The sequence below is a fragment of the Quercus robur genome, chromosome 12, assembly GCF_932294415.1.
Source record: "Quercus robur chromosome 12, dhQueRobu3.1, whole genome shotgun sequence".
NCBI classification, from domain to species: Eukaryota; Viridiplantae; Streptophyta; class Magnoliopsida; order Fagales; family Fagaceae; genus Quercus; species Quercus robur.
Window position 1 is genome coordinate 28,144,922 of NC_065545.1, and position 72,089 is coordinate 28,217,010.

Sequence of the window (72,089 nt, forward strand, 5' to 3'; positions counted from 1 at the left end):
GTTACTACATTTTTGCGTTAAGGGTTTTGTAACCAAAGAGCTTCTTGATCTTCATTGTTGGATGAACTAAAGAACTTTGCAGTCAACATCTTTCTCAAGTTGATGTGTTAGTCACGTACTGGGATTCGTGCATTATTGGTTAGTCATGTACTGGGAGCCGTGCATTAAAAGGAGAGATTGCTGCTACATTACAAGTCCAATTGCGTATTAGGGTAAGGGGTCAACTATAGGTTGGTATTAAGTACTGAGATTCTTTTTACTTGTAACAGTTTGTTTTGATTATAGTGGATTTTCAGGAGTGGTGACCTTAAATTCACCCAGTGGGGTTTTGCCTTGGTGGTTTTCTCCATTCGTAAACAAATCACCTGTGTCAAATTTATTTTCCGCTGCATTTAACTTAGTTGGTGATTTGTTTGTGCTACCACACTTATTGCATGTAATTGAATCTAATTAATTCACTTGGATAATTAATTGATTAATTTACCAAAAGGGGTTAACACATTCTTGGCCTATTACCTAAAAAACAATCTCAAATCAAAACAAATCAAAAATCTCAAATCCCTAAAATTTACTCATACCTTTTCTCTCTCTCACTTTTGCTCTCCACCTCTATCTCTTAGCTCTTGCTCTTTGCCTCTCTCATTTTTTCTCTCCACTAGTTCTATTATTAAATCCTTTTGTTGGTAGCTCATGCTTCCTCTTATTTGAGGAGTGATCTGTTTGTACTCTGTGCTCATGATAGTTTGCAAAAATACTGTTTAAACTTGAATCTTTTCTCAGACTTGATGTTTATTATGATATTGATGGTTTAGATTTATTTTCAAAGTTAAAAGTTTTAAAAGAAATTTTACAAATAAAAGAATACACTCCAATTGACATACTAAATTATATAAAAAGGTTAGGTTCATTTTCAAATATATGCATTGCTTATAAAATTTTACTAACAATACCTGATATAGTTGCTTTTGTAGAAAGAAAATTTTCAAAATTAAAATTAATTAAATCATATCTAAGATCGACAATGTCCAAGAAAGATTAAGTGGATTAACTATATTATCGATTGAAAATGAGATATTAGAATAACTTGAATATGAAAATTTAATTAGTCAATTTGCATCTCAAAGGGCAAGAAAATAAGATTTAAAATGAAATATATTATAATATAAAAATATTAAATAAATATTAGTTTAATTGATACATAAATATAAAAAATGCCCCATTTTAGTTCTCGCTTAAGGCCTCAAAATGTTTAGGGCCGACTAATATGGGAAGTTTTGTGTGGAGATGTGGATATTATTTCAATTTCTCAGTTTTACACAGCGGCTCCATTTTCTACAATATAGTGTATGTTTGGATCCACGTTTTCCTGCGTTTGCTGCGTTTTCCTCTTCTTTTTTTTTTTTTGTTTGTTTTCACGCGTTTTGAGTATTGCGGTTACTGTTCAATGAATAGTAACCGCAAAAGTGGACTTTCTGCCGTGAACAGTGCATATGTGCACTGTTCATGGACCCACAAATTTCATTTTTTATCAATTTTTTCATTAAAAATGGGTCCCACAGCACTATTCACATATTTAAAAATTATTTTGCTACAGTGTTTTTAGTTTTCAGTTTTCAGTTTCAGCAAAATAAGTTCTATCCAAACACACCCATAATGTAAAAGGAAGAATTTGGAGTCTTGAACATGAAGGAAAAAGATATGGTCTGACGAAAGAACGCGTATTGGCTGAAAATACAAATAAAGTAAAAGATTTGCTGAAAGATGAACAAATAAGTTTTGGCAAAACAAAAAAAAAAACGTGAATCAGATGATAAATAAAGATGAAATTATAGATGACAAACGTAAATCAGATTGGACTTGGGTGTGTTTGGATAGAACTTATTTTGTTGAAACTGAAAACTGAAAACTGAAAACACTGTAGCAAAATAATTTTTAAATGTGTGAATAGTGCTGTGGGACTCATTTTTAATGAAAAAATTGATAAAAAATGAAATTTGTGGGTCCGTGAACAGTGCATATTTGCACTGTTCACTGCAGAAGTCAACATTTGCGATTACTGTTCATTGAACAGTAACCGCAACACTCAAAACGCGTGAAAACCAAAAAAAAAAAAAAAAAAAAAAAAGGGAACAAACGCAGACGCAAACGTGGAAGAAACGTGGATCCAAACATTGCCTTAAAGGTGCAGTATGGATAGAGCGTTGCGCGTCTACGTTTCAAGTTTTCTGCGTTTTTTTTTTATTTTTTATTCTCCCCAGCAGCAATTGTTGACCCGGTCCTCTGTGAACAGTGCACTTATGCACTGTTCATGGGTCCCACAAACTCCACTTATTATTAACTTTTTCATTAAAAATGGGTCCCACAGCACTATTCACACATTTAAAAATTATTTTGCTACAGTGTTTTCAGTTTTCAGTTTTCAGTTTCAGCAAAATAAATTCTATCCATCGTTTTTATTTTCCTTGATGCAATCCTCCTGTTGGAGGCCTGAGTAATACTTAGCTTAGTTAATCTAGAAGCACAAAGAATGATGCTCTATTCTTTTATATTCATAACGAGGCCCACCATAAACGTGAGAGGAAGGAGCATCATTTTTTTCTCTTCTAAAAATATAATGTATTTTACATTAAATTATTATATAATATTAGTCAGAAATCCGTGCAATGCATGAGAAAACTTGGCCTAAAAGTATGTTGTTCTCAACCTTTTCATAAAAAAATAATTAAATAAGATTGGTCTCAAACTGAAACAATAAATACTACAGGAAGAGTTTAATAAATAAATGGTATGCATCTAACTAAAAGTTTTTATAGTCCTCTCTAGTTCTACTATATGAAATACCAAAATTATTTTTGTATCATAGATTATATGCCAAATATTTATAGCTAGAATCCTATAAATTGTTTAGATTTTCAGAAGGAACAAGTGCTATCAAAATCTATGACCGCAGTATCTCAATTGTTTGTCAATATCTGAACTTATGATCATCTTTATGCTTATGATGGATCTAGTACCATAGTATCGCAAACAACTCAAACTTTAATATGAATATAGTTGAATGTAATATGACTATTGGTGATCATGCCATATTGCATATCATTTGACATTTTCTTTAACACAGCAAGAGAAGCACTCGTTATCTTAGAAGACAATACTTCCAATGTGTAACCCATTGGTAAATTGAATATTGTCTTCAATTTAGGGAACCCTAATATATGACTTAAAATGAGAGAGAGAGAGAGAGAGAGAGAGAGAGAGAGAGAGAGAGAGAGAGAGAGAGAGAGAGAGAGAGAGAGAGAGAGAGAGAGAGAGTAGAGTGGTGGGATTGTTGAGGTTAGACTGTAAATTTTTTTATTATAAATTTTGTGATTGTATATTTTCCTTAACAGTATATCTCTATTAGTTTACACAAGAGCTGAATTAAACTTGAAAAATGAGTAGGAACTTTGGTTTGGTCAGATGAGATCACTAAATTCAGTTTGCAAACTGTTGTTTGCAAAGAAGTTGAAGAGCGAGTGTAATCTAAAGGGAAGCTTGTATGGAGGAAGAGAGTTTCTAAGTGAGTTATGGTCTTAGCTTTCAAGTTTCATGTATATGTGGGGAAAGAGAAAGAGAGTTTGTAAGTGGGTTAGGGTCTTGGCTTTCATCTACACATGGGAAATGATCATGCTTGGGTTATAATATGTAAGGGAATAAGTGGGCTTGGGTTTTTTTATAAGGTTTGATATGATTTGGTCTAATTTTCATAGCAACCCATCTTTTAGATAACAATAAAAAGAAGTTAACGCGATATTTTGAGTAACAGTAAAAAAAAAGGTTCATGAGAAAAGGTTAAAGAGACAAAATGCAAAATTAGAATGCCACTTGGCAGAACCTCATACTTTCCTACATAAGGTTTCTGCTTATATATATATATATATATATATATATATATATATATATATTGATGAGATTATATCTTTTATCTAAAAAAAAATTATATTAGATGCATGGTTTTAAAAATCGAACCGGACCGGCCGGTCGGACCGATTGAACAGGGAACCAGCGGCCAATCCAATCCGAAAAAACGGGGTTGAACTGGGAACCGAAGACAAAAACAGTTTTGCCCTTGGTTCGGTTTTTAAAACCATAATAAGATGAGATATTTTGTAAATAATATAATGTATGATTAGTGATTTTTACAAACGGTTCATCCTTTATACGCATTGAATGACTTACAGAAGAAATAGTTATAAGTAAATTCATCACTTATATTTAGAAAAAAAAAAATACAAAACTTTAATAACAAAAAAAGAAGAAGTAATTTGATAAAAAACTTATTAACATTACGCTGAGAAGATGAAATAATTGTCAATAAAGTAGCTTCTCTTTTTACACAAATCTCTCATTCCAAAGTATAATCGAAATGGACTGAATGAACTGGATTGGACCGATTGAACCAAAATAGATTGAATGAACTAAAGTGGACCAAAATGTTACGTTGATGTAGCTCAATAGGAGTATGACGATAATAAATACTACGCTTCAATTTTTAGATATTATATAGATGTTAAACTTAAAGAGAACACAAGGATTTAGATTTCTCTTATTTATTTTTCCTAAAAGCCTTTTTGGATGTATGTCTAGATTGAATGAACAATATTGTTTTATTTATTTTTAGCAGGATGGCGATGAGTTGAATACCTGGATTTAAGTTGAACAGAGAGATTAACTGGTAGTAAGATGGAGGATGAAGAACATTACAAATTTACAATAGAATCTTAAGGTGCCTCAAGTGTAAAGGAATTAAGCAATTTATACCCGTAAGGAAAGCCAATTCTAATGCTTGGCACACCAATTTCAGATTAATAAGGATGTAAGTTCTGACTTAAGTAATATCATTTTCAGATGACTCACAGTCACTCAATAATAGCACCATTTTTATTATTCAGGTCAACATATCTGAAATTTTTATTCATTTTTTTTGCTTAAAGTTGTGGAATTTTTATTCAGCATAGTAGGCCTTGGTCTTAACGGGTTTTTCCTTTGAAATATAAACTTGGTCAAACCAAACCAGAACAAATTAGCCCATCACCAATGGACTTGGAAATTTGGGCCTCAAAATTTTCACATAATGGCGTAATAGGAGACTTAACCAGGAACTGGGCTTCCTTTGAATATAAACATATTCATCCAGACGATCCAGCCCATCCTAATGCGTGCATGCACAACATGCATGCTGCTGTAGAGACATGTTTCTGTTTATACATATATTTAGGTGCCCTAACTGCATTTAACCATGTGGCTGTATTCATTGATGAAACATATGAATAATTTAATTGTTTTCTCAGCAAAAAAAAAAAAAAAAAATTAATTGTTTTTGTAGTTGGATTCAAAAGTCTAAAATAAAACGTATAAGGAACTATACCTAAAGTTTATCCTTATGCCTTGATAAAGTGATAAAAAAATTCTCATGTGCTCTGTGTTAATATCATTACTAACTACTAAGGCAATGAGCATCTGTTAAGAATATTTTAGAAAAAGAATTAAAACCCCTTATCCTATTTTATGTTCCATCAACGCTAGCTATGCCATGAATTTGATTTTTTTTTCCTCATTTAAAACTCTTGTTATTTTATAAAGAACAAAAACAAGATGTAGTAGAATGTGATTGATGGAATATAAAATGAAATATTTATTGTGGGTTAGAAAATTTTAATTCTGTAATTTATGGGGCAACGTTTGTACTTAAACCAAACTCATACATCCCTTAACCATATCGTTTGAGCCAAATTTAGGAATGTCAAAAATTTAGCTATTCAATCACAATAAAAACTAAAGGCTCAAGTTGACAATTCCCTAGAATTTGAAGTTACCAGAAACCTATTCATCCAATATGAGAATGAGTGGATCAAATTTTATTAGCTCATGACATCGTATAATATTTATACAAAAATTATCTAAAAATGATATAATAAAATCTAATATACTTGTCATAATGAATAGATATTTTTAAAAGCAAAGTGACACTTGTACAACATTTTAATAACAAATCTTAAGTGATAAGTGGTAATAGTTCTAATTTGAACCTACCACTTAAATTACTTTTTTGCACACCCGTAATAGGTAATAACAGCCCGTCATTAATTTAGAATTTGTTGTAAAAGTGTTGTGGAGATAATATTTCACTTCTTAAAACAATAAGTTAAAGTCATAACAAATTCTAAGTAACGGGTTGTTATTACCTATTACGGGTGTACAAAAAAGTAATTTAAGTAGTGGGTTCAAATTAGAACTATTACCACTAATCACTTAGGATTTGTTATAAAAATGTTGTACAAGTGTCACTTTACTTTTAAAAATATCTATTCATTATGACAAGTATATTAGATTTTATTATATCATTTTTAGATAATTTTTGTATAAATATTATTTGATGTCATGAGCTAACAACAAATTTCACAAATGTCAAAATGATAAGTTGTTAATGATAAATAATAACATGGTGTTAATAGTGAGCCATATAATAATCAATAATATTTTGATAACTCAGCATTTATAAAATTTGTGTAAGTTTTTTATTTTGGAGATAATTTCAACCAATGGCATTTGCTCTTGATAATAGTTTTTTATTATCAGACTAAAACATCAATTGATTTTTGGTGTAGGCAAGGATTAAACCCCCAGATCTCTTATTCAACCATCCGAGACTACATCAATAAGTTTTTGTGTAATTTGATTATTGATTATATGTACCTATTAGTGATAGGTTGAAATCAGTTATAACATAGGTTGAAACTAAAAGCCACAATTTCTAGAGTACTTTCATTGTATGGTTTAAAAATAAATAAATAAATATATATATATATATATATATATATATATATATAATATTTTAACCAATAGAATCGTTGAAATTATTTCAAAACTATTCCTTCATCTATAAATGATTAGAACGAAGTAATAGAAAAACTGGGGTTTCTATTAGAGAGCATTATTTATCATCCCCATTGATTTCTTTTCGTTCTAGACCTTCTTCAATGAGAAATTAATTAATGAATAAATTTCTTTTTGTTTAATATTTTGGATTGTTAATGTAATAAATCCTTAATGAAGGGACAAAATAAAGAGTAAATTTCATGATAAGTATTCGTTACACTACCAATGTTTAGAAAACAAAGGGTCTATTTGGATAATACTTATTACTGAAAATTAAACACTAAAAACACTGTAGCGAAATAATTTTTAAAATGTGTGAATAGTGCCTTGAGCCTAGTTTTAAAGTTAAATTTGCGTTTTTTAGTATTTGTGGGTCTCGTGAACAGTGCATAGAACCTAGCCAAAAAAATGCAGACGCGCGGTCTGCCACTATCCAAACCCAGCCAAAGCACAACTTGTGGCACTTATGACCCAGTTTTAAAGTTAGATTTGCATTTTTTCGTACTTGTGGGTCCCGTGAATAGTGTACAGATCCAGTCAAGAAAACGCAAACACACGATCTGCCGCTATCCAAACCCAGCCAAAGTACAACTTGTGGCACTTATGGCATACCTAACCTAAACTATGATCAATTTGCCACTAATGTCCCTATCACATCCTTAGGTCGAAGAAAATTTAAATTTCATTGTCTATTCTTTCGCATCACTCTTATAGACTAAGACGACTATATAGTTGTATGTTCATCAAAGAAAGACGGTATAGTTGTCAATGTCATCTTGAATTGCTTGCTTAAGTAAAGAAAGTCCTGGAAGATTTTTTTTGGTACATTAGGAGATTTTTGTATGGTTCTAGAACAAGATGATAGGTAGGTTTAAAATGAAATACAAATATCCCATCATCTTTTTTGAGTGATTTGGTTCTATCAAATTTTGATACATCCTACAAATACAATTTCCATCCACTAAAAGAGGGTTTCAGTGAGGCGAATCTTTTCTTTTCATATCTCTTTCATAATTTGTTTGAGAATATAATGAATGAATGACCTATAATCTATATATAATGTTGCATCAATTACCAAAAGCGAAGTGAGTACCAGCTTTGCCTAGTGAAATTATTTTTTGGACTAATTGGGATCATTAGAATAAACAATTATTAAATTAAATTAAACAAGAATACATCTCCAATTATCAAAAAAGAACACTGCTTAACACTTGTTTAACCACACCTTTTCACTTTTTGGTTTCGATTTCAAGTGAACTTTTATTTGTTAACTATTTTATATCACAATAGAAGGATATAACCTAATAAATAGCTAATATATTCATGTTACGCTAATATATATCATGATCATCTTACCTGTATGTTGTATATTTAATAGCTATTTAATTATAAGAATGAAATGATTACGAAATCCATGTAATTTTTTATTGGTAGTAGAATATTGAATTCTTGTTTTTGAGCAAATAGCTTGAGCAAAGGCCAATTATGTGATTAAGGTGTGCATTTTGGGAATTGTTGAAAAAGCTTAGCTTTTATTTATTTATTTTGTAAATAATTAGGCTTTTATTTTTTAAATTTTTTTTTTTTAAATTTTGTAATATATTTAACATAAAAATTACTAAAAATTATATATATAAATATATATATATATTTTTTTATTATTATAAATACTATGCAAATAAGTTATAGAAAATAAGTAATTCTTAAACGAACCAGTTTAATTTAAAAAATCAAAAGTAGTACTTAACAGGACTGATATTTTTGTCATTGCTTTCACGTCTTGTGTTCTTTATTTTCTTTCATCAACTTTACGGAAAGAAACTTCTCCGTTCTATCAGACTACTTCCACTAATAGCAATATTGCATACCTTATCATGATTAAGAAGTTTCATGTTATCTTTATCAAGCGTAAGCACCATATATAGAATCAGGCTCACCAACTAACAGTCACTAAAATCTGCTAGTCAAAACTACCAAGGCTAACATTAACAAACAATCAATGTAATATCACCAATTATGTGAATTTGAAGGCAATCATGCTTGTGAGTTGAGTTCTACAAGTGTGTATTAGGTCAATTTGGCCAAATGTATACTGAATTGTATGGATTGGATTCTGTAAGTAGTGAATGTTGCATAATGAGCAGCATGTACAAAGAGCATTTATTAGGTTGATTTGGGTTATATAAACAATTACGGGAATTTCTATTCCATTTAGATATAGTGTAGTTGTGGCTAATACAAATCCTTTCCCCTGTTGGGTAAATGAAGATTCTGGCTTTTTTTTTGTTTTGTTTTTTTTTTTGTTTTCATCTCCACTCTTGATCTAAAGATCATCAGTATGAGGCATGTTAAAACTCCAAATAAGCTAAAATTTAGCATCAAACCCCATAAATCTTGCATTACCCACACTTTCAATTCTAAAATTTTTTGGTGCTGTAGCAAGATGGTATTTATTTTAAAATAATATTTTATTGAGTTTTGGGTTTTTATTTGGATATTGGGTTATATTATTTTATTGTGTAGACATATTATTTTGATGTGCTGTATGGTAAAATAAAAGTTGGGATATTGGGTGTATTGTAAAATGGTATGGTATAATAGATAAAGTAATTTTTGAGATGGTAAAATGTGATACTTTTTAGAAACCAGATGCTAATGTTTAACCAAAAATCATATGCTTTAGTGCATTCTGTGCATCAGAAGGAAGTTGATTCTATATGAGAAACTTGCAAGAACTCCTTTTGGTATGAGGCATGTGGGTCTGCTCTAAGATCAGACCCTTGCAGCTCAAGTGCTGATGAAAAGGGACTTCGGACTCCAAGTTTATCGTGCTTGAAGCTTCCATAGCCAATGCCACACTGATAATACCATTGGCCTGATAAAAAATTTGATTGAGAAAGACATTGATCCACAAGTTGAACAAGCTTTTCAAGAGTGCAACCCTGATTATAGAATTGCTATCAGATTTAGATTTCAAAACACCATTAAAAATCTTGATTTAAATTTTGATGAGGCCACTCAGGAAGATAGAATAATTATTTATTATTTCAATAAGAATATTCCTTCTCACATAATAATGATCCATTGTATAAATTTATAGTAAAACCAATCATTCATATAAGAGGGGAGAGAGCATTGCTTAAGAAATAATTAAAAATATTTGGGGAGATGTGACACATTTTATTGTGGATATGTCATATTGAATTGTGGAAGACGATTTAAATATATTATGCCCAACATATATTATTGGAACAAAGTTATAGCTAAACTATAGGAGTCTAGTATATAGTATTATTTCTCATCTCATTATTTTTTTACTTGATCTTCTTAATTTTTTTTAATATAATTCAAAATTGTAAGGGGATTTGAAATTTGATTCTTCTCTAAAAGAGATCAATGAGCCTCACTATTTATATGAGAGAATGAAGTATTACTTGTGGAATAATGAATTATCTTTCAAAGAGATGACACATTATATATAGCTAATATGTAATATTTAATTGTGCAAGATGATTTAAATATATTCCCTAACATATATATGATCGGAGCTAAGTTATAAATAAACTAGAGAATTTCTAGTACATAGTAATTCATTTTCTGTTTTTGATCTTTGTTTGTTTGTTTGTATTTTATTATTTTTTTAATAAATAATTTAATTGTTAAAACAAATGGAAGAGGAGAATTTAAACTCGAGTTCTCTTCATATAAAATAGACTCAAAAATATTTTTGAGCTACAATATCCATGTGGAGATTACTAATCCTCCACAGAGCATCTTTTTAATTGAGAAGTTCTTGAAATCCAAATAGGTGTGGATTTTTCATATTGAAAAGTTTATTGATTATATATATATATATATTGTGGGTCATGCAAGGATTTATTGCATAATGTTTAGCATAGGAAGGTCAACTTGCTGTGCATGGCATACCTACCTCCTAATTTGCCGCTAATGTCCCTATTAATCATCAAATCCTTGATAACTTGCATCCGCAAATTGATATTTCTCTTGTCTTCTTTCGGATCACCCTCATGGTTGTCATCCTCAAGAACGTACGGACCTATGCTTGCTTTATCAAAGCAAATCATAGACCGGAAGAGTAATCCGGAACCTTTATAAGATGGAGACTCTTGTTAATTATTATTTTTAGGCAACATGATCTTTGATTAAGATGAAAATATCATCTTTATCAATTGTTTAGTCAAAATAATACGTTTAATATTTTTTTCTTATCTTGTGAAAATGCATTTCAGTGAAGGGAGGGTCTTCATCTCTTTTTGAATTTATTTATTTTTTTAAATTTCATTTTCAGAAATTTTATAATAAGGTTAGTTGAAAATGGATTTTTTAATAACAGTAGGCATATGCAAGATTGTTATAAGATGAATTTCACTTGCCTTGTAATCCTTATTACCAGCAGTATCCTTGGGTGGTAGAACTTATTAAAGAGCTGGCATCGGGCTAATGGTGATTGTTGAGTGTGTCATATCTTTCACCCACACCGAACAAAACAAAAAACCAAAAAAGTCACATGAATGGAGAATAAGGGTGAGTTTGGTTCGACTTTCAAAAGTTGAACTTTTTGAAAAAGTTAAGTTTTCAAAAAGTGCATAATGAAAAAGTGTTTTTTCAAAAAGTTGAGTGTTTGGTAAAAACTGTTAAAAAGTGCTTTTTGAAAAAGCTGAGTATTTGGCTAGCACTATAAAAGTTGCAGTTTGAGGGGTAAATTACCAAAAAGGACAATGTATATATAAGGAGTTTATTTCATACTTAAATCAACTATTTCATATATTTACTAAAAAAAATAATAATAATATATATAATTGGTATTATTTTAATAATGTTTAGGTAATTTTTCTTTTTTAGTGTCATAATTATTTGTTATTACCATTATTGACTTCTTATCAATATTATTAAATCTAAATAATTTTCATCATCATGAAGCACAAAATGAAAATGTAAAAAGATAAAATATACACCAATAATCCTAGATTAAATTGTACTACATAAAAATGTAAAAAAATATGATAAAATACATACCAATAACCCAAGTTTAAATTGTACTACATAATATTAAAAAAAAAAAAAGACAACTACTAATTATTATCCTCCCAAATGGAATTAGCAATGGAATCACGAAGAACCGCCATCGCAGTTTAAATTGGTACTAAAGCCAGCACCTTTTGTTCTATTCCCGGCTTGAATTTGTTCCACACAAATGTTACAAAAGGTAGTTGTCCACGTTGGATTAATATCCCAGTCTGCTCTAGCCTTTTTTACCTCAGAGTTGGAAGTAGTCTTTTTACCCATCTATAAAGTTAACCAACCATAAGAAATGCAAAAAATAGAATTCCAGCCGGGAATGCAATAAATAGAATGCAAAAAATAGAATTATAATCATCCATGTTGCAGCTTGGACTAGCTGCCAGTGCAGTGTGCAGCCCAAGCTGCACACAGTGCAGCAGCCAGTGCAGCTTGGGCTGCTGCACTGGGCTGCACACAGGTGCAGCAGCTAGTCTAGCTGCTGCACTGTGTGCAACCCAGTGCAGCAGCCCAAGCTGCACTGGCTGCTGCACTGTGTGCAGCTTGGGCTGCACACTGCACTGGTGCAGCAGCTAGACCAGCTGCTGCACTGTGTGCGGGTCCTCTTCTTCATCATCATCCATCTATAATTACTAACAAAAAAAGGGAGTTGTCTTAAGTTACTGACTATAATTATTTCATTTTAGTTTGCAAGGTACTATGAAATAATACTAGTGCAAGGCTATAATAATGTCCAAGAGGTTAATTCTTATCATTTTATTACAATTTGTAATATTTGTCCACACCATTATAGACTTTTACTTCGTGATTACTCTGTACAACCTCCTTGGCTCCATTACCTTTCCTATACGGCCATTAATGAATACGAAATATCAAATTTAGTAAAAAACCTTACTAGTTTATGTTAAATTCAAGGACCAAAATTAGAAAGATTCCTTAAAACCAATCACAAGTTAGACCCAAAAAGGATAAAAACAAAAACTAAAATTTACACAGAACTAATTTCAGTTCATGCTAATAACAGATAAATAAAAATATTATGCATACCAGCAACAACAACATCTCTACCATCCATTTCCAATCAACACCCCATCAGCACTTCACCATGCAGCAACCAACAAAGCCAATATTCCACAATGTCACATACACAACGAACCATATCAACCAGTATCAAAAATATTTATATTTCTTCTGAAAATTCTTCTTTCCTTCTCATTCTTTATATTTCTAAAATACCCAAATCATACTAATAAAATACCCAAATCAGATATCGCATGAGACAGAGCATCCACAAAAACACAAATAAAAAATAAATAAATTACGAAGCATGTACCCATAAAGCTTTTTCAGTACCCGGCAAGAGAACAAATATATCTTTAGCAAGAACAAAGCATGCAAGATCTGAAAATTCTTTTTTTCAGCTTGGTAAAAAAAAAAAAAAAAAAATTCCAGATCAATGTTGGTACCTGGTGGCTTTGGGTAGCAGATCCGTGTTGCTTGGGGTTTTTTTGATCAAAACTCTACCTGCAAAATGTATTTCTCAGATCAGATTAGACAAATAAAAAAAAAAAAAAAAATTACAGAGGAAGGCCCGTTGAAGAAGACGAAGAAAGAAGAAGAAGAGGAAGAAGATTTTCAACGGATGACAAAAGAAAAGAGAGACTTACGCGCGGAAAGTTGTTACTTGTAGCAGCACAGAGATGAGAGGAACGAAGGAGCTTGCGCAGAGCAGAGAGACCCAAAGTGAAATGAAGTGCCTGTGCGATCTCTGAAGACATGAGCATTTGAAGGGTAATTTCGTAATTGCCTGCTCACCCCAACGGATACCCCAAAACGCCCAAGGACTTTTGGAAAATGGACCTGATGCTTCGCATAAGGACTGATGCGCGTTTAGGGCGTTTTTTAAAACGCAACTTTTGACCCAAAGTTGCGTTTTGTAATAACCAAACGCAATTTTTGGGCCAGCGTTTTGCAAAACGCAACTTTTAGGCTCTTTTAGGCTCTAAAAGTTGAACCAAACGGGTACTAAGAATTAATGAATTATAAAGAGAAGAAGTACTAAAAGAAACCTCTAATATGAGGTCACAAGACGAGAAAAAAAAAAAAAAAAAAAAAAAAGTCTGATTAATGTATCCCTTTAGAGTATATATTAATCATCTATTTTTTTTTAAAAAAAAATTATGAGAAATTAAAAAAAGTTGCTAAAACAATTAATCGAATTTTCATTAAAAATTTCCTAAAATAGTTTACTAATGTATGCCCTAAGAGCACATGTTAATAAAACCCATAAAAAAAATTATTTAAAACATAAAGTAACAGCATTAAACATAAGAATATAAGATTGTGAACAAACCGAGTCAAGTATTAAAAGTTCAAATTTGTTTATTTAAATTTTTTTTTTTGGACACGAGCCAAGCCCAAGCTCAAGCTCAAGCTCATCACTAAACAAAATAGATCATTTTTTTGTCGAGCAAGCTCGAGCTTGTTCACGAGCTATTTGATTAAATTATTTTTTTTCTTATATATTGTGAAACTATGACTCAAATGTTTTACCTCTTCACAACTCCATGAATTTCTTCTACAAATAGATTATATATATCATCAATAAGTTACAAATAATAATTTAATATCATATAAACCTATTGACAAAGTTATACAATCCAATTTCAAATTTATATAAATATATTTTAAGCAAGTGTGTGTGTGTATGGTTAAAAATCAAACCATTATGCTTACGAGTTTGTTTACGAACACATTTTTATGTTTGAACTTGACTTGTTTAATAATCGAAACTAAACTTAAGACTTGAACTTGACTTTAAAAAAAAAAAGTTTTTCCACAAGTTGAACTCAAGTTATTTATAAATAACTTGGTTCATTTACGACTCTAAATTTAATCACTTCTTTAACACTAGTTTTACACCTTTTTTTTTTCTTGCAGTTTTTATTGTAATTTTATTTATTAAAAATCATCACATAGGAAACTTTTAAAAAAGAAGAAGTAAATTTAGCCAAATAAGGAGAATAAAATTTGTGTTAAAACTAATGTAATGTGATGGTCTTGAGGCATATGTTGTAATTATTAATTAGTGATCAATATATTTTTTTTATTATAAGAAAGTAATATTTTGTCCTCTACTAAGTACTAAGTGCATGTATTTGATTTTTGGATTCCGTTTTGGAGCAAATAGCTTGAACAAATATAATGTAGCGTTAATAAGAGTGCTTTCCATATAAGTGAATGGTGGAGGTGATTCTTTTCATTGTCTTCACGTCTCTCTCTTTTTCCTTCATGAATTTAATGGGAAATATGGTTTGCTATGTACCAAATGCTTTGTCACTAAAATGATGTTCCAAATTTACTGTATATGCACCAAAGTGGACTTCTTGCACATAATAACAATTTAACAACTATTACCAGCGATAAACAATTTTAATGAACCATTTGGTGGGTTATGTAAGTGTTTCGCTTGTGCACGTAAGCAATTTTGTTTCCCAACCACCGTTTGCAAAGAAGCTTTAATTTTAGGCCTCTACTTTGTAAATAAAAAATATATATATTTGGATCAAAAGTAGACGCATATTTGATGGGAGTTTGGGACAATGACTCAACAATTGGATCTTTTTCCAAAATTGTTATTTTATTAGTTGTGCAACAAGCTGGACCAAATGTAAATCGAAGATGCCACCTACCCCAATAGATCTAGAATGTGCTTAGGGGAGGTGCAACCAAATTTTCATTGCCACATATGATGCCATTTTGAGAATACGATGATGGCACAGTATTCAATGAAATGGACCCAACTTCCCCTATTTTACTAGTCAAACTTCTCATGTTTTGTTGATTGGCTTTGAATTTGAGCCCTTTGTCAGTTTGTCTACGTATAGTGAAGCAAGTTGTTCATTTCAACCATACCCTATTTGAAATACCTAAGTTAGTATTGGTATTGTTTGGAATTGAGGAATCAGTCATAAATTTTACAAACAGGGCGGCGCTTAATCAAGATCAACCCTAATTGGGCTGTTTCTTACTTAATTATTTAAAATTTGACTAAAATTTCAAATTTCTATTATACTATTTTTCAAAGCATTTTGACTCTTTCATAAAATTTATTAAAAATTCTAATGATAGAGGGAAAAATACTTATTGCCAATATTTAAGGGAGACATGCACAATTTTGAAGTTTACAGAAACATTATAACTGCACTATAGTTAGATATGGGAAAAAGTGCAATTAACTCAAATGAAAAATCCACTTGGCAAATATTTAAACATGTAATTAGTAATTACCTCTACAAGAGCCATTAATCAGAGACCATATGTTCATATTGAAATTTGTTTTTACACAACATCAAATGAAAGTGTCTTCGTCATATGATAACTATAGAATTTACTTGTGAATCACTTCCAAACTGATATAAGTTGTCCTATGTTAGCCAATCCAATTGTAACTTGAAAGGATATAACTTGCATCCTCTTATGTGAAAACATAATATGGACACATGTCCACCACATTCTGCTTTTGAATGCGAGTGGAGATAAAAATTTTCAACAAGTAAATCCACATGGTACGTTCAAAACAACCCATTACAAAGTGTCACAAACTATGTAACTTGTCTTACTATTATTATTTAGAGGCCAATGGAGATTTGCCAAGTGTCACAAAATCGAACTAATAAAGAATATTCAATGGGGCCAATTATAAGTTGACATGTCAATATATTCATTTGATGTGATACAATCAATTAAATTAAATATTGTCACATGTCACTTAAAATTTAAATGCTTTAATGAATTAAGTAATGCCATGTGCCCTTTGAGAACAAGACAAAAAAGTCTCCAATTAGATTATGGCACATGTCGTCAATCAAGATTAACCATATGTTATTAAACTTCCTCAATACTCCTATAAATAAAGGCGTTAATTAGTCTCATGGAGTCATTTTTTAGAAAGTTTTAAAGTTTTGAAAAACCTGTTGGAATTAGGCTCCAAAACCTCTAAAAACTTTAAGAACTCAAAGTATCAAAGTTTTATCAAATTCAATCCCTAAAACCACAAAGAGCTTTCATACCCAAATCTTCAAATTTGAAGTAAATTCAAAGAGTACTTATTCATATCATTCTTTCAAATCTTGAAGTTCTACTAAAATAAATTTTCAACACCTCAAAAATTTCAAGAATCCTAATCATTAAAGCTTGTATTCAATTCAAGCTCTACAGTCTTAAAGAACTTCGACCCATCAACTTTTGAATAAGGATTTCAGACCCGGACCGGATCGGGAGGTCGGATCGTGAAAACCGGGTACTAGGATGAAAACCGATTTTTTAAGCATAAAGAACTGGATTTTTTGTTAATTCCGTGAACCCCTAAAACTGGGGTTGGACCGCACGAACCGATGGCAAGAATCGTGAACCCCTTAGCATTTTTTTTTTTTTTTTTAAGAAAACAAATTAACACAATTTTATTCTACTTAATTAAATTATCCATCTCTTACAAGGAATAAAAAAAAATGATAATTAAAATCTTTCAAAGATATTCAACTTTACTTCAAAAATTAATCATAAATTTTAATGTTTTCATAGTTATTATTTTATTTTATTAAATTTATTATTTAATTATTAAATATATGTTTGAAAATCATTAAATTTCCCTCACATATATAGATATATTGTCAATTTTGCTAGTTTTATAAATTTAATATCTATATTTAAGTTTTAATTAATTATTAAATTAATTATGACGTTATCACGGTTCGATCTCAATTTGACATCGATTCGACCTCAAAAATCTTCAACATCTCCATTTTACGGTCAACGAACGATCCGGGTTATGAATACAAAGAACACTTACAGACCGTGAAAAATGCAAAGAATGAAGAATCTCATAATTTCCTTGTAGTGTCCTTTCAACCTATTTCCAATAAAAAGGAGAATATATATAGACTGTGTGAAGCTACAATAGTAACAATAGTATGTATGTATTGATTGGATGTCTCGTAATGTATGAGTAAATGCACATCCCATCAGCTGCGAGACTATGCATCATATGTATATAAAATAATTCTTGGACCTAGGCAGTCCTTAATTATTTATTTATTAGGTTTTAAATTAATAGATAAGAAAACAATGTGTTAGTATTTCAAATTACTAAAATATTTCTTCATTTATTAACATGAAACCTTAAATAAAAAAATCGTGTTCCCATTTGCAACCTATTTTTGGCTGAATTGGCAACACATAACTTATCATACACTTTCGGCCCTTACTATCTTCTTTCCTCTCCATGTGCTTCTTCCCTTATCTACAATATTTGGAAGGTCACAAAGCTGACTTTGTGCCACGTGTTCCAAGATGGACATAACCAGATATGTGGCGTGGTTGCCATATCCTGGTGGCTGGTGCTGACTCATACCCACGTTGAGGTGGCTGAACTTTTTGCTGATTGTACACATTTCTATTGGTCCACATTATTTTTTTCCTGTTTATAAAAAAACATTTTTTTCTCATTAATTTTGAATTCAAAAGTGAAGACCCCAGCCACTTGTTTATATGAATAGCACAAAAGATTTGCCTAATCTAATTATGATGCCAACAGTAATGTGTCCATAATATACAATATATAACTTAAAATGGTTGCTCATTGATGTAATTGATTTTCCTCATTAAAAATAGGTCAACCATCCAAGTTGCATTGCTTGTTAGCTGTTTATTTAAATGGATATCGGCACCAAGTTGATGCAAAGAAGATGACGATTGAGGAGTAAAGAATAATTGGTATCAAGAAAGGAAATTAAAATAATAATAATAAATGTATATTAAGTTGGAACGGGTAGACTTAACTGGTAAAATCTTTTGTCATTCAATAAAAGATTTGGAATTTAAATTCTGCTTACACTAAAGACCAATTGATGTCTTAACCTGAGAATTAGAGTAATCATTATAGAATAGGTGTTACAAGTTTAATTAAAATCTATCATATTAAAAAAAAAAAAAAGTTGGGATAGACTTAACTCAAGTAACATGAAGAATGTCAATTAAAAGAAAGTGTCAGAGCATCTTATGAGAGCCTTTGATTATTTTGACAATGTGAAAAAAAGGAAGACTAATTAAAATTCTTGACAATAGCACTACTATTATAAATTATATCTCGCTAAACTTACTGTGTCAACCTCCTATTTTACATAGTTTTTAAGTTTAATCAATTAAAACCTAGGAAGCTAGACTTTTTTTCAACATTTGGGAACCCTTGTAGTGGTTTTCCACTTCTTCACCAATATCTTGTGTTATATGTTTCATTGTTTATTACTTTATATTTTATGTACATATATATATAACTGCTTGTGCTCATGGTGATTAACTGGTAACAACCTGAATTATATAATTGATTAATTTAACAAGCTTATTAATTCTATTGTAAAATCAATAAACGGGTCTAAAGTTACTTTTCAAATAATATTCTATTAATTTCATCTTTGGTATACTTGCATATTTATATTTAATTGAATACTAGCTGTCTTTTTTATTATTATAGTTTTATGGATTCTTTGAGATATATGTGTATAAAAACATATATAAAATAAAAATTACTACATAAGTGAAATAGGATACTCAAATACCGTTTTGTATCTTGAGTTGAAAATTATAAAATAAAAAAAAAAAAAAAAAAAACTTATACCATATTAAGTAAAAAAAGTAAAAGAAAGACGACTAAATAGTAATAACAATTATACAATTAAAGAGACAATAAATAAGAAATGATCAATGTCAAGTTGTCAACCCTCTTGATATATATATATATAGTTGGGTTCAAGTTACACATGATGTAACTCTAGGCAATATTACACCACTCAATATTTTTTAATTGAATGTGAATTTTGACAAATTTACTATTAGATTACATCATCTTAGTATATTCTCCATACTTGCAAAATTTCAAGGTGATCAAAGATTAATAGCCATTTCATCAATCAATTGTTTAAATTTAAGTTTTTCTAGTTTAAAATAATACATAAAAGATGAGTTTATGGATTGAATAGTAAATAGCATCCAATTGACATGAAAAATGGAATTAATGTTAAGAACATATAGAACATGTAATTGTGGAATTTTTAAAACATGAATTATATAACAAGTTATTAGGTGGTGTAATATTACTTAGAGTTACACCAATGTAATGTAAACCCAACCCATATATATATAGACACACATAAATAATAGGTAAATTAATGATCCAACGATTGAATCGATGAACCATTATACCACTCTCTTGACAGATCAATGCTCAGTATAATTTAGATAATTATGCTTACAACTCATTAGACTATCGGAATTTGAATTTAGTTAACATCAATCTATCTACAACTACTTTCTCAAAAAAATCTATCTACAACTAACTACTTAAAAGTTAATAATAAATGAATATTAAATTGAAATATTATACCCAATATAGTCAGAGATGAAACTAGGATTATATAATTGAGACCATATAATAAAAGAATATATTTATATTTAAACATTATAGGGTTATGTGTGTAATTGACACTCTTTTAGGCTTCCCATATTAGACTAAAGTTGTTTTTATATGTTGGGAAATTTAGACCATGTTAATTTAATCAACTACCCAAGTTAATTAATTATCAAATTATGCAATGGTCCAATTCAATTTAGGATGGGCATGATCATATCATAAAAACTAAATGTAGCATAAAATCAATTTTGACATAGGCGATATAGTTATGATAGAAAAATCTAGATGAGAAAAATACAGGTGGTTTGTAGCTTACCTCTAATTGAAGGATTTACTATAGTAGAATGGAAGTTTACAATATAGAATATTCCAATTTCTAGTATTGCTACCTACACTAGAACTTACTTACGACGCAACTCTAATTCAATTAGACTCTTCTATCTTATAAATCTCTTTGATGCATGTATACCTAATCTACATCTAACTCACCACAAAACAGTTTGATTGAAGTAGTCTTGGTGCAAGGTTTTCTATGGAGCACTCATTGATCTTGAATGGAACTAGAGATGATGCTTGGTACAAAATCGTTAGTGCATAGCCATCGCAACACAATCTTCACTTCACAAAGTGTTCTCTTCATCTTTATGATGACCTAATATGACCTTAAATAATGTTTTGGAATCCTAATTCATGGATCCCTACGTCTTTTGGTCATCTTGGGCCTCGATTTGAGAAAATAAAAACCTCAAAGCTTGATCAGTTGACTGCAGTCGAGTTTTAACAATTTCGATCATTTGACCTTTAGCTAGGCTTGCAATAGAGGCAACAAAACTTCTTTGTTTTGAGTAGTTTCTTAAGTTGTTTCTTTGTGTCTTCAATGCAAAACTTCAAGCACTACCTAGACATTAAAACATTACAACTCAATTACAATAAAATTAGGCTTTTGAATACAAATTTGCCAACACTCAATACAATTGATCCTAACATTAAATATAAGGAAAAATGAAAGGATTTCAATTTTCAACAAGTTTGGGGGCCATGCTACAATGTAGGTCATCCCCTAAACTAGTTTTAGTGAACTAGCTCTATGGCAATTGATCTTATAGTAGTTAGTACTCCCATTCCCTAAATGAATGTCATTGAGCCCCAGACTTTGTATTATTGAATAAGCATTAGGGTTAATATATTAGGGTGGTCACAAATCATTCTAACTTGCAAAAAAATGTAAATATATATTTATGAAGAAAAAAAAATTACACGCTAAACTAACATATTTTGACCACTCTAATAAAAATGTTGAACACTCTGACTTGAGAATCACAAGAATTTGATTTCAACAAAAATAAGAGTAATGCTACATCCATAACATTTTTACAATAATTTCACAACAAATCCTATGGTTAGTTGTCACTGATTCTAATTTGGACTCAATACTGACATAACTTTTCACCTACCAATAATAACTTGTTGCATAAAATTTGTTGTGAAATGTTATGGACATAACATTACACCAAAAAACAAATTTTGGCCTCCAAACATAATCTTTAACCCCTAAAAAAAATAAGAGGCTTAAATAATAAACAATAACAAAAATAACCCAAACAAAAAAAAGACTAGACCAAACAATAACAAATGAACAAATCATTCAATAAAAAGCCTATTCAAAAAAAAAACTCCAATCATTTAAATTTGTAACTTATTCAACCCATTACATAAAATATCATATGCTGCTCTTTCTCTCTGTCTCTCTATTATCATTTTAGACTCTCTCCCTTACTTTATTACTCTCATTTTAGCATTCATAGTTTCAACTTTATCTCTTACAGTCATTTTTTTTTTTTTCCTTTTTCTCTTCATTAGTAAAAAGAAATTGTAATACTTCATGAATTGTGTGTATTTTTTTGTGGCAATATATTCAAACTATCTCTTTATTAGATGTATTTGGCTAGCACCAATGTAGATATAATTTTACACTTTGTTTAAGTTAATGATATGTTTGTTTTCAATTTTTTTTGAGGTTTACCTCAAGTGAGAAGTTTAGATTATTATTATTATTATTTTTTTTTTTGGACTAGTTTAGATTATTTTTTAAGGTTTACTCTACTTGTTTAGTTCATTAAAATCTAGATACCGACCCTATAATTTAGGACTAAAGACCTAGTTGTTAAAAACTAATTCCAATTAAATATAATTGATGACAAACAAATCTGCACACATTTACTCCCATTTGTCTCACATTCCAATTACGGTCCAACTTATTATGGGCTTTCATGGAAGAATTGGCTAAGGTCAACAAACAACCCAACTATCTTTTCAGAGTAGGTAGGTATTGGTGTTTATTGCCATACGCTGCCCCTAGTAATTGATTGCATCATTTTGGCAGGCGGCAGCCCTACAGCTACAAGCCCTACAGCTACAGCTTTATTAATTTTCATTTTTAGGAATTTTTTTTTGATAATTGAAAAAGTAATTACAGCTTTTTCAATTGTTGAGAAAATATTTCTAAAAGTAGAAAGTTTAGGGCACACATTAATCAGACCCTTTAAAAAATTAAGCTAATAACCATTAGAGTCATGTTTCTAGCTTTGGTCTCCATGTTAGGTATATTGTATAAGGGAAAACGTTGTTACACACATTTACATACAAATGAAAGGTCAATTGGAACTCATTTTAGTTGTTTTTTCATTTGTGTATAATAGTGTTGTAATTAACAAGAACAACTTATAAAATATTAATTGTTTTGATATGTCATCAAATAAAACAAATAAATAAACTCACAAATTGAATGAATACATAATGATAAACTTGAAATCGATCAAAGCTAGTGGTTGACATTGTGTCTTCAAAATAGATGCCGCCTCCCATAGTGATCAACAACATGCACACACACAAAAATTTAAAAAAAATTAAAAACACTAATTTGCAGTAAACATAGAATGAAATCTTACTTAATACTATATGGATTAAGCCCAACCCATAAATATCCACACTCACGCCTTCTCCACCCTGATTCGATTTGGTGTAGCCAGAATGGTGACATGCACGTGTGTCGGTGTGGGGTATGCCCATTCGAGAAGTTGCTTATGGGAAGGAGGGAACATAGACAACAAATGAAAAAGTTGAGGAAAATGATGTGATGACGAAGGGAACAGAGGCGTTGGAGTTAACAAATTTTAGTCGATGCGATTTTTACATTGGTAATGATTACTGCCATTCGGCAACACATTTCACTCTCAAACCACACCATGCTAGATGTTAAAAGTTACATGAGGTAGTCAGAATGGAGTGAAATGGTTAGTGTGATCAAAGAAATAATGTGGTTGATTACTTCGATCAACTATACACCCCTATTTGATGTCTGAGAGATTATAAATTCATAATGTAAAATATATTTTTACATTACTTAAATCTTTAAGATCAACATTTATTTACTGTATTGTAAAATACCTTTTTTTTTTTTACATAAAGAAGTGGTATCTTGGCTTTTGGTCATATTATTCTACTATCTACCCATAAGAGTTAAGATAACCTGGAAATCCAATGAAACGATGGTATGATGGATTGAACCTAAAACCTCCACATTTTACGTCACACCTAGATCTGTAAGTTCACCACCTAAACCCTTATCATAAAATACCCATAGGATGAGTATTGTCATCAATAAAATCATTACCATATTTTATCCAACAAAATGGTCAAATTTTAGGATAAATGCTGGAAGTAGTTTTATTTAATGAGTAGTGCTACGGATACTACATTTTTTACTACATTGAGCTTATAAATTAATGTGTTACCAATCATAAAAAAACAATTCAAATATCTAGTTATAAGTGGTTAAATCTATGAATCACATTCCCTATTACATCACTTTATAAATTTTATGTAATAAAACTTGTAGTACCTTCATAATTTTTCTTTATTTACATAAGAGGAAAGCAACAAAGGTGAATTACCTAGCCATGTAGCTAAAGAATATGTTGGTGGTAAGGATATGTTTAGAATACCGATATAAAGAATAGCCGAGCCATGTTGCTAAAGAATTTGTTAGTAGTTAGGATATATTTAGAATACAGATAATTAAGGAGAGATTCGAGAAAAAAGAGTAGAGGAGTGGGAGTAATTTTAATATCACATAAAAAATCATAACTTTGCAGCAACTATTCTACATGGCGTTACTTTCACATAAATTTATAAATTTTTTTCCACTAATCACAATCTGCCATGTGGACAATTGTAATAAAAGTTGTGGTTATTTTTGTGGTCCTAGAATTTTTGAGCGGAGAATGCTTGAATTCTAATTTCTTTGAAGTTAAATTATTTTCTATATATAGATAATAATCATCTCATATATTAAATATATGTAATTATGTATTTTCACTTTTACAACTGGGATCCCACACAACTCCCTCCCACATCTTGATAATTTCCTAATCCGGTTTTATTTATTGGCCTTTATCCTATTATCTTGCTCATAGTTTTCCTTAAAAAATAAAGTAGATAAAAAACAAATAAATAAACCAACCAAAAAAAAAGAAGAAGAATCTCTCAAAAAAAAAAAAAAGAAGAAGAAGAAGAAGAAGAAGAAGATATTATCGTTTTTTTAATCCCTTTTATCTTTGAAAGAATCAAAAGGAGTTATTATCACCCCATAAAATAGAAAAGAAAAAAAGAAAACCGTAATGGGAAATAAATATCATTAAATATCTAAACCTAACAAAAATCTGAAGTACAAAACAGTATCCACCAGATCTGCTTAAATTCCAAAAACAGCATCTATATACTATGCAAGAATTAAGCAAATCTATGTACTGGCATGCATGTATGTTATCATGTTATGGGTTATTACAATATAAATTAAATTAGAAAAGGGAAAACCACCGATCCACTCAGACACACACACACCTCGTTTTCTGCTTTCCGTCCATGTCAATCTCTGCTGTCCTCCCCTCTGTTTCTCGAGAAACTAACAAAACAAAAAACACAACATAACATAACCTCTTCTTTCTAATTTATTTGTTTCAACAACCTTTTCTCTTCTCTTCTCTTCTCTTTATTAGTAAAAACTGAATCTTTTGGAATATCCCATCATCCTAGGCTCTCTCTCTGTAGGGATCTGGCTCTGGCTCTGTTTCATGGGTGCGGATTTCTCTGCTTTGTTCTTTGGCCAAGGCTCTAATGCTTGTTCTAATGGGTCTAATTTGGCTTTGCAATCAAAACCCAATTTGGGTGATTTACCAGAGGACTGCGTGGCTCTGATTCTGGGTTACTTTGACCCCCCAGAGATTTGCAAATTGGCGAGTATGAATCGAGCTTTTCGTGGCGCTTCCTGGGCTGATTTTGTGTGGGAATCGAAGTTGCCCTCGAATTATGAAGTTCTTCTTCGGAAAGTGTTCGATGATGTGCCTGAAAATTTGGGTAAGCGACAGATTTATGAAAGACTTTGTCGAGCTAATAGTTTCGATGGGGGTACTAAGGTATTTCTCTCTCTATCTCTCTGTGTGTGTTTGTTTTCTGTTTGGGTGCTGAGAAAGTGTGTGAAAATTAAAAGTTTCGAGTTTCTAGATGTGGTTTTTGATTGGTTGTGATGGGGTTTTCGTTTATTAGGAAATAAATACGGCCCTGTGATTAGATTTGAAAAATATGTTTTGGGGTTTATTAGTTTTACTCTGTTTCGGTTTTGAGAAAATGAGGGAAAGAAAATAAATTTTAATTTAGAAATCTTAGATTTTATTTTAATTAATTGAGAGGGGAATAAAATTATTTGGTTTTGTTGTGATAAAGTTTTGGTACCTCCCTGATATGGTTCTCTGGCTTATTTCCTGTTTGGATTATTCTTGATATGGATCTGTTTCTGATGGATTTGTTGAAAAATTGGCTTTATGCAGAGAGTTTGGCTGCATAAAAGAACGGGTGGTGTTTGTTTGTCCATTGCTTCAAAAGGGTTAGCGATCACCGGGATAGATGATCGAAGATATTGGAATCATATCCCAACTGAAGAATCTAGGTGAGATTCGTTCAATTTTTTAACCCTCTTTTTTTAGCTTTTATGCATTGATTTTCAATGGAAATGGGAGAAAATTTGTATTTTTCTTGTCATGTATGTTTTAGATGGACGATCGAAACTCCAGCCAACTGTGGAATTCCCTTGCTGGAATTTGTCCGAGTAGGTTTTTTTTTAGTTATCTTTTCTATCAATTATGATTGAAATTTTAAAATTTATTGTGTGATGCTATCATAATTGCAAGTGGTTTCATAAATCATAATAACTTTATTAGCAAGTTTTCTTAAATAATAAATACGGGTCATATGAAGGATGTGGTCATTTTGAAGGATGTCCAATACCATTGAGTTTGTTTGGAAGATCTTAATGTTTAAGGCAGTTCTTATTGGTAATAAAATGACCATCATATTATTGAACTCGAAGTTATGCTGTCTTTGAGTTGGACTAACACGTTTGATACTTTAAAAACTAATTGCTATGAGAAGAATCATGACAAGCCTGAAAATCCTCCCTTCAAACTTTCCATTTTTCCTTTTCTTTCATTGTTGCTGGGCTGATCCAAAAGTAGGCATTTGTAGTCTTTCAATTGCTATTAAAAGTGTGAGGAAAATTATTAAAACATGACAAGATGCTAACTTTTGTTTTTTTTCTTGACTTTGTGATTCATTAGATTGATTAGAAAAGCTTTGAGAATTTAAAAAGCTTTTATTGGTTTTTGAAGTGGTGCTTCAGTTTCTCAACAGTGGAGAACTGCCAAGCTTTTCATCTGTTCTGGTGCTCTTTTTGCAACTGTATTTGCTAGAATATGCTGCCTTATTTCTTGGACAAATTTTCTGCCATATTTGTTTGAAGGAATCTCTGCCAAACAATTACATTACATAGTGATTTAGATGACCACCCGCATCTATTAAGTCCGTATTATTCATTAAATCATCTACACAAGGCACATGATTACTAAATATGTCATGATTAAACACATCTGAATAGCTGTTTTTTATCATTTCTTTTCCTACTTAGTGTAATGGAGTACTGGAATTGACTTGGAGTTCCTGTTTCTTACTTGTAGATTCTGCACAGTTGCATACCTTCAACAGATTTGGTGGTTTGAAGTTGATGGGGAGGTGGACTTCCCACTTCCACCAGGGTCATATAGCGTATTCTTCAAGCTGCAGCTTGGACGGGCATCCAAAAGATTTGGTCGGCGAATTTGTAATTCAGAGCATGTTCATGGATGGGACATTAAGCCAGTGCAGTTTCAGCTATGGACTTCAGATGGTCAGCATGCTGCATCAAAGTGCTTTTTGAAAGAAACTGGAAAATGGAATTACTACCATGTTGGGACCTTTGTTGTTGATGGCTCTAATGCATCAACCAAAATTAAATTCTCTATGACCCAGATTGATTGTACGCATACTAAAGGTGGTCTCTGTTTAGACTCTGTAGTTATATACCCGAATGAATTTAGAGAGAGGTTGACGCATTTTTGACTAGCAGTTAACCTCGTTAGATAGGAATTTCTGTATTATATAGAGTTAGGAAATGAGTGTCCTACAAATACTGAATGGTTTTTTTCTTAAAGCCTAGAATTTGTATGCAAATGAGGCAATGTGTATATTGGTACCCCCCACTTGTTTAATGGAAGTGTTAATTAAATCTTCTGAACGTTTTTTCTAGTTCGTAGTTCTGATTAGTCTTGAACTCTCCATCACACCCTCAACGTTTTAGAAGAAGATGATATGTTATTAGAGTTAAAGCTCATTAATGTATATGAGTGAACTAACCTCTAATTTTTTGGCTGCATTTTTCTTTGGCCTTGAGCAGCATTTTAGTGCTCCTTGTAGTTGCTAGTTTTACAGTTGTATTGCAAACGTGAAATTCTAGAGTCCTAGGCCCCTACTCCAGGAACAGATACCAAAATTTTATATAAGGGCAAGAATATAACAAAATGCTCTTCCACTTGCTTTTATTATTCTGAACATGGAATTTTAGTCTGAATAGTTTACTGAAGGCCTTGCTCTACTTGCCCAATGCCCATGCATGAGATGGAGTCGTCCTGTTTTGTCTGTTCAAGTAACGGTACCATCTACTCAAATCCTTTATTACATATTTAAGTCCAAAGATTATAGTATAATTTAAAGCTCATGAATACGATTCCAAAAGATATATGGTGTGATGTCATATATATCATCAAAGCTATTTAAGATTGTGAGGGTATGAAATTACACGGGTAAACATTGATTATGAACAAGGTGCAGACTGCAGACCTTACCAACTCATGGTACTCAAAAGTCTCTAAGAGTAGCTTATAAGTGATCTTCACTTCATGTGATATTATCAAAAGGGCCCATAAAAACTGCTTCAGGACTCCCTGTACATGCTAAGCTACTTCCCAACATTCTGTCTTATCCACAAGAAAATAACCCCAAAAATGGTTATGCCTTCCATCCATGGCACATATCACCACCACTGCTGCTACTGAACTTTCCTTTTTCATGACAATCAGGAATAATGTTCAAAATTGCTTCAGGCAGAAGATGCTTCTCTGGGACCTCTGGTTCTCTCTTCTTGTTGAAGTTGTTGCCATGAAATTCACTATTAAGATAGCTCCTAACTGCTGATCCTCCCTGCACTACTACGCAATGCATTTCCTGGGGCAGCCACAGTTGCTGTACAGTTCCCAGAACTTAACTGTTTTGAAAAATATCGATCACTCTGCTTCTTGTTGGCAAGTCAACAACTGTCCTTCGGTTGATCTAGCAGTTGACTCTGTCCGCAGTATTCCCATTCGCTTTTCGTCTTTTGTTGACCATCTCCTGCTTTGTCTTTTGGATGGTATGATCCTGTATGTATATTCCGGTTCTCAAAGAAATAAATAGAAACATTGAGATTGCTTGACAAGCCATCAATTGGTGAGTTTTGGATTAGTCCTGAACTGAGGTTTTAGGGCCTCTATACAGTTTAACAAGGTGCACTGTGGTTAGACACATTTGAAGAACTCTCTTGCCTTACCCTGTTTACTCGAGGCCAAGGAGTTCTATCTCAGAAAATTGTTGCAATAACCTGGCAGTACTGATGCTGCCTGTTCTGAGCTAGTCAAATGTCCTCAGTTGATCATCTTTAGACTATCATTCACATTACTGCTGGGAGGCGGGAGCAGTAAAAGTAGCCATCAACTTATCTTTTTCAGTTGGCTGGCATTGAGCACACCTTATACCCACCTTTTCTTTTAATTTTTTTTCCAGAGATTAGTTGTGGTGGTTTCTCAGGAATAATTTTTCAAGCTCTCTACAATTGATTATTGATATTATATCAACAGAAAAGAAGGCCAATGGGGAGAAGAACTCAAGAAACAATCTAAAATGGTGTGTGCCTTTTTTTTTTCTTTTTTCTTTTAAGTAATGATCCATAATTCATGGGGAGAGGGGACAGTATTGCATGCTATCACTGCAGCATGTGATGTGAGAACTACTTACCCATTGGCCTGATGTCATTATCCCGGCAGAAAGTCATTAAATCTTTCATACTATTGACAACCTCAGCAATCTGTTAAACAATTATAATAGGAATATATTATGAACCTATCAAAATAATGGAAATTATTTTCAAACTTAAGCAAAATGAGTTGTTGAGACTTGAGATATACCTGCAAACACCATGTGTACCTTCTGGAAAATCCTGTGTCCTCAAGATGACAACCCGTCACCAGGAACCTACAGTAAGATAAGTGATCAAGAACAAGATGTACTCATGATTAATTGCATTTAGCTCCTAATTAGTGGAGGGGGAAGGGGTAATAAAGAAGAGAGAGGAGGGGGAGTGGGGTGGGGGGGGGAGGGGGGATGACAACTAATTTTCCATGGCCTTGATCTCTCAAAGCTCAAATTTCTAGCATAACTTAAGCAGCATATATAATTTGAACTTAACAACTATTCAATTAACATTATAAATTTTTGAAGGTCAACAATGCCGACCATGCACAGATAACATGACTGTCAAACTGAATTTCAAAAGGTCACCAGGTTCAATTGTAAAGAGAACAAACTGAATAACATGATTGTCAAGAGTTACCCCTTGCCCACTGCAGTATCTAGAAACATACAGGTGTAATTTTACAGAATAAAATTAGTTTTCTTATTGTCTCATGAAAGCCTTTTTTTGGAATACAATTCTCACAATTGTTGATCTCTGTAACTTACCTATCAACTTCTTATTTAACAAAGAGGATATTAAAACATCATCAGTCCTTTAACTAAAGGCACAAAGAATGACATACAAAACTGGTAAGGCTGGTCGTAATGCATAAAATTTCTCCAACACTAATTTCTCACTTGTTACAATTTGTTTGTAAATCATCTGATGACACATTGACACCAACAGTTCCACTACCATTATTGTTGTTTTGATACTTCTGTGCAGAATGAATCAACTGATTGATCTGCAACCAGGGCATATATTAAGAATTAAGTTATAGCATGATCATTAGATCCAAAGTTACTGATAAGAAGAATAAGTAATGGATCATATGACATATTTGAAGGTCGAGAGGGATAACATAGAACCACACAGGAAAATAAAGTGCACGAGAATAACTGGGACGCAACAAATGTTTGGGCAAAAGTTCTTCATGACGCTGCAAACAAGATTCCCATAGTATCTGGAGGGACCAAAAAAAAAAAAAAAAAAAGAGGCTATACAAACAGCACCATCCTATATAGCATTTTGCATTGAACAAGTGCAACATGAAGAATACAAATCATAAACCACTGAATTCACATGAAGTGGCCTTTGACTCACCTTCAAATCATGAGCATAAATAATATGCAGTTGATTCTCATGAACATGCAGTTGCTCATAGATACTCTGTTGATTTGTTTTTCCCTATTCCAACATCATCAAACCAGAAGGCAACCTACACTCAAGTGGAAAATTGAGAAACAATAGTTCATCAATCACACTATCAAATGTAATTTTATTAAGCCTAGGAAGTATTTCAAAAATGCCTCTGCCTAGAAAAAAAGATAGATATATGCTATCAATTAATCAGGGAAGGACAACTTTAAGTGATCTAATAATGCTAGTTTGCTTATGAAACCCCTTCCTTCATTTACAACTACCCCTAATTACCTAACAGCCCTTTAATACAGCACATGCTAAATCAGTTACACCCATGGCCTAATGCTAATCTGTTCTCATGCACACCCTTGCACACTTGCATTCTCATCCATAGCTTCTCCAAACAGCTTAGTACAGCCACCACAAGACTCAGTAGATAGGGCAGGCAGCAGCTCTCAAGTGTTAAGTCTCCTAACCTAATGCTTGTGGCATATCAGCAGCAGGTATCAGCTCAGCCGGATACTCAATGCCAAGCATTTCAGCACCAGTACAGCAGGCATCAGCACAGCAGGTTACACAATTCAGTAGCCAAAACAATACTGGCCATGATAGTAGCATTAACATAATTAGCACCTCCATTGAGCAGCAGCACAGCACACATAATGCACCATGATACCAGGGCAGGTTCCTAACACACACTGCCACAGGAACAAGTTGACAACGAAAGCATACGAAGGATGGAATTGACACCAAACAGTGACAAAAAATAAAGTTGAAGAGAAAGCCAAAATCTAAGAACTACCCATCAATTTAAAACAAAAAATAATAAATTATCCAAAAACAAGAAACATAAGACATTGAAAATAGGATCTGGAATGACAAAACCATGAGCGGGAATTCATAGCCTTCATTTAAAAGAATTCATATTCCTAAACCTCAACATCATGGCACACATTTACTTAAACTAACTTTGAAAAATTATACATATATCCACACAACATGGTATAGCAATAATCTCCATTAACAAAATTTTACATAACGCTAAACCAACCAGAATTTTTGTAAAAAAGAAAGAAGGGGTGGGGGGATCGAGAGGCGATGCCCATGCCTCTTCTTAATTGATAGGATTCCCATCATTTGCAGTCTCCGGCGAAGGAGACAAGGGCAAGGCACTGAACATGTTCTATTCTCAACCTCCATCTGTTATTGGTAATCTCAATCCGCTTTTCCTATTTTACTAGTACACTGCGCACTACAACTAGCAGCCCCTTTACTAGTAAGAGAAAACGCTAGCACGCAAGGGCTGAAAAGCCAGCAACTTTTTAGGAGTAGGTTTTGGAGGGGCAGAAGGAAAATTCATTTTAACCCATCCCAAAGCCCCAAATGCTCCATTAAATAGACCAATTATCATGGATACAATCATCAACAATAATTAATAAGTATTTAAAACCATCAACATGGCAGTAGAGAAAGAACCCCAAATATCATAATGGACCAATGCAAAAGAATAGCTGAAACATGAATTGCATTAGGAGAAGGTAACCTTTTCTGTTCGCTAAAGGACAAAATGTACAGTGAGAATTCTCATTATTGGAATCATGAGCAAGTGGAAGAAGATGCTCTAATGGCCTATTCTAGAAAAAGAAGGGTGCCCTAATCTACAATGCCATAGACTGAGGATGAGTTGTTGACAGCAAACACAGCAGGCATTTGTGCAGTGACAATTGATGACGCAGTGGGGTAAGTAAAGTTTAGTTTCTGCAGAATGTATAAACCATCTATCTCTCTTTACGCAGACCAATCATCCTCCACAGCAAAAGGCCCTGTATGAAACAATAATTAGATAAGAAAATGATGCAACAACTCAGATTGTGGGTAAGCTTAGTGATTGAGATCAAGTTGAACGTAAAGGTTGGAACACAAGATATCAGACCAATCTTGAAGAAAAGACAGAATGTTTGATGTCAAAATTGAGAGGCAATAAGGAGTACCTGACAAGTTTTGGAAAGATAGAGACTGAGAATGTTGGGAATTGACTCTTTCTGCTTGGTGGGCTGGAGTTGACACATCAACGTTGGCCTGAGAATTGAGAAAAAAAAAAAAAAAAAATTGTTCGCTTAATCTCTAACAAACTGAACTGAACCTCTAAAAGCATCCAAACTGCTTTAACTGACTGAAACTAATGGCTGTTTGTTACCGTTGTTTAAACAATAGTTTTAAGTGTTAAACCAACATTACACATATTTTTCACACATTACGTAATTCCAAAAAATACAAACAACGTTACTAGAAATCTCTAACCAAACGGACCCTAAATTACTCTCAACTCTAGTAATAATTTACGGGTACAATTCTGCTATCCTATAGGCATTGGCGGTCTGCGACATGTCGCAGAAAATGCTTTGATATTTGAAGCATAAGGGTGTTTTGTCTTTTCGGCTTGGGTCATACAACATTATATTTCCTTTACGACTGGCAGTAATTTCAGTTACTTGATCTCGCACGATTTGTAGTATAACTGGATGAAAGCTGTGCGACATGCCTTTAACAAACAAACAAGATAAAGACGACAGGTCGACTCTTCATTGCAATCACTTGCATTCTTAACATCCTTCCTTCTCCTCCAACTTTCCTATAAATCAAATAAAAAACCTTCTGCCATTATATCAGGCTCCACTGATTGGAGTTTATAGTTTTTTTTTTCTCAGCATCCAAATAACCATTTTTCTAGTCAAAAGTCAAAACAATTAAAGCCCAAACGAAAAATGTTGTATTTTTCCACTGTCCGGGAAAAATATTTATTCAAAGCAACGTCAATGAAAGTATTAAAAAGGTCAAAATATGAAACCAAAACATAAAGAGAAGAAAGGCAATAAAATTTTATTTAAGAAAAGAAAAAAAAAATGCTAAACCTTGAGAAGTTGAAGGAGGTGAGAGTTTGTATAGAAACGCCCTGACTGTGCCTGTGAAGGTTGTCTTGTGTATTGTCATGTTTTTGTTAAACTTCGTTGTAAATCCTATTGATGATGGTGTATTAAGGATAAAGTTTAGCTATAAAATTAATTGTAGCCTTAGGTTACAATCTTACTCAATAAAATAAATATTACTACATATTTTAAAAATCTAACCGTTAAATTGTATATTCTTTACATTTTTATTACACATCAAATTTTGTGTCAATTGGATATTATTTACTACATGATCTATAAATTTATATTTTATACATACTTTTAAACCACAAAAACTTGCAATTTAAACAATTTATTGATAACATAGTTATTGATCTTTAATCTTCTAGAAATTTTACAAACATATATAGGATATAAGATCAATATGTAATCTAATAGTGGATTTGTCAAAATTCACCACCAATAACAAAATATTGAGTAAAGTTATAGTCTAAGGGTACAGTCAATTTTGTAGCTAAACTTTGTCCATGTTTTTATACATGCTATTTAAGCTTTAGGGATTATATTAAGCCAAAATTGCATCCTCCACAACATTAAAGACCAAATTCAAAAAGAAAATAAGTTAAGATGAACTCAAAATTGAAATATGGAAAAATGAAAATTCTGAAATAAAATTTATTATGCTTCTTTGATCAATCTAACTTGTGATGAGAACCAAATAAACAAGATCATAGAAATACAAACATGTCCAAATTACAAAGCAAAAGGAAATCTAAACCGCATAGACAAAAATATGGAATCATAAATAGCACTACAACTCCCAAAAGGAGCATCAGATGACCAAAAAACTCTCAACCCAACTGCCCCTGCAAAGTGGAGATGTTTGCCACCTTAAACAAGATGGAAGGATCTATATACATATGTATCTCTAAAGCAACCAAAACTTGCGAGACCATTAATTTTGTTGCTCACTGTTGTTGGACCTGCGATATGGCATGTATCTATGGTCCTTTGCAGCATTCTTCTTTCTTCTTTTCTCAATAAAGGAGTCAAGCTTGCCAGAAGCCTGTGCAAATATAAAAATATTCATTAGTAAACTAAACCAGTTGTAGTTCACACAATAAATTTTCCATATCATCATAACAAGAAGTGAAAAAGGAACCTTGAGATCTTCAAATTTTCCAATAAGCTTTTGCTTTCGGATTGCACCTGCAAATAACAGACCCAAGTCAAGTTAAATAGACCACTGGTAGGCTAGGCTATTCCTTTTGGTGCACGCCATTAGCACAGCATCTTAGAAGTGTTAACATAAAAACAAAGGCAATACAAATACAAGTGTATGGTAATGCACCTTGGAAATACCTAAGCACAACCACATAATTTCTCTCCACATACTACATGAATAATTGCCTCAAAAAACATAACTTATTCATTTGGCACAGCTTACTACCATCACCAATCCCCAAGCACACTCACACTTTTCCAAAACCAGACAAATTGTTGCAACAATAAATATCTCAACCACCACATCTCTAGCATTACCGTGACCATCAATGCAATGCCCCACACTACCAATAACAGACCAGCATGAGCACCGACACTACTCAACCATGCTCACCATGCATTTTCATCGAACTTTGTATTTCTCAGCAATAAATAAGAGAAGAGTTCAGATTAACCAGTCTGAGTACTTTGATTCACAAGCTTTAATTATCAACATAAGCCAATCGCTTAAAACATAGGCCTAAGTGCCATGTAATCTAAGGCTAGTGTTTGGGGTTAATTTAATTCTGGGTTTTTCAGATGTCTATCAGACCTGTTTTAACATAGCTAAGACCAAGAGATCATCACTTTAAAAAGATTGTGAATAATTTGCTTCTCCTCCATATGGGACATTAGTGCAGGACACCAAAAAAAAAAAAAAAACAAACAAACAAACAAACAAAAAACACAACAGCAACAACAAGACAAATGTTCACAGGTTCTGTAGTGGTACTGCAGCCTAGTTTATTTGGTTATTTAATGGTATTTGGGCCTTCTTCATTTATTTTTTGTATGAATGGATAGGATTAGTCTAAATAAAGGGTTATGATTAATAATTTATAGAGTTTTAGGGTTTTGTCCTTATATAGATGGAAGATTATGAGATTCATATAACATCTTGACTTTTATTATCAATTAAAAAAAAAGTTAGTTTTTGGCTTATAAGTTCTCTTAAGAACCCAAGAAGAGGTTTTTCCTCTATTTCCTTGTAAGAAACTAATGCTTCAATGTACAATTAAAGTGAATCCTGGTCCCATTGCACTCCTGACTGCATTAGATATACTTCCAAGAAGCATAGACAAATGCTCACACACACACACATATGTATTTACATAGAGAGAAAGAGAGAGATAGAGAGAGGAAGAGATTGAGAAGGATGACTGTACTTTTTGAGAGATAAAATGGTTGTTTCCCTTTCTTTGCTGCTTCTCTTTCTTTCTTCTTGTGCTCAGCCAGAATTGCAGAATCAGTATGCTGACTGGACTCGGACTTTAATTGCTTATCCTGAAAAGACAGATGACCCAAAAAGCAGCACAAACCATAAAGAAAAGCAATTTTTTTAAATGCACTAATATTTAGAGAGAGAACAAAATTTAAAGGAATTACAAATTTCTGGAATGAAACCATAATCAGAGGTGCATTTTTATTCCAAAAGGGGCAGCACTTACAATCCAAGAGATGTGTTTCTTTAATTCACCAACGATTTCTGGCTCATTTGATTTTGCTAATTGCTTCCGCAATTTCTGTTATATCCAAAATAAAGTTCAGAAAAAAGAAATTAACACACAAGGATGAGAACCTGTAAACAAAAATCACATAATTCATAAATTCAAAAGCTTACCTCTCTTTCAGCAGGAAGATTACCTCTCTTTCAGCACATGATCAACAGTAAGAAAACATTAGTAAATGCACTAACAGCTGTATGGGACAAATAAAAATTTAGAGGAATATATAATAAACATGGCAAGATAAATGACGGGCCAATGGCCTTTAGTTCAAAGGGTTCAAAGGGCACTCCACCACCCATAAAAATGGGGTGGTGGGCAAGGTCATTGAATCAAGTATTATGGAGTGAGTTACTTACCTAAAAAAAAGGTGAGAAAAATAACTAAAATTAGAGTTACATTTCTTTCCAAAAGGATTAGGCACCTACCATCCAAGTGATGCTGTGTTCAAATCTGTTGGCGGCAATTGGATCCTTGGATTTGGATAATTTCTTCTCTTCTTCCTGTTATACAGAAAAAAAAAGTTTCACAGAAGAGTAATTAACAAGTAGATTTAAAAGAAAGTCACACATACTTCATAAATAAATAAATAAAAATTACCTTTATTTCATCAGGAAGATATTTCTTGAACAGAAAATTATATTTGCTCCTAAACCTGTAAGATCCAATTTATATTATCTATACAACAAAAGTTCTTGCAGTAGAAACGTTAAAGAACTAACTGGAAAATGTAGATTTCCATCTTAGTCAGAAAAGCCAGAGCTTGGAAGAAGACAACCAACGTGCAAATGATCTACAATATTTTATTTACTCGTAATTACACAAACAACCAAGGGGTTTGAATGCATGAACTCCACCTTGCTCTTGCAAGGGGAGAAAGTGTCCTTTGAATAAGAGCTCATTGTCATGATCTACAATAAAAATTGGCAAGTACTGAAAACCTCACATCAGTAATTTTAAACTAGAACCTCATCAATGCACTGCCCGCCACCAGGGAGAGGCGGGGGGGGGGAGGGAAAATAAAATATCATGAAGTATTGGAACAAAATATGAACACAAAGCCACACACACACACATAGAGAGAGACAGAGAGAGGGGGGGTGGGCTTACTGCTTATCATCAAATGTACCACATAAAGATTCAAAACGGGGGTCACGTACAACCTGAAGATAATGAAATATCAATGTCATCTGGCATACCCATCAATAGTAATGAGCTTATATAAACGTGCTAATAAGATTACTAAAAGATTTATTTATTTATTTATTTATAGTTCAATAGTTGGGGGAGGGGGGATTTGAACCATGAACATCTTTATTGGAAACACCACGAGGTGCTAGTTGAGCTACAAGGCTCTTGGTAAGATGTTTAGTCGAACATGAGATGTGATTTCCATGTCATATTCCAAGACTAACAATTTTGACCAGTCCCATCATAGCAAAAGGGAGAATAATACCCTTTTTAGAAACACAAAAGAGTAAAATATGTATCATTATGAACATGCTAAAAATTGAGCATCAGAATCTAGGAATAAAAAATAAATAAAAAACAAAAAATCAAGGAACCATGCAATCCATTGGCTGCCTACTAGTTATTTAGGAATATACAATCTTGAATAACCATAGATCAATGGAAGACATGCATGCCCTGTTGCTGCTGGTTGAAACTTACCATCAACACAAAGTTATTCTACCAAGGATAACAACTACAGTCCTTAAAAGCATTTGATTCCGTTTAATTAGAAATCCATGTGCCCAATTTGTCATTTAAAACCTAGGATGCACGGATATGGACACAGGTATGGGTACAATATGGCGACACGAGCAATTTTTGAAAAATTGTAACATGATACGGTAAATAGGACACCGTTACGACACGGGTACAACACCCCAAATCAAGTGTCCGTGCATCCTAGTTTAAAACACATTCAATTGAAGCCCTATTTGCTTCTCAGATTTCACAGGTGAATGTATAAAGCCTCTAATTCAAGCACAGAAAGTGCCTGCATTCTGCCTTATTTTTCTTCCAAAAAGCATTGGCAGCCAAACAAATCACAGGGCACTTAATAGAAAAATATCCAATTTAATTATAAAGCAAAAAAAATCTCAATAATTCAGTTTCAACTCAAAAACATAAACATAAAACTGAACACTGCCTCAACAATATCATCAATAAAACAACACAATATTTCACAAAAAAACAACATTTAACTTCATCAAACTCACCTTCTTAGGAATTTGAACCACCTCTCTAAGCCTTCCAACCGGCTTCTTGCAACTTGCCTCCATTGGCCTTTACACAATTCCAACAATAAGCCCACTACTTCCACACACAATACTTGAAAACAAAATAACAAATTTCACCAAGCCACAAACAAAAATATCATATACCTATTCTTGTTCGCCCGCCCAGTTTTCTTTTCTTGATTTGGCATTTTATACGCCGAATGCGACCCATCTGAACGCGCCTTTTGCAATTGTTCGAATGTCACACCCGCCAACTCCCGCTCTATCTCTTGCTCCTCCTATTATTCAAAGCACCATAAATTGAAAAGACAAAAAATATATATCCAAAAATTGAACTTGAAAATTAAAACTTTTTGTGTGTGTTACTCACATCTTCCGAAGACGACAGTTCATGCTCATCGCTATCCTCCTATTATTCAAAAAAGCCACAATGTTTTTCAATATTCAAAGCTTTATAAATGAAATTTTTTGTTTTTGTTTTTTGTTTTTTTGTTTTTTTTTACAATCATCGAACCTGAAACGTTTAAAAAAAAAGCGCAGGTGTTTAGGGTTTCTCACATGTTCAGAAGAGGAAGATTCGTGTTCATCGCTGTCCTCGAACTTGGTTTTGGTTGCAATGGCAACCGGGTAATCGGGTTTCTTCAATTTGAGCATTTAGAATCAATCAGGTTCTCCCTTCTGGATTGCCCTAAAAATTGAAATAGCCTAATTTTCGTTACTGTATAAAATGAGTGAAATAAAAATTAAATAAATATTAAGTCATTCAAATCATGAAAATAAGCCAATGAACTCAGAGAGAGAGAGAGAGTATACGTGTAAGAGTGTTGCCGGTGCTGCGTTTCTGGCCTCGGCCCCTGTAGAGTAATGGAGGACAGTGAATGAAAAAGGTTTAGGGTTTAGCAATTAGCATAAACGGTGTCGTTTTCTTTGCAGAAATAAACTACTGGTGTATGCTTTGTGTGTACTGTGTAGGTAGGTGCGGTGGGCGTCACTTAAATTTTTATATTTTATTAATTCTTAATGTTTATTTTCTTTTGAAACCTGTGCTTATTTTTATTTTTTTGAAAACAAACCCGTGTTTATTGTTTTAGACTTTTAGTTATTATTATATTTATCAATAATAAAAATATTGTTGGTTTATTAGTTGATTTTCTAATACGTTTGATTATAGTTTGTAATTTTTATATTAGTGAGAATAAGAAATATAAAATGTAAAAATCACATATAAATTATTTTAAAAGTTTAGATATTTTCAAAAAATACTATGAGCTATAAAATTATTATAGTTATTATAATAATAATAATTAACTAGTCCCTAACCCGTGCTATGTACGGGAATATACCTATTAAAATAATTTTATAAAATCTTAAATTGATTAAAAAACTACACCATTGCATGATTTGCTCTTGTATGATTTCAATTTGTGTTACAATTTGATGAAGAAGTCATTGCTTGAATGTGCAATGACTTATTCAAAATTTCATATATTAATACCTCTAATGAAAGACCAAAAAATTAAAGAATCAGATGATAAACTGCTTAGAAATTATTGAAACAAAACAATATATATATATATATATATATATATATATATATGTGTGTGTGTGTGTGTGTGTGTGTGTGTGTGTGTGACTAAACAATAGAGAAAGATAAGAGAAAGATAAATTATATTCACGCTTCACGCGGTCCTTTTTATTTTAATTTTTTTTCAACCCTATTTAATTGGCCGACTCAATATTTTTCAAATAATTCAAATTAAATAAAAACCAAAAAGTCTAAAACAATAAAAGTATTGGAAAAGGAAATACTCTACATGGCCAAGAAGCACACCGTCTTTCCTCTTGTGTACATAGTTTATTCATCGAAAAAGAGGAAGACAAAACCCCTACTCCTGATAAGAACTCTATTTTGATTCAGTGCTGACTCTACCATAAAATAATTTTTTTTAACAAAGTAGATGAGAAGAAAATAACAAAAGAAGAGCCTATACCTCTACTCGGCTTAAAAAAAATAATATTGGGGTTTGCTTTGCTTTTAATAGTGTTCATGATTAGTCTCGCAAATTTGGAGATAAATTATCAATGTTTGAGTTTAAGTTTAAGTTGGACTTGTTAGAGAGATAGAGTTTCACTCCTTGTTTAATTTTATTTAAAAATATTATAATGATGAGTTTGAGTTTGAGTTTAAGTTGGACTTGTTAAAAAGATAAAGTTTTATTCCTTGTTAAGTTTGGACTAAACAAAAATAATTTTATTTAAATATCGTACTAACATGGAAAATTATGGAAGCTCTAGAGGTTTCGGTTATATATATATATATATATATATATATATTATTTATTTATGATGTCATGGTTTGATCATCTGTCCGACCTCGGTCGAACCAAAAAACAATTCCCCATTTCAGTTCTTTCTCCATTTTGATTTTTAGAACCATATTAGACAACTACTTAAATTGCTTTTTACTCGTTTAACGGCTATGGTTTTTAGTTTTACCACTTGAACCCTAGTTCACGGTTATATATTATATATTCATTTATTTTTCCCACCTTTAATCTTGGTTAATGAATAATGACACTTCATCTCTTCCTCTCCACTATTTACATAACAAATAATTATAAAAAAATAATAAATTTGGATAGATATAGGAGTAACCATTTGTATAGTATAGGCAAATGAGGCGGTCGTTTAAGGTTCTAAGTAAAAAGAGTCTTCCAAATTTTAACCAATAGGGTTATTTCTTTCATTGTATAATATTAATTAAACACAAATATTAGCCAATAAATTAAAAAAAAAATTATCAAATGAAAAATAAGAAAAAAAAAAAAAGGTTATGTCCACAATATTTTGCACAAAACTTTCATAACAAATCCTAAGTGGCAAATTGTTACTGACTGTTATTGGTGAGCAAAAAAATAATTTCAAAAGTGTGTTCTATTTATAACTAGTAAAACTTAACATCTAAAATTTGTTATGAAAAATATTGTAAATGTAGCACTTAAAAAAAAAAAGAGCAATACACAAAAAATTTCACAACAATTTTTAACAACACTTTAGTTGGCAAACTTTTACTAATTCTCATTTAGATCCACCACTAACATTATTTTTTTACTTACTACTATCAATCTGTCACATCAAAAGGTGTTTTGTCAATTTTTTTGTGTTTATAGACTTCCTAAAACAAAAATTCTATGTGATTCAAGTTAATTAGTAATTTTGCATCTAAACACAATAGAATAGAGTTTAAGTAAATTTTTTTTTTTAAAGTCATATTTAATAAAATGCGTCAATTCAATGTTTGCCTTAGGCCCTTAAAGGCATCAAGCCTCTCTTGAATTTGTGTTAGCAGGTCACATTCGTGTCGTGTTGAAGTAAGGGTATTTGAATACATAGTTCAACTCTAACCCAACTCATTTAATAATAGTGTCAAAAATCTTTAAGGATCTCGACCCTAACACAACCTATTTATTAAACAAATTGACTACATAACCCATTTAATAAAAAATTTTAAAAAAAGATAAAGCAAATGGAAAGTTTTTTTCCTTGTTGTTTGAGGTAAAAGGTTAGGGACTTTAGAGGTTAAAGAAGAATTTATCAATATAACCAATAAAATTCTTTTAAATACTCCATTGTATTTAGAATCCAAATTTATGTTAGATAAAAATGATTTTTATTTATATTAATCGGATCATTTCGGGTTATTTGCGAGTTAAGTCAACATGGCATTGACTCATTTATTAATCGTGTTAAAGCGCGTCGACTCATTTTAACACAAACTCATTTACTTCTAACCCACAAATAATTGTTTCATATTAGTAGATTGTGTCCCACATTGTCACCCCTAAATAGATGAACTATGTTTGAAATTTATGTTAACTTTGAAGGATGAAAATGGAAAAATATTGATGATGCCGAAAATCGTTAGTAAGTCACACAGTCTTCACGTGCTCAAAACAACACCTGCACAACATAAAACAAGAAGATCTTAGGAGAGTACCGGTGTGGTACCGGCCAAAGACCCTCCGAAGGTTAAGTTAGCGAACTTTTTTCTCACAACTTTAGAGTGTCAGAGCTGGAGTAAATTATGCGTACCTTAGTTTGGGAGTGCTTTGGAGTTTTTATAGTAGTGTAGTACCGACTTTGTCCTTTCTTGGGGAAGATGAACTTTTCTTTATAAGGAAGATTCTCATAAAAGTACGTATTTTACCGGATCCTTTCCATAAAGTGATTTCGTTGATTAGGTTTAATCGTGAGGTGCTAGATATTTCCTTTTGAAGTTTCTTGAGGACTACTTAAACCATGTGGATGCCACGTGACCTTAACACCGTCTACCTTGTATCGATCCGGTTTCTCATCTGTCCACCATGGAGGGTCCGTCCTCTTGCGTACACACCCTCGTCCTCTTCCATCATCTTGATCATGAGCTAAAAATATCGTTGCTCGTGACTGGTTTAGTAAAATGAGACCGTCTACATCTATTTTATCCTCTTCAATTATAAATACTAAACTAAAGACAAAAATAAAAAGGGACTAAAAAAATATATTTAGAAACGATTGAATATCAGCTTTGCACTAAAAACTATTAAAAATGAATGGGTTGGTGCATAATGCTTGGTCCAAAGCTAATAGCATAAGCACATCTCCCTTGTTAATTGTTGTCTTACTTCTACCATCAAATTTTCCAACTTCATGTCTCTTGCAAATGACAACCCTCCATTTTTTCCTTCTCCTATAGGACAAAGTACAAACCCACAATTTTTGCATGGATGTGCTGATGGGATTTTAGGTGGGTGTGGGGGTCTGAACTCTGAAGTGACAAGAGCTCTAAGGCCAAGAGGTGTTAAATGGCTGCATTCAATTGAACAATAAGTCAATAAGCATAACAGCTAATTCGGCTGCACTTGTACTGGGGGCGGGCATTAAAGAATCTGGTTTGTTTTCACCAAAGATCTCAATGCCTAAAGTCTTCATATTCAGGACCAAAAAAAAAAAAAAATAGTGAAATTAATTAATGTTACTCATATAAAGTTAAAAAGAGGGCATAATGGCATATTCCAAAAACTATCCTATGTACGAACATCATTTAATATTAAAAAATTATTTTGCTTCATTATCCATTTTTGACAACTATTTATCCATTATTGGCTGCGCAAGTCCCTTGCGTATATAATTGTCATAATACTATTTTTGTGAGACATGTGCAATCAAGATAAGTTGTTAGAAGGAAGCGAGCGACTTAGAGGAGCATGGAACTTCTAAACGGTAATAAGTGTTGCTTGTGCTTAGTAGTACATGGTATTAGCCCAACTATTTAGGGTGATTATTGTATCTTACCTTAAAAAATATTTGCCTTTTCATCAAAAAGGTATTTCATTCTTTTGTTTTGTTTCATTTTTGCTTTTGTTGTTCCATATGAACAAAAATGTATTTCATTCATCTCAAAGGCTAGCTAGCATCATGGATAGAGGTACATATGGACTTTGTGTGTGTGTGCGTTCCCCCCCCCCCCCCCCCTACCCCCCCCAAATTAAAAAAAAAAAAAATAGTATATTAATAGGTACTAATTTTAGTAATTTTGTTCCATAAAATTACACTTTACCCCCCTTAACAATGCCATCAATTCTTTAAAAGTAATATTATAGCCACAAACTTTTTTACCACATTTTTTACAAATTATTGAAGTAACAAATTCTTATTGGTTCACACACTTGCATCACTTTTTACTTACCAATAATCACTCGCCACATTAGCAATTTGTAAAAATTTTGTAGTTTTAGCATTTTCCACCTTTTAAAGGCCATAATAAATTAATAGATTAAATCTAAAATAAAATATACAAGCCCAAAAAAATTAGCCCAACAAAAAAAAATTCCAATAATAAAGCAAAAAAATATTAAGCCCAACAACCTATTTTACTCAAAACAAACTACCCAACTTTTCAAAAAGTTTTAAACAAAAATCTATAGTGGTTAAGCAGTAAAGTCAAAGGCCGGAATAGCCGCACAGAGCGAGCAGTAGAGCCGCCGCCCCTAACTCTAAATCCTAGCTCTGTTCCTAGCTAGCATTTGAGTTACATTGTGGACTGTGAAAGGAATACTTTATATGCTTCATGTTCATGTGCAATTGTGCATGAGATAATTATTACAATATATAGAAGGGTTTGCGCTCTACAGGTTATGAGAGATATTGGTAAGAGTCCTTGTCCTAGCACCCAGAGAGGAGCAGTTCGAGCGATAGCCCTAGTAAGGCTCGTGTGATATATGTGATATTATCCACTGTTGTCATGTGGCGTGGGGTCGATGAGAGTCCACACCGGAGACCCCATTTTTTTCATTAGAAAAAAAAAAAAAAAAAAAAAAAAAAAAAAAAAAAAAAAAAAAAAACAACAATGTTGTGAGAGGAGTGTTTTATATGATGTTCAAGATAATTATTACATTGTATCACAAAGTATTTGGTGTGTTGTTGTTGTTATTGTGTGGGATCCATAGATTGTAAAAGGGATGCTCATGCTATTGTGGGGGATGCTGCATATAGATGAGATGGTTATTACTTATTATTGTTTTGAGTAACGTTAAAAACAAAAAATTGACAAAATCTTTTTTCATAATTTTATAAGATAGATAAGATGTGAGTAGAACATTAATTGTAGATGAACCAAAACCAATACTACTTTATTACGTGTCAATCAAAATAAGTCATATATGGAGACATATTAATTCTCACCTCATGTAGCATGCCTTTCACAAGTCTATGGATCCCATAAATGTGAGGTCCATGGCTTATGAGAGATCGATTTCATGGAGTCCATAGACTTGTAAGATGCTGACTCCACAGAGTTGATGTATAAATATTTATGATCACGAATGAGGTTTCTTTAACTTGTTGGAATTGGCACCCATTGTGATGTTTAGTGTGAGGCGCTCAAGAGTTATTCTGGGACCTTAACAAATTCTACACTTATCTTCACAATTATCCTATGTGTGTTAAAAACAAAAAATTGTCACAATTTTTTTCATAATTTTATAAGATAGATAAGATGTGAGTAGAACATTACTTATACATGAACCAACACTAATACTACTTTATTACGTGCCAATCAAAATAAGTCATATCTAGAGACATATTAATGACCATCTCATGTAGCATGCCTTTCACAAGCCTATGGATCCCACAAATGTAAGGTCTATAGGCTTATGAGAGACCAACTCCATGGAGTCCATAAACTTGTAAGATGAATGAAAAGAGTCGACATATAAACATTTACGACCACAAATGAGATTTCTACTTTAACTTGTTGGAATTAGCATACTTTGTGATGCTTAGTGTGAAGTGTTCGTTATTCTAGGACCTTAACCAATTCCATACTTATTTTCACGACTATCATATGTGACTTGTGATTGGTTGCTTGTCTTTTTCACATAAAATCACTTTTCTACCACTCACAATCATCTATATTGGATAGTTGTGAAAATGAGGGTGGAATTGGTTGTGGTCCAAGAATTTTTCGATGTTTAAAGTTACGCCCACCTTTTCCTCCCCATTTATTTATTAAGTAGTGGTTATTACACATACCTTAATGCAATAATATTTATTCTTATAAGTGCATTCCAAACAAGTAATTGATGTGATGAGCGGTCATTAGTAAGAGAAAAGTAATGATAGTGATAAATTCATATAAGAACTAGTAAAAAAGTTGCTACAGTAACATTTGTAAAATAAAATAGAAATAGTTTGTGATTATAATACTACTTGTACAAGATTTATTGTTTTTGGCTGATCGTATTTAGTTTGGTGAAAAATGTTTAATTTTATGTTTTCAACCACATTTTTACCCAAAAAAAAAAAAAATTTATTATTACCCAAATCCCTAGAGGAGAAAATGAGCAAGTCGATCGCCTTGCTAAGGCCGCTTCAGCAGAACATATGATCATCCCTGGTAATGTACTTTTTTTTTTTTTTTTCCAGGTTTCTCCACTAATAGATTCCAACAACGTACAGGAGATAGGCTCTGAAAGTAACTGGACCACACCGTTAGTTTCATACTTAAAGAACGGGGTCTTGCCAGACGGAAAGGAGGCTGCGAGAAAGCTGAAGGTCCAGGCGGTAAGATTCGTCTTGATAAGAGAAGTCCTGTACAAAAGAGGCTTCTCCCATCCATATCTGAGATGCTTAGGTACGGAAGAGGCAGACTATGTCATGAGGGAGGTACACAAGGGGATCTGCGGGAACCATTCGGGGTCAAGGTCATTAGTGCACAAGCTTGTGCAAGCAGGGTACTATTGGCCCACGATGCAGAAGGATGTCGAGGCTTATGTTAAGACCTGTGACAAATGCCAAAGATTCAGTAATATTATTAGACAACCAACCGAAGAGCTGACCCCGATGACGTCCCCATGGCCGTTCGCTCAGTGGGGATTAGATATTATGGGACCATTCCCTATAGTAGTACGACAGCTAAAGTTCTTGGTAGTGGGCATTGACTACTTTACAAAGTGGGTGGAAGCTGAAGCTTTGGCCACAATTACGGAGAAGAACGTACGGAGTTTTGTCTGGAGATGCATCATATGCAGGTTTGGCATTCCTAGAGTCTTTGTCTCGGATAACGGGAGGCAACTCGACAACAACTCCTTCTGGGATTTTTGCTCGCAATTAGGGATAAAGAACCACTACTCCTCTCCCGCTCACCCTCAGGCTAATGGCCAGGTCGAAGTCACGAACCGATCCTTGCTTAAGATTATCAAGACTCAACTCGAGGGGGCAAAGGGTATATGGCTTGAAGAGTTGCCAAGCATACCATGGGCATACAGGACGATGGCGAGGACGCCCCACAGGAGAGACACCATTTCGGCTAACGTACGGGAATAAAGCAGTCATACCAGCCGAGGTCGGACTTACAAGCTACAGGGTGCATAACCACGATGACAGCAAAAACGACGAGGCCATGCGTCTACAACTTGACCTAGTAGATGAAGTCAGGGCGGCGGCAGAACAAAGGCTAGCATGGTACCAAGACCGCATGGCTAAGCACTACAACTCACGGGTCCGACACAGAGACTTCCAAGTTAGAGATCTTGTTCTAAGAAGAGTCATGGGCACTGTTAAAGACCCCACCCAAGGGAAGCACGGCCCCAATTGGGAAGGACCTTACCGGATCACGTCATGGCAGAGGAAAGGCACTTACCATCTGGAGACTTTAGACGGACAGAAGCTGCCGCATCCATGGAACACCGAGCACTTGCGGAAGTATTACCAAAAGAGATGGCGACATGAAGACCAACCCTTTCTTTTTACAGTTCACCGTATTTAATTTTTATACTCCTCAATTCTATCATTTACTTTAGTTTTTGCTACAATATCTTTTTAAAGCCCAAAGGGCAGGACCCTTTTTCTTTTTTAAGAGCTACTTTTTCTATGAATGCATAAGAGGAGTTTATTCAGAATTAACTGAAGTTTCTTTCTACAAGTTAATAGTCTGCGCAAAGTGGATGACCTTAAGTCCATAAAATGGACGATCTAAGTCCATAAAATCGACAACCTTAAAGTCCACACAAAACGGACGATCCTAAGTCTATAAAGTGGACGACCTTAAAGATCACACAAAGTGGATGACCTTAAAGTTCACACAAAGTGGATGACTTTAAGTTCACATAGTGGATGGTTCTATGTCCATAAAATGGACGACCTTGAGTTCACAAAAAGTGAACAATTCTAAGTCCATAAGATGGACGAACCCACCACAAAAAAAGGAAAAAACGCTGTTAAAGTCCCTCAAAAAGAGGAAATTATAAAAGTGACAGGTTCGACAAGTCCTTATAGTGGACAGGAGCTAAAAGCTGACGGTCTCACCAAATGGATGAGACCATCATAAAACCAACGGGCCTACAAAAATGAAAGGTCATTAAGTCCATAGTATGAATGGAAGCTAAAAGCTGACGGTCTCACCAAATGGATGAGACCATCATAAAACCAACGGGCCTACAAAAATGAAAGGTCATTAAGTCCATAGTATGAATGGAAGCTAAAAGCTGACGGTCTCACCAAATGGATGAGACCATCATAAAACCAATGGACCTACAAAAATGAAAGGTCATTAAGTCCATAGCATGGACGGAAGCTAAAAGCTAAAGGTCTCACCAAATGGGTGAGACCATCATAAAATCAACGGACCTACAAAATGAAAGGTCATTAAGTCCATAGCATGGACAGAAGCTAAAAGCTGACGGTCTCACCAAATGGATGAGACCATCGTAAAACCAACGGGCTTACAAAAATGGAAGGTCATTAAGTTTACAGTATGGACGAAAGCCAAAAAGCTGACGGTCCCACCAAATGGATGAGACCATCATAAAACTAACGGGCTTACATCAAGTCCATAAAATGACTGAAAATTAGAAAGCCGACGGTCACATTAAAGTAAGTGAAATTGTAAAAGTAATGTCTATTGATGGACGAGGCTGTAAAGCTGACGGGCTACCAAAAGCGACGGAATCATTAAACATGACATGTATAAAACTACAAAGCCAACGGGCCTAGAAAAAATGATGTTCCTTACAAGACGAGCAAGGTCATAAAGTTAGCAACATAATCAAATACCCAAGGGCAAAGCTCGTAAAACCAACGAGATTATCAAACTTAAAAGGATAAGATGGACGAGCTCATAAGTCGCACGAAGCCCATAACAACGGAGTTTTTGAACAAGTCCAAAAAAATGACGGGATTCCCAAAACAGACGGGAATACTTACCAGGACTTCGCCTAGCACAATCACTGATTAAAAAATATATAAACGACGGGAATAACATGCCACGTAACAAAATGAACTGTATGCAAATAAAAGCCCAAAAAACCAAAGGGGCACTTAAACAATTGTTTGAAAAGTAATTGAAATACACATTAAACGATTGTTTGCAACATAATTGAAATACAAATAAAGAAACTAAGTAGCAGGAGCGTCAGCAGGGTTCCCGTCATCTTTTTGATTTTCAACATCTACAATCACAGTCGGAGAGTTGGAAGCAGGAGTAGGAGGAGGATTTGCAGCAGGCTGGGCGAGAACAACGACACCATCATCCTTTGGAGGAGGATTAGACTCAGGGGAGCCGTCACCTTCATCGTCCATTGTAATTCCAGATAAGTCTAGCTCTAGGAAACCTGACGTAACTTGTTTAAGGCAATCATCAAACCCAGTGCCATAATACTCAGCACAAGAGTCAATGAATGATTGCGACGCTTTAAATTCTCGAACGGCGTCAGTCCCAACCGTCTCCACCCTTTTGCTCAGATCCGTCACCTCCTGCTGCAGCTTTTCTTTCTGACGGTCAGCCTCCTTCAACTTCCCCCTGACTTCCTTCAGCTCCCCCTTGACTTCCTTCAGCTCACTGTTTAAAGTGTGGACAGCCTCCTTGTATTGCCCCTGTTCATTCATCAAATTTATATTATGTTTCCGGACCCGGGTGACGACCCCCTCCTTGGCAACACAATGGTCCTGAAGGGCCTTGACGCATACCAATGCCTGAGAAAAGAACACAGGTGTCAGTCAAAGTTAATCAAAATGAAATAAAACCAACTTGACCAAAAGGCAGCAAGCATACCCTGGTGAGATCAAAAAGAGCCGACGCCCCTAAGTCCTTTGTCCCCAACAAGTCGCAAGGCCCTATATCCGTAGGTTTTATGAAGGACCCTACCTCCCCGACAGCATAGTCCTTATGGGTCAAGAGGCAGTAAGGGCCCTCGATGACAGGACCTGAGGAAGTCATTACCCCCTTGCCCGCACCGTGGCTTGGCTTAAGGGGAGATTTTTCCTTTGGAGCATTGTCCCCAGGAGTGATGGCAGCCTTCTTGGACGGACGGTCGTCACTCCCGTCGGGCTTCCTTTTTGCAGCCTTGATGACGGTCTTAGGGGTTGACAAGGTTTCCCCCCCTGCCTCCTTTGCCTTCTTTTCCTCCTTTTTGTAGGCTACAGCAGCCCTCACTCTTTGCTTAGCAGACTCCATCTCTGCACAAAGTAACTAACAATTATTACAACCAACGGGAGGGGTAAACCGACGAAGGCAACAAAGAGTTTACTCATGTCGACGAGAGAAATCGTCTAATCTCCTAGCTTCAGCTGACGGTTTCGGGCCCCCGCAGTATAAATGGAGGGTGTCAAGGGTGATTAGGTCCCAGCACTTTCGCTGATCTAGTGGAATGTCAAGAACCCGACGGATGAACTCCTCCTGTTCGTCAGTTATGTGGGGACGAGTATTAGCTGAAAACAAGGGAAAGAGTGTTAGAAGCGTCACCACAAAACAAGAGAAAAATGGTTGATGGGATTAACTTGAATCCCTGACAAAAGCCCAAGTATTGTTAAAGTAACCATGAGGCATCGTCGCCCATTCCTCCTGACAGCATATCCAATCCGTCCCTTCAACAAAGAAATACCTACTTTTCCAGTTTCTATTGGAATCTGGCATATCCGATACTAGCCTCAAACCTTTCTCCCGGGCATTAAAATGGTATGTCCCCTTAGAAGATGTGATGTGATGGGGTCTGTAGCAATAAAAAAACTCGTCCAAGGTAAGCTAACGGTTTCCTCCACTAAGACGACCCCATAGGATTTCAGCACTTATAAAAATTCTCCAAGCATTCGAAGCAATTTGAGTAACGGACAGATCTAGAAAATTAGCCAGCTGACAATGAAAGGCCATCAGCGGCAATCTAAGCCCCGTAGCAAACATGGCATCATACATGCCAACATCAGCGATTCTCCCTAAGTAACATCTCTCGTTCTCTCTAGGAAGATGGATTGGGATATGGTCTGGAATTTGATAATGGGCACGCAACTCCTTAAAAACCTTATCGCTTATCATAGGTAAAAACTTGTTGACGACCTAATCCTTAGGAAGAATGAAAGGACGATTATCCCCGAGACCCTCTGAGGTCCCTTCATTGGATTCCTCGTCACCGTCATCATCATCCCTGTCACCATCAACATCGTCCCTGTCACTTCCACTTCCCTTTTTTTCCCTCTTCTACTTCATCCTCTCGTTCGTCTTCCGCCTCCTCACCCCCCTCAGCATAACTCTCGACATCACCGTCGGGAGATTGGGCTGACGTCTCTCTCTTTGACGAAGGTGAGAAGTCCTCTGACTCATCACCTGAACCAAAGGCCTCGTCGTAACCCGCTCCTTCGTGGATTGACAACTCCTCACACGACGCGTCACTTGACATCTGACTACCTACAAGTGACGGATCCAATCTAAGTACCTAAGTTGACGTCCTCACTAAGGAATTATTTAGCCATAAGTAGAAATGCAAAAAAGAAGAAGAAGAGGAAATGGAACTTACTGGTAAGTTGAAGAAGAACAGCCTCAAGGATAGTGACGGACAAGCTGACGGAAGTAAGGAATGAGTTGACGAAATTGAAGGCGACGGGCTCTCTCTCTCGAAGATCAGCAAGGATGAAATAGAGAAAATGAGGAGGAGGCGCTATTTATATATAGAATAGAAGTGCGCGGAAGACGAAGCAATGCCCTCGTCAGAAGCGGAGCCAATGAGAACGCACCATTTGTCCAGAGCATTAAATGTACGGCGGCTCGAGGAGTTCCTCGTAAATGATTTTCCCGCTCCCATAAAGAATGTAATAATAATCAGTTAACAAAAACTTAACTCCATAACCCGTCAGTATAAAAAGTGACGAGGATATGGAGTAGAGGGCAACTGATGTGGATAAAAATAAAGATTACTCACAATAAGACAAGCCGATGGTTAAAAGTGGACGGATACAATTAAACGCGTCAGCCTTCATTTGAAGACTATCAACGAAAGGGATATGTAGGGAGAGGTATTGGCAAGGCATACCCTAAGGCTGATGGGATCATGAAGCTGAAGGGATCATAAAACTGACGGGATTAAGATTGAAGGCGCAGGGTAAGCTGACGACCTTAGTAAAGGATTGCTTGCCAATCATGATTGCGTATATAAGGAAATGTCTTGCTCTCCACGTTTTGTGATACCCAAGAGGGATTCCTATATGGAAAGGATCTCGCAAAATACGTCCAAGAAGACTCCTATAAGGAAAAGACTTTTATTCCAAGGAAAAGAGGTCAACTCTTTACTACTATAAAAATCCAAGCACCCTCGCAAACCAAGGTATGCATAATTTACCTTCTCTAGCACTCTAGAGTTCTGAGAATAATTCTAACTTGACATTCGAAGGGTATTTGGCCGGCACCACACCGGTGCTCTCTGTTAGGTCTTCTCTTTTTGTTGTGCAAGTGTTGTTTCGATCGTGCGAGGACTGTGTGGCTTACTGGTGATTTTTTTAGCATTATCAATAACCAATAAAATTCTTTTAATTACTCCATTGTATTTAGAATCCAAATTTATGTTAGATAATAAAAATGACATTTATTTATATTAATCGGATCATTTTGGGTTATTGGCGATTTAAGTCGACATGGTATTGACTCATTTATTAATTGTGTTAAAGTGCGTCGACCCATTTTAACACAAACTCATTTACTTAAAATACTAACCCACAAATAATTGTTTCATATTAGCAGATTGTGTCACACATTGTCACCCCTAAATAGATGAACTATGTTTGAAATTTATGTTAACTGTGAAGGATGAAAATGAAAAATAATAAATACTAAACTAAAGACAAATATAAAAAGGGACTAAAAAAATATATTTAGAAACGATTGAATATCAGCTTTGCACTAAAAATTATTAAAAATGGATGGGTTGGTACATAATGCTTGGTCCAAAGCTAATAGCAGAAGCACATCTCCCTTGTTAATTGTTGTCTTACTTCTGCTATCAAATTTTCCAACTTCATGTCTCATGCAAAGGACAACCATCCATTTTTGCATGGATGTGCTGATGGGATTTTAGGTGGGTGGGGAGGTCTGAACTCTGAAGTGACAAGCTCCAAGGCCAAGAGGTGTTAAATGGCTGCATTCAATTGAACAATAAGTCAATAAGTGCAACAGCTAATTCGGCTGCACATGTACTGGGGACGGGCATTAAAGAATCTGGTTTGTCTTTATTCCCCCACTAGCTAATTCGGCAATTCCCCCACTAGACTTTAGGCAATTCACCAAAGATCTCATTGCCTAAAGTCTTCATATTCAGGACCAAAAAAAATAGTGAAATTAATTAATGGTACTTATATAAAGTTAATAAGAGGGCATATTCCAAAAACTATCCCATGTACAAATATCATTTAACATGTTTAAAAATTATTTTGCTTCATTATCCATTTTTGACAACTATTTATCTATTATTGGCTGTGTAAGTCCCTTGCGTATATAATTGTCATAATACTTTTTTTGTGAGACATGTCTAATCAATATAAGTTGTTAGAAGGATGCGGGAGACTTAGAGGAGCATGGACCTTTTATACGGTATTATGTGTTCCTTGTGCTTATTAGTACATGGTATTAGCCCAACTATTAAGGGTGATTATTGTATATTACCTTGAAAAATAATTGCCTTTTTGTCAAAAAGGTATTTCATTCTTTTGTTTTGTTTTTGTTTTTGTTGAACAAAAATGTATTTCATTTGTCTCAAAGGCTAGCTAGCATCATGGACGGAGATGCATATGGACTTGGGGGCAATGCACCCCTCCCCCCCTCCCATTTTTTTTATACGAAAATTAGTATATTAATATGTACTAATTTTAGCAATTTTATTCAATAAAATTACACTTTGCCCTCCTTAACAATGCCATCAATTCTTTAAGAGTAATATTATAACCACAAACTTTTTTACAATATTTTTTATAAACTATTGAAGCAGCAAATTCTTATTGGTTCGCACACTTACATCACTTTTTACTTACCAATAATCACTCACCACATTAGTAATTTGTAAAAATTTTGTAGTTTTAGCATTTTCCACCTTTTAAAGGCCATAATAAATTAATATATTAAATCTAAAATAAAATATACAAGCCCAAAAAATTTAGCCCAATAAAAAAATTTTCCAATAATAAAGCTAAAAAATATTAAGCCCAATCAACTTATTTTACTCAAAACAAACTACCTAACTCTTCAAAAAGTTTTAAACAAAAATATGTAGTGGTTAAGCAGTAGAGTCAAAGGCCAGAATCGCTACACAAAGCAAGTAGTAGAGCCGCCGCCCCTAACTCTAAATTCTGGCTTTGTCCCTGGCTAGCATTTGAGTTAGTCCCAGGCAAGCATTTGAGTTACATTGTGGACTGTGAAAGGATTACTTTATATGCTTCATGTTCATGTGAAGCTCGTGTGATACACGTGGTATTATCCATTACCGTCATGTGGTATGGGGTTGATGAGAGTATACACCGAAGACCCCATTTTATTTCATTCATTAAAAAAAAAAAAAAAAAAAAAAAAAAAAAAAAAAAAAACAACAACAACAACAACAACAACAACAATGTTGTGAGAGGAGTGTTTTATATGATGTTCAAGATAATTATTACATTGTATCACAAGGTATTTGGTGTGTTGTTGTTATTGTGTGGGATCCATAGATTGTAAAAGGGATGCTCATGCTATTGTGGGGGATGCTACATATACATGAGATAGTTATTACTTATTATTGTTGAGTAACATTAAAAAAAAAAAATTGTCAAAATCTTTTTTCATAATTTTATAAGATAGATAAGATGTGAGTAGAACATTAATTGTAGTTGATCCTAAACCAATACTACTTTATTACGTGTTAATCAAAATAAGTCATATATGCAGACATATCAATGCCCACCTCATGTAGCATGCCTTTCACACGTCTATGGATCCCATGGATGTGAGGTCCATAGGCTTATGAGAGATCGATTTCATGGAGTCCATAGACTTGTAAGATGTTGACTCCACAGAGTTGATGTATAAATATTTATGATCACGAATGAGATTTTTGCTTTAACTTGTTGGAATTAGCACACTTTGTGATGTTTAGTGCGAGGTGTTCAAGAGTTATTCTAGGACCTTAACAAATTCTACACTTATCTCCACAATTATCCTATGTGTGTTAAAAACAAAAAATTGTCACAATTTTTTTTTCATAATTTTATAAGATAGATATAAGATGTGAGTAGAACATTACTTATACATGAAGCAACACTAATACTACTTTATTATGTGCCAATCAAAATAAGTCATATCTAGAGACATATTAATGCCCATCTCATGTAGCATGCCTTTCACAAGCCTATGGATCCCACAGATGTAAGGTCCATAGGCTTATGAGAGACCGACTCCATGGAGTCCATAGACTTGTAAGATGAATGAAAAGAGTCGACATATAAACATTTTCGATCACAAATGAGGTTTCTACTTTAACTTGTTGGAATTAGCATACTCTGTGATGCTTAGTGTTAAGTGTTCAAGAGTTATTCTAGGACCTTAACCAATTCCATACTTATTTTCACGACCATCATATGTGACTTGTGATTGGTTACTTGTCACTTTCACATAAAATCACTTTTCTACCACTTACAATCATCCATATTGAATAGTTGTGAAAATGAGGGTGGAATTGGTCGTGGTCCAAGAATTTTTCGATGTTTAAAGCAAAGCCCACCTTTTCCTCCCCATTTATTTATTAAGTAGTGGTTATTACACATACCTTAATGCAATAATATTTATCCTTATACGTGCATTCCAAACAAGTAATTAATATGATGAGCGGTCATTAATAAGAAAAAAGTAACGATAGTGATAGATTCATATAAGAACTAGTAAAAAAGTTGCTATAGTAGCATTTGTAAAAATAAAATAAAAATAGTTTGTGATTATAGTACTACTTGTACAAGATTTATTGTTTCTAGTTGATCGTATTTAGTTTGGTGAAAAATGTTTAATTTTATATTTTCAACCACATTTTTACCCCAAATTTTTTATTATTTACTTTAAAGTTACTGGTGCTGTTAGAGTATTTGTTAATAAACCATTTTAGGGAAGTTTTAACACTAATTTCTTGAGGAATATAAAAAACTACTCCCTCCGTCCCAGTTTGTTTGTCCTCTATTCTACTTTGGGATGTCCTAAAATATTGTCCTATTTCTAAAAATAAAATTGATTAATTTACTAATATTCCTATTATACCCCTACTTTATTTTCAAAACTATTTGAAAAGAAAACTAACAAATATTTAAAAAAAAAGAGATGTTACCTCTACAACATTTTTACAACAAATCATAAGTGATTAATTGTTATTGGTTCAAATTTAAAACTAACACTAAGATTACTTTTTTGCCCTAATAATAACAACCAGTAACAACTTGTCATTTTGAATTTATTGTAAAAATGTTGTAAACATATTATTTCTTTTTAAAAAATCAATCTAATTGGGGTACCTTTTTAGTTGTCTTATTAAGAATAACTCTTTTAAAAAAAAAGCTGATACACTTATTTAAGGACAGTTTTATAAAGTTATACATTTTTATAAGACAGACAAAAGAATAAATGATATTTTTTTAAAATGTTTGACTTTTGAAATAAGACAAACAAATTGAGATGGACAAAATATTATATAAAAAAATCAAATTTTGTTATCCCAAACGAATGTACTGCTAGTAGCCGTCTCAAAATCACCGTACGCTGACTGTTCCCGCAAAGATAGAGTTACACGTTTCCAATGACAGGGCGAGTACGGTCACTGTATATCTATAAGTCTATAACTATAATCTATCTTTCTTTCTGTCGGGAGAAGAAAGAAACTCTCCGATTCGGCGAGGCAGAGGGACAAGACAATTTCCAAGTATCATCACAACTCACAAATCCAAAAACGTTATTCCTACGCGAACGTACGATTATCGAGCGGCCACGGCTATTACCGGACCCACCAATCCGAACGTATAAGGGCATTTCAGTAATTTCACATGACTGAATCGAATTATATATACCTTAGAACTTTTCCCACTTTGGTTTCCCTTCACTTCACGGTTCATAAATCATAATAACGTTGTTTGTTTTTTTGTTTACATATCCCCTGAAAATTACGAGGACACAGATTTGTTCCAGCGAGTCCGGGAAAATCAACTCACTGAGCCAGACTCAGACTCAGACTCAGATTTCTGACCGAGTCAACGCTAATTAGCTATGGAGCTGCAACTGGATTCCATGGCGGGAGCGATCGGTGTGTCGGTCCCGGTGCTTAGGTTCCTCCTATGCTTCGTGACCACCATACCCGTGAGCTTCCTCTGGCGATTCGTTCCGGGTCGACTCGCCAAGCACCTGTACTCGGCCGTGTCAGGCTTTCTTCTATCCTATCTTTCATTTGGGTTCTCTTCGAATCTTCATTTTTTGGTCCCCATGTTGTTGGGTTACGCTTCGATGGTGCTATTTCGCTCGCGATGTGGGGTTCTCACGTTCTTCTTGGGATTTGGATATCTTATTGGCTGGTATTTATTCTTACTCTTTCTCAGTTTTGCTTTAATTCGAAGAAAAATGATTGGTTTCTTTGATTTGTAAGTTTGATATTATGTGAATGCGCGAGAATTTCAATGTGCACTGTTATACAAAAAGCGATTTATTTATTTATTTATTTATTTTCCCTTTTCCCATGGTGATTGAAAGCATCGAATTGGACATTATTTTGTCATTGGTGAAAGCAATAGAAACTGCGGTTACAATGACACCTTTTTTTATTTATTTATTTATTATTACTTTTTTTAAGATTGGTATATTATGACGTGTTTATTGCCTTTTAATGCCAAGTTTTAATATGAAAATTTGGATGCTTGATTGATTTTCAATTTGCAAGTTTTAATGGTCGGGTTGGAAAACCGTTCAATGTTGACCTTGGCATGCGGTGTAGAAGAACTTGGGAAAGTTTGCATTTGAATTATTTTTTCCCATTTAGTTTTCCCTGTAGTGTTTTGGTTTAATGTTGTTGTTTCTGCCTTTCTCCAACCTTTTAAATTTTGATGCAATTGCTAAAAAACTGATGAAGAACAAAGGTAATTTATTATTTTTTTATGAAAAAAAGGATAAGAGGGGGCAATTAGAGTGGCTTCCCTACGAAGGTAATTGTTAAATTTGAGAAATAGGGTCTTCGTCATATTTCAACATAGAGGGAAAATAAATTTTCCTATCCTCAGTTTTTCTAATGTTGTTTTGTCTAGCCCGAAGAAAGACTAAAAATGTGACCATATTCTTACATGTTTTGGTGCAAGCAAAGGCAATATTCCTTTTGTATAGAGTGTAGCTGAGAGGTGTCTCAAGTGCAAAAAGAATGTCTAGAGATTACGAGAATGTAACCAAATTTCATTGTAAGAATTTCACATTTTTTGCTTAAGTTATAGAATCAGTTGAGTCACCTTGCCAATGATGGAGGCCATGACAGGCAGATCATCTGATAACAAATATGAAAATAGCTAACTTCTTGAAAAAAATAAAATAAAAAATAAAAAATCTAGCCCAAACTGAAGTATTCTCTGCTTTATGAATCTGATAATTTGCATTATACGTGACCGACAAAGTGTCCTGCTTCTTCTTTTTTGGATGCATGAACAAAAAGTTCATACCTAGTGCACAAGGTTCCCACTTCTGCAGGGGTTTGAGAGAAGTGATAGTAAACAGCTTTACCCCAATCTGGTTAAAATGATTCCTGAACTTGTTAGATGCATGAACACATTTAAAATTATTTTTTTTATGTTCATGTTGGAAATGGGGCTATTGATTCCATGTAACCTGCCGCAATTTTTTTTCCCTAGAGATTTTTAACTAAAAATATTGCTATGTTTGTTTGTTTTTGGTCTTAATTGATTTTAAAACTTCAACTAATTTCTGAAGGATATTTGAAAATGTCTTTTCTGTGCATTTTATTTGGAATTCAATTTTTTTTAAAATATATGCCTTTTTATCTTGGATTCTTGACCGTTTGTATGCATGTGTAGCCATGTCTATTACATGAGTGGTGATGCATGGAAGGAAGGAGGTATTGATGCCACAGGTAAGCACATTTTCAGCCTTTGTACCTAACTCACATTTTGTCATATAGAGGTGAAATGATAATAACTACTCTTTACACTATATTTCTTGGATTAATTATCTTTTAAAGATTTCCTGTTGATAAATTTGATAGATAAGGGCCTGTTCCTTTATATGGCACCTGATTTCCACTGATTGCCATCCTTTTATTTTCTGATTTTTCCTGGGTTCTGACGAGTGTCAATGTCTTCCAATGAAAACTAGGAGTTATCTGATTAGTGACTGATAACTTCAATAAAGTTTTTGGTGGTTATCAACCTTCTCTTGATTTTTGAAGCTGATAACCGCCTATGTTGATCAAGTTCAATCCCCCCCCCTCCCTCCCTCACTTTTCTTTTTTCATTCATATGCATAAGAACTCATATGTGGTAATTATGTGTCAGTTAATTGTGTATTTCCTTCTAATATTTAGGAGCCCTGATGGTGTTAACACTGAAAGTCATTTCCTGTGCAATAAATTACAATGATGGGCTATTAAAAGAGGAAGGATTGAGTGAGACGCAGAAGAAAAATCGGTTGATTAAGTTGCCCTCATTGATTGAGTACTTTGGTTACTGCCTCAGCTGTGGTAGTCACTTTGCAGGTCCAGTTTATGAAATGAAGGATTATCTTGACTGGACTGAAGGAAAGGGGGTAGGTCTATTGTGTTCTCAATTTGTGCTTCAGTATTCCTTGTTTAATAGAGAATAAGTGCTTTTAGCTTTTCTAGTCTCTCATTGTTTTCCACTTTTTTCTTTTCTCTTTGAATCTTTTGCAGATTTGGAGCCATTCAGAGAATGGACCCTCACCATCACCATACGGGGCAATGGTTCGAGCCCTTCTTCAAGCTGCTTTTTGCATGGCCTTGTATCTGTATCTGGTACCTCAGCATCCTTTGTCCCGGTTTACCGATCCCATATACCAAGGATGGGGATTCTGGAAACGGTTGAGTTACCAATTCATGGCTGGCTTTACAGCACGCTGGAAATATTACTTCATCTGGTCAATTTCAGAAGCCTCTATTATTATTTCTGGCTTGGGTTTTACTGGATGGACAGAATCTTCTCCACCAAAGCCATGCTGGGACCGTGCCAAAAATGTTGACATTCTAGGTGTCGAGTTCGCAAAGAGTGCAGTCGAATTGCCACTTGTGTGGAATATCCAAGTCAGCACCTGGTTGCGTCGTTGTAAGTTTCTCTATTATCTGAGTGTTCCATTCCTTTATATCCTAGGTTTTGCTTGGTTATCTGAAAGGAAATATATACTTTTTGATTACCCATAAACATTGAATTTGCATTGGAAAACTAAAATCAAGAAGTCCATGTATGAATCATGATTCCCCACCCCCCCCCCCCCCCCCCTTTTTAAGGAATGAATCAGAAACTAACTTAAAGAAAAAAGAAATGAATCAGAAAAGAGTTGAATCGATAATTTGATTTACCTGGTAAAAGTAAACTGAACTGTAATCCATATCATTCTTTTTTTAAATTTAATTTTGTAACAATTGGATCCTGTGGGCTGAAAATATTATTACCTGTTATAATGGCTGTTATAATGGTCCTGTTAGGATCTTGATCCAATTCATTGACACATCGTATTCTTTACCCTTTGAAATTTCTATAGGAAATTATAAGTCAAAATATCTCTTTAAAAAACAAAGTTAGTTCACAAGTTTGCTGTTTGGATGTCTTTTGTGCCATCCGATCCTAGTACAACAGGTTACTGAATGCTAAAGTGGCAGACTTTGATTTTCTAAAATTGGTCTTAGTACTTTATGGATATATGAGTATGTAGAACATCAAAGCAAAAGATGAATGTTTAAAGTGAATAGCTAATATCTTGTGCTGCTGTAGATGTTTATGAGAGACTCGTTCCGAAGGGCAAGAAGGCTGGTTTCTTTCAGTTGCTGGCTACACAGACTGTCAGTGCTGTTTGGCATGTAAGTATAAGTTCAGCCTTATTATATTTTGATTCTCCTGCATATTTTGTTATCCCCCGATATTACTTGTGCCATTTTTTTTAGTTAATTCAATCTACTAGCCAATGTATCTTATTCTTACTATTCACTATCTGTGCCAATTTTTAGGTTTTTTAACAAATCAATGCCCTTGTTTTTTGATACACCTGGTGTTCTTTCTGATGGTGATTACAGAGCCTTTTTACCTTATCAAGTTTTATACACTGCAGTTTCTTTCATATTATTAGGTTCATGGTACAATTTCTGCCATCTTTCAGTTCCAGTTTCATATTTCCAAATTCTTCTTTGATTGAGGCATCCTTTAATCTTAAATGTTGCCATAACCATATGATTATAAATAAAAGAATCTGTAAAGCAGAAAGTACACTATTATTTTCATGAATCATCATTCATAGTGCCATTTTATTTACGAGTCCTTGTAATTTTAACCTGGTCTTTTATCCTTATCACACACAAAATTTTTCCTAAATATTGCGACTTGCTTATTAGGCATTTTATGTTTTCCCTCTACCCAATCAATATAAACACTCTTTATCTCAGAGATGGTATAAGCAGTGACTAGTTTTCATACTTTGCTTCATTAAGAACAAAGAACAAGGTTTTTTTTTTTTTTTTTGTTCGTGTTTCTCTATGAAGTTTTCCCTTTCATCTTGGGTTTATTAATGGAAGTGTGAGCCTTTTTTTGTCTTCAATTTCAACTTCAACACAAATTTACATCTGCCTTATGCTTCTTGTCGCTTCAAATTACAGGGATTATATCCTGGATACATCATCTTCTTTGTTCAGTCAGCATTGATGATTGCTGGTTCAAGAGGTATTGATTAGACCTTACCCCCCCTCCCCCCCCCCCCCTCCCTCTTAATTCGCTGTGTGTTTTGTTCAGATATTTGAACTAATTCTTTGTTTGCCTTTACTATTTTATTTCTGTCCAAACAGTCATTTACAGATGGCAGCAAGCTATTCCTCCAACTATGGGTCTGTTTAAGAAGATACTTGTGTTTTTGAACTTTGCTTACACAGTTTTGGTTCTGAACTACTCCTGTGTTGGTTTCATGGTTAGTCCTTTTCTCACATACAATGTCACTTCACTAGTTTTTCTAGGATCCAGAACATTTTGCTTTCAAGTTTCTTATGCTTATTTTACCAAAGAAATAAGTTTCTTATGCTTATGTGCTTGTATTGGACAGGTGCTAAGCCTGCATGAAACAATCGCCTCGTATGGGAGCGTATATTTTATTGGAACCATCGTTCCCATAGTATTGATCCTCCTAGGTTACATAATTAGACCTGCAAAGCCTGTCAGATCTAAAGCTCGGAAAGAACAGTAAGGTAGACAACACATTTTCTTCTCTTTGGAGTGGTCTGATGAGATCAGGAGAGGGAAGAAAACTGCTTTCCATGGTTTCTCTTCCACCTTGTCAATTGATGATCATCTGTAACATTTGTTTTCAGCTTTGAATATAATGTTGCATCAATTCATAAACTTTTCATCTTTTCAGTTCTCTACTTTTGACCCTGTTCCACATTTGAATATAATGTTTTAGCTTTTGATTTAAATTGTTCAAACTAGAAACACACTTTTGGCCATTTTAGTTATTAGATTTTTTTAGAAACGTATGGTTTGACCCAAAGGGGAAAAAAAATCTATAACAACAATTTCTGGCCTGCAAATAGAAATTGAGGAAAAAAAAAAAAAAAAAAAACTTACAAATTTTAAGCATAACGGTTCCAAGTACAAAGAGTCGGATGAGAATGTGATTCTCGTTGTACAAAGTGTCGGATTGATTTTTTTTCCTTTTCATCTTTTGACTGCTTTTGATTTTTGATTTTTTTTTTTCCATAAAACAAATTGTGCGAATGGATTTTTTTTTTAATGGAAATCATTCAGGGCTGACTCAGAAAATTACAAAAAGAATCTCTGGCTCCCATTACAGTAAAAAAGAAAAAAAAGCCCCCAAAATTGTTTTTTTTTTTTTTTAAATCCCTATAAATAGAAAAATCATACATCTTCTATAATACCAATGCTGAGACAACCTTCCATCTCTTCACGCAATGCCCCATTTGTCCAATTGGTTTGGCTCTCCTCCTCTCTGGCCTATCCACCTCAGCAGACTTCCCATATCCATTACAATAATCTGTGCATAAATTTATTTATTTATTTAAAAAAAAAAAAAAAAGATTAAGCTATGCATGTATGTCCCCACCTAAACCTCTCTTTTGAAGAGCCCCCCTAAAGTATTTACCATTTGCAATTGTTACATGTGACTAAATTTGGATCCATAGAAACAACAAACACTTGCTTACATAAGATTTTTCTCTTTGCACAAGCACAGCTTTAGGACCTCACAATCCACCAAAACACAAAAACCAGCACATAGCTCTTGGTCCCCTCCTCACCCTAGCTGGATAAAGATTAATTTTGATGTTGCAATTAGACCAGACAAATTCCTTCCTTGCTAGTTGCTACTATATTTATATATATGCAGTTTTCATTTGGGTAAATCTGTCTATGCATGTACTAGTAATATTATTTGGTAGCTTCATTCCTGGTTGTCTCCTCTACATATAATTTGTGGGTTTGGAACAACATTATATTTGAAGGTGATGCTCTCAATCATCAGAGAGTCTATCTAGAAACTCTGGATTAGTCACTCTCCACTAGGTCATCTCCTCCATCATCACAAATATATAAACCAGTTGTCCAGTTCCTTTCGTTGTTGTTCCTTCTTGCTGTATGGGTCCCTTTTTCTAATGCTATTGGGCCCTTCCCATCTCCAATCTTCCTCTCCACATTTTGAAGGTAAAGATGGGAAATGGCATGGACCCAGACCTCTTTATAATAAAATTTCTAGGGTAAAATATTATTTTAGTCTTTAAACTTTGCCAAAAGTTTATTTTCATTTCCAAACTTTAAAACATTCATTTTCCTAAACTATTGAGAAGTTTTTCTTTCGTTCATAAACTATTAAGAATATTTTATTTTTGTCCTTAAACTTAAAACATCTTTTTTTTTTTTTTAATCTCTAAGCAATTGAAATTTTTTCTTTTTTCATCCTTATTTTTGTCTTTAAGCTATTGAAAAAACTCTTTACAAAGTTTAAAGGTGAAAAAAGAATTTTTTAAACCTTCGGAATGAAAAACAATTTTTTAGTAAAGTTTAGAAATCAAAATAGTGTTGTGGGGTACAGGAATTTAAATAAGGTAATCGCGCCACGTGTCATACCCATGGCCAAGGGGGCCATTATTATGCCAAGGAGGTCACACTCTCGGACAGTAAGGCTACGTCTGTGACACGTTACTAGAGGAGGTCATACTGTAGAAAAAGAGTTTTGGAGAAGGGGTTAGCCCTGACATGATCGAAGGGATAGTAGCTGCCACCACATTTAATAAATCCTACCAATCCTCTTGATTGCATTTATGTGGAGAAGACCCCTGAATAGTGTTGCCTTGACTGTCACAATTCATAAAGGGTTTGGGAATGTGTTTGATGGGACAAACACTCAAGTAGTGGCTTGGATGATCAACAAGTGAAGGGCCAAGATCATTTAAAGGGAGCTATATAATGTAAGAGACCCTTTAGAGAGAGGGGATCAGAAAATTTGTAGAGAAAATACTGTAGCAACAAGAATAGAAATTGTATCCAAGTCTAAAAAAAACTATATTCAAGAACCACTCTCCTCGGACTACACCGAGGAAGGATTTCTTTGCATAGAACTTGTCTTTCTTTGCTTTCTTATTATCTTTAATCCATTGTGCGTGTTGCTTGATCCATGGAAGCCTAGCTTTTAAGCCCACTTTCTACAAATTCATTGTATTGGGCTCTTTAGGCCTGAATCCTTCCACCCATTGGGCTCAAGAACCAAAACGCTACCTCTACAATTGGCTCCGTCTGTGGGAAAGCGTGAGTTTTAGTAAGATCAACTTCTAGCTATGGTGGGTTCAAGGTCCAATTGAGAGGAGTCTGTTGGTTCTTAACGTCAGGACCAATTTTTCAATCTTGAACAAAGGAGGGATCGCGAGGTTATCGTGCACACCACGCATACTGTTAGGAGCCAATCTTGAGGCGGGAGTTACATCTCTCATGAAGAGAATACCAGGAGCATGCAGTTGGAGATTGACTGTCTTCGCAGGAGGCTATGCTGCGAATGACAAAGAATGACTCCTTTAGATTCCGACCCTTCTTTTGATGGTGACAGAGATGGTAGCTACAGGACTAAGTCCAGGACTCTTCCTAGTGAGTCTTTTTCATATGATGAGGACCATCATTATAAGCGAAGGAGTAAGAGTCCATCTCGCAAAGGTCTGGGCAATGATGTTGAGCAGGGTTTCTAACTAGATCTCGAAATCGTTGATTAAGCATAGAATTGAAGGGAGAAAACTTCCTCGGTGGTTTATCCAGCCAACGTTCACCATGTATAATGGCAAAATGGACCCTGTGGAGCATGTCAGTACTTCAACCAGAGAATGGTCATTCACTCCCAAAATGAAGCCTTGATGTGCAAAGTGTTCCCATCCAGTTTAGGGCCCGTGGCAATGAGGTGGTTCGACGGTTTGAGAGAAGGTTCTATCACTAGGGCCTTCAGGGCTCGTTTTGTGACTTATAGCTGGGTCCCTAGTCCCTTGGATTCCCTGCTGTCTATGTCCATACAAGAAAGGGAGACCCTGAAAACGTATTATGACAAGTACTGGGAGATGTTCAATGAGATAGATGAGAACTTTGATGACGTGGCTATAAGGACTTTCAAGGTCGGCTTACCCACTGAGCACGATTTGAGAAAGTCTTTGACTAGGAAACCAGTTGGGAGTGTGCATCAGCTTATGGACTGTATTGATGAGTATAAGTGGGTCGAAGAGGACTAGCAGCAGGGAAATAGGAAGGCTAAGGTGGTCCTTCAGGATAGAAGGGATCTTAGGTTGAATAAATACAATAACAACCGACTTCGGAGAGATTTTACAAGGCATTCTGGATCTACTACTACCAGGTAGTTGGTACCATGTTCCAAGAGCCAGTACACCAAATCTTGGAAAAAATCAAGAATGAGCTATACTTTTAATGGCCGAACAGGATGGGGGGAGACCCCACTGCAACCAAAGTCTCCATTGCCAATACCACTAGGAACGAGGGCACATTATCGAGGATTGTAGGATTTTGTGGAGCCATCTGGAGCAATTAGTTAAGGTAGAAAAATTGAAGCAATTCTTGTATCAACCCAACAGACAGTGTGGTCAGGCAGGGTCAGGGGCTTAGAGAAATGCTCCCGCAAAACCACCTTTAGGTACAATTAGTGTCATTCTCGCTACTCCGGGAAGGACTGGTTCTCAGTCATCTAGGGTGATGTTTGTAGTTCAGCCATCTATAGGTAGCTCATCCCCTGATTCAAAGAGGAGTAGAATAAAAGTCCAACCGACTTTGAGCTTCTTGGATGAAGATAAGGTTGGGACCTTGCAGCCACATGATGATACCCTGGTGGTCACCCTCAGGATAGGTGGGTACAATGTGAAGAGAGTGTTGGCAGATTAGGGCAGTGGCATAGAGATCATATACCCTGGCCTATTTAAGGTACTGAAGCTGAGGTCTGAGGACTTGACCTACTATGATTTCCCTTTAATAGGGTTTGATGGGAAGATTATTTTTCCAAAAGGCCAAATCCAACTACCCATTCAGACAGGGACAGAGGTCATGGATGTGAACTTCATCATGGTAGATACCTACTCCCCTTACATTGCTATTGTGGCGAGGCTTTGGCTTCACGCCATAAGAGCCATACCTTCCACCCTACTCCTGAAGGTGAAGTATCTATCTGGGGATTGGATTGAAGAGCTGGTGGGGAGCCAATCTATGGCCAGGCAATGCATGGTGGCCGCGATTAGACATCGGACCGGGGGTGAGTCCTCATCCTCTACGGGGCGAGACTTATAGCAATCAAAAGTGCTAGTGTTGTCCACAGAGGTAGAGGAAGAAGGGGCAAAATGCGAGCAATTGGAAAGAGTTGTCATTGGCGACGATGAGGAGAAGTTTTTTCAGGTTAGAGTTCAACTGTCTCTTCGGGAAAGGCAAGAGCTGATAGATTTTCTCAAAAAAAATATTGATGTGTTTGCATGGAGCACCTACGAAGCCCCTGGGGTGGATCCGGAATTCATTTGCCATCGTTTAAATGTCAATCCCTCTGCCATCTACAAGAAGCAACCACCTTGGCACTCATCTAGGGAACATTCTGACACTGTCAAGGGGTAAGTACTCAAGCTCAAGCAGGCTGGAGCCATAAAGGAGATGTTTTACCCCGAATGGCTGGCCAACATAATAGTGGTAAAAAAGAAAACTGGGAAGTGGCAAGTATGTGTAGACTTTACGGATTTAAATAAAACTTACCCAAAAGACCCTTTCCCCCTACTTTGGATAGATTAATTCGTGGATGCAATTGTAAGCCATTTTCAGATGAGCTTTTTGGACACTTTTCAGGGCTATTATCAGATATCGTTAGCTCTAGATGATCAAGAAAAGACTGCTTTTCTTACACCCATTGGGAATTACCACTACAAAGTAATGCCCTTTGGATTGAAAAATGTAGGGTCTACCTACCAGAGGATGATGACCAGGATGTTTGAGTCTCAGTTGGAAAAAAATATTGAGGTGTGTATAGATGATATGGTGATGAAGAATAAAGTAGAGTCTGAGCATATAGATGACCTTGGGAATATTTTCGGAATACTAAGGAAAAACAAATTGCGCATTAATGCCGCTAAGTGTTCTTTCAGCGTAGGCTTTGGCAAGTTTTTGGGTTATATGGTTACCCATTGCAGAATCGAAGTTGACCTTAATCAGATTAGAGAAATTAAGAACCTGCAGCCTCCTCGAAATCCCAAAGACGTCCAGAAGTTGACAGGAATGACTGTCGCCTTGAACCAATTCATTTCTCTGTCAACAGACAGGTGTAGGCCCTTCTTCCAGTTGTTGCATAAGTGAAAGGGATTTGAATGGATAAAAGAATGTTCCTCAGCCTTCCAGTAATTGAAGGAATATCTTTCTCGGCCACCTATTATGTCCAAACCCGAGGAGGAGGAGGTTTTATTTGCCTACATTGTTGTGGCCTCACACACAGTGAGTCTAATGTTAATATGGGTTAATGATGGGGTACAAAGATCAGTTTATTATATGAGTAAATAACTACATGAGGCAAAGGTTCGTTATTTACCCTTGAAGAAGGCCTTTTTGGCAGTAGTGCATGCTACATGGAAGCTCCCACATTACTTCTAGGCTCATACCGTTGTGATTCTGACCTAACTCCCTATTTGACCACTACTTCAGAAAGCTAATTACACAGGGAGGGTTGCAAAATGGGGAATGATCCTAAGAGCTTTTGACATCAAGTATATGCCTCACACTTCTCTAAAGAGTTAGGTCCTTGCAGATTTGGTGGTTGAGTTTACCGAGCCTTCCCTAGAAGAAAATGGTGAAAGGCCGAACATGGATGGAAAATCAATTGGGATGATCTCCTTACAAGAACCTTTATCTTTGAAGGTGTATGTCGATGGCGCAGCAAATCAAAGGGGATCAAGTGTGGGGCTAGTTGTAGTATCTCCTGAAAGGATCATCATTGAGAAATCCTTAAGACTGGGCTTCTTGGCTATGAACAATGAGGCTGAGTATGTGGCTTTGTTAGTGGGAATGACTATGGTTCAGAAAATAAGAGAAAGAACAGTGGAGATATTTTCAGATTTGAGGTTGATTGTAGGCCAAGTAAATGGAGAACTAGAAGCCCAGGATGCAAGAATACAGGACTAATTGAAACAAGTCAGGCACTTGCAGTCGAGGTTTGAATCTTTCTCCTTACAACAAATCCTAAGGAGCAAAAACACGCATGCTGACTCTCTTGTCACTCTTGCAACCTCCTCAGTGCAGGGTTTACCTTGCGTGATCCTGGTTGACGATTTATGCAAGCCCACCGAGATGAGAGAGGAAAAGGTCCTTATTCACCAGGCTAGGGTGGGGTTTAGTTGGATGGATCCTATTATCCTATTTCTTAAGAATGACATCTTGCTTGAGGAGAAGGGCGAGGTTGATAAGGTGCAAAGAAGAGCTCCTCGGTTTTGGTTGTTCGAGGATCAAAAGTTATACAAACACTCTTTTTTTGGGACGTACTTGCTATGCATTCATCCTGAGGTAGTTGACCCACTCTTAGAGGAGTTACACGAAGGGATTTGTGGAAGTCATATAGGGGGTAGGTCATTGTCTCACAGGGCCCTCACCCAAGGGTATTGGTGGTCAAATATGCAAAAGAAAACACAGGAGTACGTGAAGAAGTGTGACCAATGTCAGAAGTATGCCCCAAATATTCATCAGGCAGTGGGTGTCCTCAATCCTTTGTCTAGCCTTTGGCCTTTTGTCCAGTGGAGCTTGGACATTGTGGGGCTTTTCCCTAAAGCAGCGGGAAATAGGAGGTGGCTGTTGGTCAGCACTGATTACTTCACCAAGTAGGATGAAGTTGAGCCCCTATCAAATATTAGAGATGTGGACGCTAAGAAATTTGTGTGGAAAAATATTGTCACTCAGTTTGGGATTCCTCACACCCACATCTCAGTCTATGATCTTTAATTTGATAGCAAAGCCTTCAGGAGGTACTGTTGTAATTTGGGCATTAAGGATAGGTACTCCACCCCAGCTTATCCCTAAGGGAATGGACAGGCCGAGGCTGTCAATAAGGTTATAGTGAATGGAGTCAAGAAAAGGTTAGATGATGCAAAGAGTAGATGGGTGGAAGAGTTGTCACACGTTCTTTGGAAGTATCAGACTACCCCTCGTAGGTCAACGGGGGAGACACCCTTTTCAATGACCTATGGAGCCAAGGTTGTGATTCCTCTAGAGATTGGATTTCCAATGATGAGGACAAGTTTATTCACTTCAGACAGCAATGATAACCTACTAGAGAAGAGTTTGGATTTAACTGAAGAGCAGAGAGAAAATTTCATGGTTCAATTAGCATATTATCAGTAAAAGCTCAAACAAGGGTATGACTCAAGTGTAAAGTTAAGACTATTTGCCCCAGGGGACTTGGTATTGAAAAAAGTTCTGGGTACTGCAAGAAACCCGACATGGGGAAAGTTAAGATCTAATTGGGAAGGGTCATACCGTATCACCTTGGTAGCTGGAATAGGTGCATACTTCCTAAAAGATTTGGACGAAAATGTTGTACCACGCCCTTGGAATGTAAACAACCTGCAAAGGTATTATTATTAATGAAAGCCAAATCTGTCATTTTTTTTTTTATATAGAATTATGTGTCACCTGGATTACTTGTGGGGATATTGAACAGAATTTTGGTCATGTCTGACTCCTTGGATCACATACCTTGAGTAAATTAATATTCGTAATTACTTATGTGGGTACTAAACAGAACCTTGGTTATGTCTGGCCTCTTGAACCATATACCTTGAGTAAATTAATACTCCTTATTATTTCTCTAAGTATTAAACAGAACATTGGTCATGCTTGGCCCCTCGGACCACATACCTTGGGTAAATTAATACTCCTCATTATTTCTCTAAGTGTTAAACAGAACCTTGGTCATGCCTAGCCCCTTGGACCACATACCTTGGGTAAATTAATACTCCTCATTATTTCTTTAAGTGTTAAATAGAACCTTGGTAATGTTGGGTTCCTTAGTCCACATGCTTTGGGTAAATTTTTCTCACTATTTACATGGGCTTAATCTACTCGAATTAACAAACAAATCATTACTGTTAGCTTTTGTTAAAGTATGGGTGTTCACCCTCAGAAGCATCATCAATTTAACCTTTTAACAAAAGATAAAGCAGTAACCACAACCAATTAGACATAAGTAAAGAAAGAAAAACAAAGGTTCATAAAGCAAAGTTGATATCTTTTCATTAAACAAAGGAAAGATACATTATGAACAGTGGCAGATAGCCATTACAAAAAAGGAAAAGTAAGTACAAAAAAATAATAATAAATAAAAGAAAGGGAAAAAGAGTA

General features: G+C 34.5%; 3 protein-coding genes and 2 long non-coding RNA genes across 11 annotated transcripts; 2 read left to right on the top strand and 3 right to left on the bottom strand.

Annotated features, from left to right (window-relative positions):
- Positions 1-12,086: 12,086 nt before the first annotated feature.
- Positions 12,087-13,896, bottom strand: LOC126710302 (uncharacterized). Its single transcript, XR_007649631.1, has 3 exons — positions 13,626-13,896; positions 13,425-13,482; positions 12,087-12,225 (listed from the first exon to the last, which is right to left on the bottom strand). It is a non-coding gene; the product is annotated as an uncharacterized LOC126710302 (long non-coding RNA).
- Positions 13,897-25,197: 11,301 nt separating this feature from the next.
- LOC126708572 (F-box protein PP2-A12-like) lies at positions 25,198-28,099 on the top strand. The gene is made up of 3 exons (XM_050408361.1): positions 25,198-25,899; positions 26,311-26,429; positions 27,493-28,099. The coding sequence occupies exons 1-3, from the start codon at positions 25,558-25,560 to the stop codon at positions 27,911-27,913; spliced, it is 882 nt and encodes a 293-aa protein (XP_050264318.1). The 5' UTR covers positions 25,198-25,557; the 3' UTR covers positions 27,914-28,099.
- Positions 28,100-28,575: 476 nt separating this feature from the next.
- On the bottom strand, positions 28,576-34,059 carry LOC126708573 (uncharacterized). 3 transcript variants are annotated; one of them, XR_007649197.1, is made up of 5 exons: positions 33,251-34,059; positions 31,221-33,082; positions 30,070-30,136; positions 29,900-29,969; positions 28,576-29,711 (listed from the first exon to the last, which is right to left on the bottom strand). It is a non-coding gene; the product is annotated as an uncharacterized LOC126708573 (long non-coding RNA). The 3 variants fall into 3 exon arrangements; XR_007649198.1 differs by having other exon boundaries at positions 28,576-29,969; positions 31,221-31,335; positions 32,803-33,082; positions 33,251-34,043; XR_007649196.1 differs by having other exon boundaries at positions 28,576-29,969.
- Positions 34,060-34,829: 770 nt separating this feature from the next.
- Positions 34,830-40,159, bottom strand: LOC126709405 (uncharacterized). Of its 2 annotated transcripts, none has more exons than XM_050409623.1 (13): positions 39,996-40,159; positions 39,741-39,870; positions 39,553-39,591; positions 39,327-39,460; positions 39,162-39,228; positions 38,047-38,099; positions 37,537-37,591; positions 37,365-37,439; positions 37,053-37,079; positions 36,880-36,954; positions 36,598-36,715; positions 35,331-35,377; positions 34,830-35,234 (listed from the first exon to the last, which is right to left on the bottom strand). In XM_050409623.1, exons 2-13 carry the CDS (start codon positions 39,834-39,836, stop codon positions 35,124-35,126), a joined length of 897 nt encoding a protein of 298 aa, XP_050265580.1. In that variant the 5' UTR covers positions 39,837-39,870; positions 39,996-40,159; the 3' UTR covers positions 34,830-35,123. The 2 variants fall into 2 exon arrangements, with proteins under 2 accessions (XP_050265580.1, XP_050265581.1); XM_050409624.1 differs by having other exon boundaries at positions 39,741-39,900; positions 39,996-40,118.
- Positions 40,160-57,815: 17,656 nt separating this feature from the next.
- On the top strand, positions 57,816-63,655 carry LOC126710294 (lysophospholipid acyltransferase 1). 4 transcript variants are annotated; one of them, XM_050410704.1, is made up of 9 exons: positions 57,816-58,018; positions 58,160-58,550; positions 60,048-60,103; positions 60,554-60,774; positions 60,899-61,307; positions 61,974-62,059; positions 62,849-62,912; positions 63,035-63,153; positions 63,286-63,655. In XM_050410704.1, the coding sequence occupies exons 2-9, from the start codon at positions 58,249-58,251 to the stop codon at positions 63,424-63,426; spliced, it is 1,398 nt and encodes a 465-aa protein (XP_050266661.1). In that variant the 5' UTR covers positions 57,816-58,018; positions 58,160-58,248; the 3' UTR covers positions 63,427-63,655. The 4 variants fall into 4 exon arrangements, with proteins under 4 accessions (XP_050266661.1, XP_050266662.1, XP_050266660.1 ...); XM_050410705.1 differs by having other exon boundaries at positions 57,816-58,002; XM_050410703.1 differs by having other exon boundaries at positions 57,817-58,018; positions 58,134-58,550.
- Positions 63,656-72,089: the final 8,434 nt, after the last annotated feature.

Bases quoted from the DNA above. Each gene is read 5' to 3' on its own strand.
- LOC126710294 (XM_050410704.1), top strand. From the start codon at position 58,249: ATGGAGCTGCAACTGGATTCCATGGCGGGAGCGATCGGTGTGTCGGTC. The intron at 61,308-61,973 runs GTAAGTTTCTCT...GTGCTGCTGTAG, and splicing joins CAGCACCTGGTTGCGTCGTT to ATGTTTATGAGAGACTCGTT. The intron at 62,913-63,034 runs GTATTGATTAGA...CTGTCCAAACAG, and splicing joins GATGATTGCTGGTTCAAGAG to TCATTTACAGATGGCAGCAA.
- LOC126709405 (XM_050409623.1), bottom strand. From the start codon at position 39,836: ATGCTCAAATTGAAGAAACCCGATTACCCGGTTGCCATTGCAACCAAA. The intron at 39,461-39,552 runs GTGAGTAACACA...TTTGAATAATAG, and splicing joins AACTGTCGTCTTCGGAAGAT to GAGGAGCAAGAGATAGAGCG. The intron at 37,440-37,536 runs GTAATTTTTATT...TCTGTATAACAG, and splicing joins ATCTTCCTGATGAAATAAAG to GAAGAAGAGAAGAAATTATC.
- LOC126708572 (XM_050408361.1), top strand. From the start codon at position 25,558: ATGGGTGCGGATTTCTCTGCTTTGTTCTTTGGCCAAGGCTCTAATGCT. The intron at 25,900-26,310 runs GTATTTCTCTCT...GGCTTTATGCAG, and splicing joins GTTTCGATGGGGGTACTAAG to AGAGTTTGGCTGCATAAAAG. The intron at 26,430-27,492 runs GTGAGATTCGTT...TCTTACTTGTAG, and splicing joins ATCCCAACTGAAGAATCTAG to ATTCTGCACAGTTGCATACC.